This window comes from Falco biarmicus, chromosome 6, assembly GCF_023638135.1.
Source record: "Falco biarmicus isolate bFalBia1 chromosome 6, bFalBia1.pri, whole genome shotgun sequence".
Lineage (NCBI taxonomy): Eukaryota > Metazoa > Chordata > Aves > Falconiformes > Falconidae > Falco > Falco biarmicus.
Genome location: NC_079293.1, coordinates 3,735,230 through 3,807,318, shown reverse-complemented (window position 1 = coordinate 3,807,318; position 72,089 = coordinate 3,735,230). Strand labels below are relative to the sequence as shown.

At 38.6% G+C, this 72,089-nt stretch overlaps 1 pseudogene; it reads right to left on the bottom strand.

Moving 5' to 3' along the window:
- Positions 1 to 43,926: 43,926 nt before the first annotated feature.
- LOC130151373 (uncharacterized) lies at positions 43,927 to 45,946 on the bottom strand (annotated as a pseudogene).
- Positions 45,947 to 72,089: the final 26,143 nt, after the last annotated feature.

The following is a 72,089-nucleotide window of genomic DNA, read 5'->3' as shown; positions in this document are numbered from 1 at the left end:
GATGAATCACTTTTTGAAGACTTATGTAGCTATTTTTCAGCAGAGTACACACTTCACTGTGGAGAATTTTGCAAGTTTACAAAATGAGTCAGTAAAAAAATAGTCTTCAGGAATTATTATACAATTATTTCTAAATCAATACAAGATATATTTTCCCATATTAATTGGCTATTTCCAGCCCAAAAGAATGACTATAATTACTCTGACCAGCAGATGGAGAAACAAAAAAGGAAACCTCAATTTATACATCTTTCCTCCTTCTGAAGAAGCTTGGTTGGCTCAGTTGCTCTGCCTAGATAAATTATTTGAATCATACAAATTCTGTTCTAGCTGAAGCTTACATAAGAAAAAAATACCGTAAGAATAACTTTGTATCTCATAACGCAAGACATGGTGAGATGTCAAGTCTAAGGAAAGGCACTTAGAAAAACAAACTAGCAAGAATTTTCCTTTCCTCCAGGCAACCACTGGAGATTTTTATTAGGCAGAACTTTCTGCCAGCAAGAACATGTGCCAAACAGATGAGTATTACCATAGATCACAAAACCATTATGTGTTTTGCTCTGAAATTGTCACATTTTGGATAACAATAAATAAAGATTTGGTGGAACCTTCTTATCATAATCTTGCCAGCTGCAGTGGCTAGGCTCAATTGCCTCCTTCAAGGGAGGGAGGAACATGGAACCTAGGAAAAGCAAGCAGGGACTCACAGAATCCTTGCAGATCTCCATTATGCACTTATGGGAACACTCCCCTTTCCTCTTGCTAATGACAAAAATGACCCAGGAGTTACTGAACACCGTAAGTATTGTCCTCTCCAAACTAAATAGAGTGGGAACAGTACGGATGCTGGATCTTCAGCACCAACTCATTAGTTCTAGAGATCCACTGAGTTGTGTTGCACTAGTCATTAACGTAGACATTGCTTACTGCTACGTGTGTGTGTATATATATATAGATGTTTCACAGAATCTTCTTCTATCCCTTTGCCTACTGCCAACTTCAATAAAGAGATAAAGTTAAGTGAATAGACTATCATGGGAAGAACTTGGGAACCACTCAACACAATAAAACAAACGAGATTTTTTGCAGTAAAGAGTCTTTAACAGGTCAATTGTTCTACTCTTAAGAGATTCGTAGAAAAGTAGCTTGAAGGCTATCAGTCTTCTACTAAATGAAACCACGAGAGAGAAGACAAGTGGTTATGATTCTTATCCAGTATCAGTTCTTTCACTTCACTGCTAGAAGCAGCTCATTGCACCTCATTAATTGCTGCGCCAATGATGAGGGATAGGCATTAAGAGGAGCTGGACACAACATGCTTTTGGCTGTTGAAGTAGAACAGAAACAATCCAGGACTGGTGAAACCATACAGTGGAAGAAGAGGAAGGGGCCCTTCTGCTGGAGAAGAATGATAAATAATTTCACGAGGTGTATTCACTCATGATCATCACAGAATGGTTTTCTGGTAGAAGATGCAATTTGGACAATACTTGGGTTCTTGAAAGAATTAGGAACTTGGGTGCTTCAACTTGGACTTGAGTTTAAGGGCTAGAAGAAAAGAAAATATCCCTTTGCTATAAGGCATTTTATACAAGACTAAATGTTAGCAAAGGAAGAATAAAATCTAAGGAAGTTTAGATAAGACATATATCAGATTTTCCAAGCAGACAATGGAACTACTGCCAAGAATCCAGCAGGATCCAGATCCAAACTAACTGAACATACACTAAACGTAGCCATGTACCAAACTAAACTTGTATTAAATGTGACCAAAGGTACTGAAGCAAACTTAGGGAATCCTTACTTTTAACCCATAGAAGTTATCATAGCTTCATATAACATGACAAGCAATATATCCAAACAAGCTTATTCTGTAAGGGATGTGTGAATAAGAAATTATTCTATAATTTATTATTCATGAAGAAAAGTAAATTATTCTAATCACATTTTCTGCATTATGAATATTACAAAAAGTGGTGCTGCAGGCAAATGAATGGCCATGGAAAGTGTGATCATTCATTCCAATCTTTTTTTAATAAACTTTATTCAAATTATAGGGGAAAAAAATAATTACAGGGAAGCAAGTGTCTAAAGACTACCTATGTGAAATGGCCATTTACTTTAAAAGGACATCAGAAGCCTCTTCAGAGCAAACCCACATTTCCAGCATTAAATCTTTAGACCATGTCTAAAGACAGTAACACCTGTCTTTAGAAAGTTGATTAAAATGCTTTGAACTCCAGTACCAATTAATGTATACTCTTGAGCTCTCCACTGTGCATAGTCATGGAGATAGCTTTATTTTGAGTAAATGGGTATGCCAGACTCCAGTAAAATACAGTGAATGTGAAAGCTTTATCGTTGTTTAATAATTTGAAAGATAAATCAATCATTTGGCTAAGTGAAGCTTGACCTTCTGGATGCCAACAAACAGTTTTTAATCTGAATTAGTATTTTGGGTATTATATAAAACTGCAATGTATTGAAGAATTTGTGTCTTAGGTAATTTAAAAGCATTCAAAGGTTATTTCATGTATTTGCACTGGAGAGATGTTTTAAAAAACACAGCTTTCATGGAATCTGACAATTGTTATTTTTCTTTTCTTCTAGACTACAGAAAACAGATCCTGTGCTGGATGTCACTGCCTCCAGAGAGGAGAGAGGATCACTAGAAAGCTCCTTGAGGACTTTAATATTGCCATTCTAAAATACTGGTAAGTGCTGAAACTGGAGAAATGGACTAGAAAATCTCTAGATATTTTTTTACCCTATCTTCTATAGCTGTGTGCTCCTGTATTATCATTAGGACTGGCAGTACAAAATATAAGGTATAAATAAGGATCCTTAACAGCTTTCCAAGAAAGGTAGCTTGTCATTTTCATTTTATGAGGTTTAGTGACATCCTGAGCTTATGCATCATTTTACAACTACTTTTCGCTTTACACTTTTAGTTTTTTATCCTTCTTACTATGTCCTTACACTGCTCTGAGTTCCAAATACGATAACATACCTTAAAGGACAGCTTCTAGATGTTATTTTGCTGTGAGAACAACAACAGTATTGTCTGTACAGAGAAAAAATGCTTAGCCTGCACTAAGCTCCATACTGTCTTGATTAAACTGCTACTATACCAGACCAGCTATTTTAACAATAGCTGAGATGTGTAAGTTTGTGATGGAAGTATAGACCCCATCTTTGAGTGGTCAATTAACATGGATTTCATGATAATCCAAATATGCTAAGCCTCAGGAAGAACAAAATACATCGAGACAGCATCTTATAAGTAGTTTTTTCATGAAGGACACAAAAAGGTAAGGAGAATGATTTATGCCAACAACATATATATTTGGTTCTTCAATAAGGTGATTTAGTATATCCTGAAATGAGTGTCCCAATACAGGCAATATGCTATAAGAAGTGTGCCTACATGATTACGTTGAGCTCGAGGGCTATTGTCTGTGGGGCCAAGTTTAAGTGAGATGAATCCCTCTCAATTGTTATTGGAAATGGGAAGGTCAGCAGCCTCTCTTTTTCACTGGGCAAATGAAATGTTTTGGGGAAGCCAGCAGGAAAACACTGTATAAGAATGAAAGGTATAGCTACCATGAGAGATTATTTTATTAAAAGAACCTGGCCCACGTGTTGGTTAAGAATGTAGCCACTGCCTTTGTTACCACTGAGTTTCTTCTGTCATATTTTTCTAAAAGCTATTTCTCTATCACATGCATACAAAGAAAAAAGTAAGACTCAGGGTCAGGCCGTGGCTTATTCAGCCTGAAGGGATATGTGCTGATACCCTTGTGGCGTGGCATGCCGCAACAACCTGTATTTAGCAATGAGGAGGCTCCACAGAGAGTATTTCTTCACTTCGGTGACCAGGAAGTCCAGGAGCGAGACATACCCAAAGTCTTTTTGCACCTTTAGTGTACTTTCTGACAAAATACAGCAGGGGGGAATACAGTGGTTTGGGTGCAGACTGAGGCTTGTTCTCTTCTTTGGAGATGCTGGAAGATGGGGAGTCTGTGACCCACTAAGTCACAGTATTCATCTCAGGTTGATACTGGGGCAACACAACTGCTCCATACACTGGCTAGCTGAAAGCAGCAGTAATGAATGTCCTTTGGTATTGTCTGTCATTTGCCCCGACCCTTCCTTTCTTATTAACGAAGGCGATTCATTTCCCATTTCAGTGAAAGGAAAGACCCCTGCAGACCACATGGAAGCTGGATCATGCTGCAACACAGTTAATGTTACAGGACAGCACAGTGTTACCATCAGAACTAATCCCAGCAGTGGCATAATCAAATCACTCCATTTCCATTTAGCTTTCGTCAGTATCACACACAGGCAGATATGGATTTGGTCCATGGAATGGCATTTGCCTTTGAAGTCCTTTTTCTTTCTTCCCCCCACCCCCCTCCCCATCATGCATTCAGCACTAATAGAAAATTTCTTTTCAGAAATGAATTCCATTCAGTTGCTGAGCATGTATCAGCTACACTGCTGATCAGCAGTGTGATAGGGAAATTTTAGGTTTTCTCCTCTGCATAAACCTCATCTCTTTTTCTCTGCTTTACATGGCTGTTCATTTTTGACATGTAGCAACTAAGTTGCTGCAATTGTTCCAGAGATTGCTTTGATATTTGCTCTTTTGTTGTGTTAATAGAACCACTAGTCTCTCTTACTTTGACCTTGCATTATTTTGTCAGGGCTTTCAAGCTCCACATTCTTCTGTACAGGCAGTCCTAATTTTTGTAAAGCTTTAATTACAGATTAGCCCTTCCTGCAGCACTGAAAATGAACGTGTTTAGGCTGCTTTATGACATTTGTCAGAGAAAAGGCTAAGGGTTTTTTGGGGTTTTTTTGAGTTTTTTTGGGGTTTTTTTTTGGTTTGGTTTGTTTGTTTGTTTGTTTGTTTTTCCTGGTCATGTAATTGGTCATTATTAGATTCAGTTTGCCCTTGTGTTTCAGTCATGCATCTTGGAACAAGGTCGGATATTTATTTTCTTCTTCGTTAGGTCCTGCTACTTTTGTGTTGATTTTGTGGTTAGGCACCACTAGGTGTGGCCCGGTCAGAACTTGTAGCTTTTCTCTTGCTCTCCACAGCACAATAATCTGTCTGGACATATACTTCACTTTTCTTTCATTGAAGTGTTTTCTGCCTGCAAAACAATTTTGGATGCTACTGAATATACTGAATATGCTCTTACCCCTATAGGAAAACTTAAAGCCTGGAATGGAAACATTCAAATGCTACTGTGAGCCTGGAAATGATGTTTCAAAGAAGAACATGGACAGATATGAAAATTTGAAAATTTATGCAATATCATTTTTAGGGCTTCTCTTGCATCAAAGTCACTTTTATCAATAATCACATTACTGCCTAAGTCACCCAGCACCTCTCAGCTCTTATCCACAATCTCCAGCTGAATTTTGTGGTGTGTTTCAGGGACGCTTTATAGCTGAATCTTACATAGGAGGATCTGCTCTCTTCCTTGAATGCTTTCTCTTTAAATGCCTTATTACTTTGGCTATACAATTTGGGATGGAGTGGGGAAGATTCCTTACAGTATAGTGATTTTGTCTCAGTTTAAGATTAAAGATGGGAGACTGATCGAATTCTGCTACTGATACAGGCTTTTCCCTTCTCAACTTTTTGTTAGCATTATTTATTAGGAGCAGATATTCTTACTGTTTGTATAAGTTCATAATTATTTCTGAATTTTACTGATTACTGGTCTTGTAGCAAGTTGTTCCAAAATCTAAATGTGTTATATAAGAAGATAATTCTGTTAATCAGATTTGAATTTCCACTTTATTAATTTAATGTTCCTCTTTAGCTTTCATAGAAAATACCACACCTAGAAGCCTCTGTGAAATAGAATTTTAAGAAAGGAAAATAATGTTTTCATATAATGCAACTATGTACAAATGTACATGTCTCAGCCAGATTTATTTTGTGTCAGGCTTCCTGCATGAACAAATTAGTCTGAAATTTTTGTTTTCTGGGACTGTAAAATCTCCTTCAATCTGGATCATGTAGTCTATTTATAATTTAAAATGTAACTAATTGGTTTTGGTTTTGTTTTGGTTTTTGTTTTTTATCCTAAATAAAACCATTTATTTTGTAAGAGATTAGCAATAAACTACATTTCACCTTCCCTTCACTTTTATTTGTCAGTATTTCTAATCTAAACATTTTTGTCTGCTTTTAAAAAAACAGCAAACAAAAATCATGCTAATAAGGAAATGAATATGTTACCTTGTAAAAAAGAAAGAGAAATGCTACTGCAAAACAGCATTCACTAACATTTATAGAGGTCCTACTCAATATAAGAAAAGTAATTAAGGATTTCTTTTCTTGCCTTCCTTATGACTAAAACAGTATCTTAAGGTAGATGAAATTAAGCTAACAAAGTAAAAGTAAAAATTATCTTTATTAGCAACCAGTAGATCTGATTGATAATAATAAGAGAATCCATATGAATGAAATAGCACAGCCACGTTTCTGTAGATGTGAGTTATCTCTCAAATTACAGCTTCTTTGGATACGTCAAATTACCCTCACTAAAAAAAAAAAAAATAACTTTTATAGCAAGATCTAAAATATAATGTGTCACATTAGGCTTGTTCTATAGCAAAGATTTTACAATATAGGTCACTTTGTATGTTTTTTCCTGCGACCACTTGCTGGTATAGTCACATTGGTAAAAGCACTTGTATAGGTATGGTTGTAATAGCAAAATATTTTTCTGGTGTGTGTGATTTTTTTTGTTCTCCAAGAAATTGATGTTAGCTCAATGCACAAAAGAACTGTTTCCAAGGTGAGCTATGTCTCTAGCATAGTGGTTTGTTACTATAATTCTATTGGCATGACAATAATTACAATTCCTTTTGATTGCACACAGGACCTCAGAAGAAAATAGAGATATGCTGTCTTCCTTTCATGTTCAAAAGTCAAATTTCACAGCTTATATCCATAAATCAGCAGAGTATCTCTCAGCACAGTAATGAACTAGCATTTTGCCTCAATCTGTTCCAAGTCCTACCCTTAATGAACACTTAATGGCTGAAAAGAAAAACAGCAGAAAAGACAAAATATTAGTCCACTATGGGTTAAAATCTTTAGAAGTATTTTCCTTTTTTTTTATTCTGACTGGGTACATTCTTCAATTTCCTTGTTGAACCTTAACAATTTCTTAACCCTGTAAAAGTATCATTTAGGAAAAATAAGATTTTCCATTTATCTACCTCAGCTCTGATCTTTCTGAACGTCCTAGGAAAGTAGGGGTAGTTTTATTTTGTTACCCTTTTGAAGTCACACCAAAGTGTTTTTTTAAAAGCATTTGGTTTTTCTCTGGAACACTGATGAATATCATAAACTCCCATTACACTTTGAGAAATAAATAAGGTTAATAGAAAAAAATAACTGTAAAGATTGTGCATGATTATGATACAGATGAAAAATCTTTCACTAAAACACATGTTTTAATACAGTTTTATGATCCATGTTATCTAGAAAAAATCTGAGAGCTATTAGCATTGCATTAGATATATTCAGATTAGAATGGCTTTTTTGTTGTTTATTCTGTTTTTCTTAAACCTTGGGAGTTAAGCATACATGCAATATTGTATACATGTTCTAGAGGATAGGGTTGTTTTGTTTTGTTCTGTTTTGTTTTGGTTTTCGTTTTTTTTTGCATTTGCACCTCCTGGGAATGAAATGGTGAGTTTGAGCCATGTTAGTGCTAGGCTCTGCAGAAAAATATGTATATTTAAAAGCAGAATTTCTTTATGAATTACACAAGCTATAAATGCTTGAATGCTCTCTAAGGATATATGTATACTATTTGTAAACAATTAGTAGCATATGCAGAAATAATAGTGTCAGGGATAAGACAAGTGCCATTCCTCCATAGATCATTTGGGCCCAATGAAATGAATATTATACATCATGGAATATTTCTATTAAAGAGTTTCAAATGGGTTAGATTTGAACACATTAAGACTGGTTTATCAGATCATTGGGCACTACCAGCAATATGTGTGTGGAGTATACCTTGTTCAAGAATTCTTTATGATTGCAAAGACATGTTTCTTCTTGTTGCTTTTGTCTTTATAGTTATCTATTTCATCAGCATGACATAAAATATAAAACTGCGGGGAATTAAAGGGATAGAAATTAAATGAGGATTCGGATTTTCTCCTAGTTAGTCCTTTAAAAGCAGATGCGATATTTTTCTAGAACAGATGTTTAAGGTGTTTCAGTCATAAAACATTTCAGTCACATTTCCATGACTGAGAATCTGCTTTCCATATGGAATTCATTACATGCTCCTGGGAATTCTACTGTATGAAGTAAAACCTGGACTGTAGCTGAGAAAGTCCAAATGCATTCATAAATTTTTCATCAATTAGTCAAGGATACTGACAAATGTGAGTGAAAAAGACTCTTAAAACCCACCGCAGTACCCATATTGCAAACACAAACAAAAGTTCAGTTTCATTCCATTCCAAAGGCATATTCTATACCTGACCACTTTTCCCACTTGATCTTTTTATTCTATTTCAGTTACACAGAAAGCCATATCTTGAGTTCACCTGTGTCATTTACACATCACCTGTCTTTCAGTTTCCAAACAATTCAACTTAGGAACAAATCAGACTTCTATTGCCATTATGGCTTCGACAAAAGCACAGAAATGGCAAATCCCCAAATCTGAGCTAGCTAATCTGCCTGGCCAGTTCCTTCCCTAGCAGTTAATACAAACTGCAAGACATTTCTCCCAAATCTCTGCTGCTCTCAGCAAGAACATTACCACTTTTAAATTTGCATAGGTACCTTTATCCTTAGTTCAAACAACAGCAGTAATGTTGATGGCGTTCACACCTTTGTCTCTCTTGGGGCATCTACGCTGGGTCTGAAGCACAGTCTGCAGGACTGGCTGGTACAACATGCTAGTGCCCCAAATGGGAGCAGGTTATTGCCATTGCCCACATAGCAGTAGGAGACATTTTTTCTGGCTAAAATAATTCTTTAAAATCACACCAGTACAGGGAAGACATGGATCTTTTTTTTTCGCCTCAGCTTACTGAGCAAATTCTGCTAAGGTGGCACAGCTGAAGCTTGTAGCAGGAAAATATTCAAAACATTTTTCAAGATTTTTTTTTAATGGTTTGTGGAGCTCTCTGGCTCTCCTCTCTGACAGAGGAGAATGTGGAGAAAAAAATGCTCTTCACAGCCTCCTTGATAGGCTGTTGAAACTTTTCAAAGGTAAGAAAAAAATGTTGTGGGAAGGAAAACCCAGAAAAGCTTGGTGAGCTTAGCTGGAGCTTTAAAGAGATTATACCCAAAGTTCACAGGCAGACTTAGAAAAAGTTGAACTTGACTGTTATGTTGAAAAGTGTTCGAAGGCAGGGATCATCAGCACCACCACAGTTCTCATCTCTGGCAAACAATTTCAAGCAGCTTTGGGTATCAGATAGTATAGCCTTGGGACTCAAGAAAGAATTTTCAGGGCTGCTATTTCTTTATAGGTTTCTGATTTGGAAGCAAAGTTTACCATTGCTACATCCAGAGAAAGAAAAAGATAGTAGTTAGATACTGAAGATGTGTCAGATGGCTATTCTCTCAGTATTGTTCTTATTACGTTCAGTGGCAGCAGGAATAAACCTGATAAATTAGATATCTTTTTTTAGTACCAACTAAAACATTAGGTGGTGCCTGTGGTTGGAAACAGCACTATAGGAAACCATCCCTCTGTCAGGCAAGGTACAGTGCTGGCTCAGAAGGCCGGTTTTATTGGCACCTCACAGTGGTGGTTTGGTGACTACATGAAAGAAACCCTTGGGTTCATTTCAGCTTGTTAAAAGGAAAAAAAATCCAGCACCACCACAGAACCTTCGTGAACAGCCTTATTATACATGTCAAGGTCTGACTGAATATGGTACCTGAAGTGATCTCTTAACAATTTTTTCATAGTTGCTTTGTGGGTACAAGTGACTGGACAATGTTCCCTTCCAGGGACTGGCAAACAGAAAGTGTTAATATTACTTGCTACACAAGTTTTTCTTGAAGTCCCTTGTGTTTTGGAAAGTGAGGGATGAAGTTCATGGTCTTGATTAACAGAAAGAATGAATAATGTATTAAATAACTATGCCTGACTACTGCAAAGGTATGTACTGTCACAAGCTGCCAGACCAGCAATGAGGGACACAGCTGTCATTGATGGCAAACCATTATGCAGATCTCTATAAAATTAAATTATTCCAGACTATCAGCCTATTACTAATATTAAATAGATATTTAAAATCAATTCGGCAAGTCAAAGGTCAGCAGCGAAGATCAATTTGATAGTTTTATCTTTTTTTGCCATGCTGCCTTCAGCAAAAAACAGTACTTCAAGTGAGACTTCCCAGCCATGTGAGAGTCAGTTGGAAGCTCATTAGGTTCAGTTTGGTCAGACTTATTTGTAATTTGTAATGTCTGCTTAAGCATCTTGGAGAATAGGAACAAGATAGGAGGGACATGACAGCACTAAGGAACACCTACAGAGAAAGGAAAATGTAGATTTTCTTGTCTTTAGTTTATTCTATTAAACCAAAAGTATTCTGGCTGTAAAATTCAGTAAAATAAAGTCACTATCTAATACATCAATATGGTTTATTTAAGGTATTCCACCCAATAGATAATTTTCATTTTTTTATGTGTGTTCCATTGTGGTGGTCAGAAGTCCCAGTAGCTATGTTGAGAAGTGGGTTCGGTAGCTGCATTCTTCATAGATGTTAAGAAATGGACATGTTCATTTTAGGAAATGGGGAAGGCTGCATAAGCTCTAACAACAAAGATTCAGGCAAATACTTCCTTTGCCTTCTGTTGTGTGATGCTACTCAGGATCTTACCTTCTTCAGTACTCAGAGACATGAGATGTTGCTTCAGCTCTTGTTTTGCATTATTCACATGTCCTAGTCATTAGAATTTCAGCTCCAGCAAGTATGACATGTATACGCAATCCCTTTATAAGGAAGAATGTTGAAACAGTAAGTTTTCCATGCTTAACTTAGCATTTACATAGCTTATTCATCATTAAAATCAATGCAAAATCATAACTAGATATATGAACAACCTGTCAGGCACAGTGACAAATCCAAGAAGGCAAGTAATTTACCTGAGTCTACATTTGGCTAAGGACTAACGGGTTATGGTGATTATCTTTCCAACTGATCATTTTCAGTTCATTTTTCAAGTGCAGATTTAAACAGAGGAAAATATCTTTGTACATCCAGTACAATGACAAAATATAAAAATATATAACTAATCTTATCTCAGAGTGCTCAGAGGTTGATAGATACCTGACAATGTAGCTGCTTGTACCTGTAGTTTTCTTAGCTGTATTAATGTATTTGAATGTCCATACTAACATGGGATTCAGAAGTCTTTTAGCCAGCTGGGAATAAAACAGATGAATCAGTAGTCTGTCCATGGCAATAAGAAGTCTGGGTTGCAGTATGTTAGATTTATAGAACAAACACAGATCCATTTCTTAGTCTTTATCCAAGGTTTGACCTATATCCTACAGAAGTTAATCATGGCCTAATCCTGTTGCTCTCGCAGTCTCTGGTAAACTCTCAAATTCTGACCCTCTAGTGAGATTCTTTTCACAAGGTGAAAGCAAAAAGCTTCCAGGTAAGAACAGAAGCAGGATATGAATGACTGCAGTGCTACAGAAACGAGATTTCGGATGTTTCCCACAGATTTGTATGAGTAAGGCACTTAGCACCTGCTTTGCAGGTTCTTAAAAGAGCAAGTGTCTATAGAAAATTTACTTTGAGGTGAATACTCCCTTGATTTACCTATACATAAATCTCAGACACTGGAGGCCAAGTTTATTTTAGTTCTTGCTGGACATCAGCTTTCAGCTTGGAAGATTTTTGGCACAGCTAGGAAGGCACCGTAATTGGGTCAGATCAAACAGTGGGTGCCTTGCAGACTTTGTGACTTTGGTGTTATGTAATAAGCCACACACAACATGAAACTTTTTGCTTTAGATCATGCAAACCTTATTTAACTAGATCTTTGAACAGCTGTACCATGCTATCTCTGAACGACTTATTGTGGTAGGTTGACACCGGCCACCAGCTAAGCACCCCCACAGCTGCTCACTCACTCCCCCTCCTTTCAGAGGTACGGGGAAGAGAATAGGAAGACTAAAAGCAAGAAGACTCATGGGTAAAGATAAAGACAGTTTAATAAATTAATAAATGAAGGAAAGAAAGAGAAAAAAAACCAACCACAATAAACCACACGATGCAAAGGCAATTACTTGCTACCTCCCACAAGCAGACGCCCATCCATCCAAGGAACTACTACCTTGCAAAAGAACGTCCCACATACATCCCACCTCCTACTCCCATGTCTCATTTCTCATTTTTATCACCAAGTGTGATGTTATTTGGTAGGGAATATTCCCTCGGCTGATTTGTGTCGGGGTCCTAGTAGTGTCCCCTCCCAGCTTCATACCCAACCCTTGCTACTTGCTGGCGCGCAGTGTGGGAGAAAGCCTTGGCTGCTGCGCGAGCACTGTTCTGCCATAACCAAAGCACTGGTGTCTTGTGGACACTGTTCTAGCCACAAATCCAAAGCAACCCCATATAGGCTGCTGTGAAGAAAGTTCAAAACTCCATTTGACCCAGACCCAATACACGTATTTCCTTAGCAGATACGTCACTGACCCTGACAATGGCAAAGATGAACTATTTGAAACAGGATAGCTATGATAACATAGCAACGGGGACTGAGACTGACAAGTAGACATGTGTGCTAAAAACATAGCAACAGAAAGCATTTTGCAAAAATTATGTATCTATGGAAGGACTCTGTCTGCAACCCATTTAATTTGGAGCCTAAAAGCACTTGATAAAAGGAAATAACCCATCTTTCTTAGTAATGTTTGTAAAACCAAGTGGTCAAATGGTAAATATACCTCAAAGTTTCTGCGTTTGATTGGATTTTATTGTAAAATAAGAGTTTAAATGGAGTTTACTAGACACCAAAGTGCTTATTTGAAGCTAGTTTAACCAGTCACAGGAAATGCTGGAGGCAGAGATACTAGGCAGGCCAATTTGTTGCATATTCTTTACTCCTGCCATAAGCTGTGCAATTATTGAAAACAACTATTTAGTGTTCCTACATCAAGTCTAAGCCTTTGAATTCAACCACCATAGAACTATACGTGTATTATAATTATATGTGCATAGTGGGGAAAGAGGGTGAATTACTGTTTCTGAATGATGTTAGGAAATTGATAACTATACTTGATCTGCTGGCTAAGGGGAACATCTGGAAGAGATGGAAACTAATGACATTTATACATAAAGATTACTTAATGAGTCAGTGCTTCAAGGCATGCTATCTCCTCAAGGGTATTGAATGTCCTCTTCTCTAATTTAATGAGGTTTTCAAAAGCATGGTTAAAGCAACGTAGAAGCACTTGCCTCTGTTCCCTAGCAGGAGACGAAGGGTCTCAATGCTTGTGACATCATTAAGAAGATCTTCAGCATGATTATGAAACAAATTGTGCCCAATGGTACATTGAGTGGCAAAAGCCACAGTGATGTGATCCTTCAGAAAGTCACTTTGCAGCCATGTGAATAGTTGAATTTCCTCTCTCCTTCATGTATTGTGGCTCAGGGCAGAAATAGTAAAGAGCTCTCCTTAGATTTCATAAGATTCCTAGATGTCTCTTGGAGTCAGCAGTGAGTGCCTTTATATTATGTAAATAGGTTTATTTTCAACTGGCTTTATTACAAGTCATATTTTATGGTTAATTATGTACATGAACAGCCCAGGAAGCAATTTAAAAATAAAAGTAAAATTTATTTACAAATGCCTGTCCATTAGAAGATCTGTGTGAGCATCACTGGATTCTCACTGAAGAATCTCCACACACTGGAAAATTGCATGTTGGGGTTTGGACAGTATATAAAGATGAACTGATATTATTAGCTGGTATTCTTTTCAGAAGTGGTGCTGAGCTTCATTACGTTCAGAGGAGTGAAGAGACAGTTATGACTTAGCAATCACACTTTTCCCTAGAGATTTTTGTTGCACGCAGAAAATGCACTCTTAGTATAAGATTGTACACATCTCACCAGAACTCAAACATTTCCTACTTAAAGTGTTGGTGAGACACAAGGTGAAACACTCCCTGGAATTGTCTTTATCTCTTGATTATAAGGGGAGCCCAGGTACTGCTTTTGTTTAGATTTCTTTGTTTTTCCAGTTGAATGAAGCTGGGAAAAACAAATCCAATCTCTAGCACCTTCTAGCATAGACTGAATGTGATCTTTCTTACGCTAGCTTTTTGCTTTCCAGGTGGCAGATCCTGTAGGAGGTCATTGTTCTTGAATAAAGGCATACTGAGAGGGCAGAAGTTTCTTATGTGCTCTTATAAAAACACTTACTCTGAATTTGCAAGCTCCGTGCAGTGAAGAGCTACCTGTTTCCCTCCGCCCCCCCCCCCCCCCCCCCCCTTTTCTTCATAAACAACTAAACTGTCTAAATGAGTTTTTTAAAGAAGTCCTAGCAAGATTAGAGAAAGACAAATTCAGATTGTGGCAGAGCCAAAGTAGTACGTAAAGATGTATCATTTGGCAGAGTGAGACATCCTGGGGGCTGAGAACTGGTTAGTGATGTAGATGGTTAAGGTTCTGCTTGATGCTGTGCTGGTCTATAACAATTAAATAAGGGTCTGAAACTGATCCTCTGTTAGCTCAGCCAAGTTTCCCAGCCAGCCAGTTGCGTACAGATACAGACCTGCTTTTCTGCATCTGGAAAGAAAATCATGTCTCAGTCTGAGAACAGATTTGCTGATACATCTATTTTTTTTGCCTCAGAACCCTTAAATGAGTGCATTTCAAAAACAAACGCTGATTCCACAACAGAACAATCATCTTAAGGAGGGTCCTTTAGATAGGTCAGAGCCTGCCTGTGTTTTCACATTACTAAGGAGTATAAGAAGGCAATTTCTCCTCTTTCCTTGAATAACTGGAGATCCTGAGAAAGTTCATAGTTCAATTTCCTCTCCTAAATCAAATAATAATGTTTTTAAATGCTGGGATTTCTTGTGGAACAGCAATTCTGTAGATGAGCAGGCTGCCAGAAATGCTGTGTTAAGAAGATTTTGCAAGACTGGGTGCAGCAATACCCAGCAGCTGCTCCAGTATGTCAGAAGGGAAGGGTGTTCACACTGTACAGATTCTTGGATCTTGCAGTAACTGCAGTAAAAATGACATGTATCAAAAATGTTTCTGAAAGAAGGAAATGGAATATATTGCATTACCCCTTTGGGAAGTAATACGCAGTTTCAGGGTAAAGCTAAGTATCAACTGTTGCACTTGAAAACCACAGTGACAGATTCAAACAAAAATAAAACCTTAAACCTATCACTATAAAGTATAATTTTAGCTATTAAATGAAATATTTTTGCTGTTCATAATTCCTATTTAAAATTTCCTCAGAAAACGGTTTACAAGGATTCAAATGTCTACTAAAATCCACATGTTCTTACTTTTGCAGCACTTGGTGGCTTCTTTGCCCTGCGGACCATATCTCGAGACATTGGCTTTGTTCTCTTTCCTCCTCTATCAAGCCACCTCTTCTCAGCTGTTTAATCCTGGATGAGCACATTTCTTCCGTGCTAGCTTTCTCTTCTGCTTCTCTTTCAGAAACATTTCTGTAGCCAATAGATGCATCATCATTTGGCATATTATGTACCAAAACCATTTTATCTGTGCACTGGGTTGTAAAGTCCTTGATACAGAGGCAAATTTTACTTACATGCAGCTGATGCATACAAAACGCAGCAGGTCTTTAAAAATGACTACTAAATTTTAAGCATTCAAACACACAATAATAGACTTAAGAAACAGAGAATGCTGAGCATCACCATTAAAATGTATTAGTCTCAAAACTACTGGTGCTAAAGTTAATGACAACAATAACTTGCTGAAGTTCTGACCATTGCTGTGCTGATTCTGCACTAAGACAGGAGGTATTTTTGTCATAAGGAAACAAATCTCCAAGGACTTGGGTTTCTGAAGGCTCAGAACCAAATCTCAGATCTCAGCAGAGCCCAGAGCTCAAACAACCTCTTTTATCCCCATTGGTGAGCCAAATATCTTTTCAGTATATTACTAGGTTTACACTTGTCTAAAAATAGGATTGACGCCATGTTCTCAGGCTTCTTACCCGTAGGTGGTTTATCTTACATTGCAGTGGCTTTGCTCTAATCTAAAGCCCAAAAAATTAAAGAGGCAAAAGTGTTCACTTTTTATGCCGGGAGTGGGCTCTGCTAACTTTTGCTTTAAGAGTCTGTGAAGAATAAGCAAAAGCAGAAGAATGTATTTCTGCAGAATGTATCAATCTTCTGGTAGTCTTTGATCTCTTTAAGGGTATTCATGGTCTAAATGACTAACACGCTTTTATAGAAATAACTGAAACCTGGATTTGAAATAATTGACACCAAAGGGAAAACATATTAAATGTAGTAATCTCTATCCACTGCTTATTTTTTTTTTTCCCAATGCCAACATTAAAGGTGAGCTAATCCTTGTGTTGTTGGTTTTTTTCTTGAAAACTAGTGATTTAGCCAAAGTAAAGACATTACATTATGAAAGCAGACAGGTATACACTATTCACAAGGAAGACACCTAACAAAGGTTTAAGAAAAAATATTTTTGTCAATAAACAATGTTGTCTTAAACACTTTTTTTTACCAGTTACTTAGAAAATTTTCCTTCTTAGTTCAAAAGTCATAAGTGAAAATGAAAAAAGAAACCCACAAAACAAAACCCTGTAACACACATTTTGCTCAGTAAGGCTTCAGAAAGTCTACAATTAATATGTATTAACCTCTTACGAATCTACTTTTTGCAAAACTTGCTGAGACTTTGTAATAGCATCATTTTTTCTTTACCGACCTGGGATGAACATTTGATTAACACAGCCAGTAAGGGGAAAAAAAAAATTAAATAAAAGTGCAGAGGACAAGCCTCTACTGGTTTGTGAGAGTAGATTTTGTAACAGAAGAGGGTATGCTGGGATTTATTCTTGCAAGCTCTGCTAGATTTCATGGGCCAGATCACATCCTCCTATTAAAAAAAAAAAAAAAGGAAAAAAAAAAAAAAGCAGTGTGATGGCCAAAGTTAATTAGAATACTATGGCATGCAGTTCTTTGCAAGACATGTAGATACTAAAGGAGGAAGATCTCCATAATTTCCCTGCCTAAGAACAATTTCTCAACAAGCTGGGGACCACAAGGCATTTCAGAGCCCCTGTGGATTAGTGGGACTGACAGAGGCACCCACACTGGGACTGAAGGTTTCCTGGCTGCTCTGTCAACCCTGGTGGTGGAACTTCTCCCTCACAGGCTCATCCTTTTCATAACAAGATCATAAAAACACTGTCTAAAAAGGAATGACACGACAAAGCATTGAGACACATCAATGGTATGTCAGAATTCCTTTCAAAATGAATATTGGTATCATCAGTGTTCATCTCCAAAGAGAATTACTTCATAGGTATGTCAGAGGGCACTGAGGTGCTGGGAAATTTTCAGCTTTTCCCCTTTTTGTGCTCATCCACACTTACTTGAAATCATGATTATTTAGGTGGCAGAGAGCTGCCATGTAAGAACAGAAATTAAAAACCTCTTACCTAAAACTAATGACAGAGAACAGAAAATGGGATAGAATGTAATTAAATCACATCCAATTTAGTAAGTAATGTGCATGCCTTTATTCACAGTCAATGCCTAAATTTCACTCCTCTAAAATAAAAGTAGTAGCCCATAACACAGTAGCTTGTAACTCAGTTGGGATCTTGTTTCCATTTTTATAGGATAGTCTTTATCCTCATTATGCCTTGGCCACTGCAGCCAAGAGCAAGAACAGTCTGTTAAAGATGCCACAAAAGAGGTTGTTGGCTCAGTCTTCTTGGAAAAGTGTTCTGGGTTAAGCCAGGTTCATCTGATCAGCCATTTTACTGGTTTTTTTAATTAATATATGTCTCATTCATTGATTTAAAAATAATAATAATTTCAATAAAAAGGAGTATCAGAGGTAAAAAATGTGTATTTAGGTAACAGTTGTTGGAATGGGGGGCACCAGAAACCATTCGCTTCTGATTTCCATCGCCATATTACAAACCATTTGTTGTTCAGGAACATCCTTAGATTCACACATTGAGATTTTTTTCACTGATGTAAACAATGCTAAATCTCTCTTAGTAGTCAGACGTGGTATTTGGCTTATTGCCACTCCACTGAGAGGCTAACAGCAAAGAAGAAAAAGGAATAAAGTTCAAGTAAGTTTTGAGAGATTTCCAAAGAAAAATGTGATTATAACTTCTCCTTTTTCAAGGGGTCAGTTGTTCATTGAGGCAGTCTCTGAGGGTGACATTACATTATTATACCAATTTGTCACCTAAATTAAAGCCATTTAGCCTGTTATTTAGTGTGCAGCTGTAGAACTGATGTGTTTTATTTTATTTTTAATGTGTTTTTTTTACAGATGGGAAAAAGAAAACTCTATATGGAGGTAAAAATTGCGTCAGAACTCTCTAGACATTGCTTATGATAGAAACTGTCTGTGGCAAGAGGAACAATAATCTGAACAGATCAAAGTACTCTCCTTTGTTATATATATCTTACTTGTTGGTTAAAAACACAGCAGTACAGAGATACATCTTTTTACAGCATCTTATTTTCTTTACCTCTGTTCTGTTTTTCTGATAATATGCTTTCCCTAAAACAGATAGCACTCCGTTTGGACATTCACAGGAGCTAGTTTATCTGTTGTGACCATGGATAGTGTCTTCTTAATTATGAAACAACTTTATTCCAGTTTTTTGTTAATATAAAATACTGGTTTATATGTTCATACATTTTGCTTCTGATGGAGAAAATCTTTGACCTATCTACCAGGAATAAGAAACAATATCAACAAGACAGATCATATGGAAAACAGCCACTGGAGAAAGGCAAGAGTTTTGTAAAATGCTGTAAGATGCAATCTGAACAGCTCTACTTGCCATTTGAACCTAACTAGAAGGTTGTTCAGAATTTCTTGAAATCCTGGTCTGATTCTTATCCCTTTCTTCCTTTATAATACAGAGTGCTTATCACCATACTGTGTTAGCCGGAGGCAGTATTTCTATCAGGATAATAAAATGGTGTTCTAGCTGATAAGCTCTCCAAAACTATAAATAGTTTTTATACATACCATATCATAGAATCATAGAATCATTTAGGTTGGAAAAGATCTCTGAGATCATCAAGTCCAACCATTAACCCAGGACTGCCAAGTCCACCACTAAACCATGTCCCTAAGCCCCACACCTATGCATTTTTTAAACACCTCCAGGGATGGTGATTCCACCACCTCCCTGGGCAGCCTGTTCCAATGCTTCAACACTGTTTTGGTGAAGAATTTTTTCCTAATATCCAATCTAAACCTCCCCTGGTGCAACTTGAGGCCATTTCTTCTTGTCCTGTTGCTTGTTACCTGGGAGAAGAGACCGACCCCCACCTGCCTACAACCCCCTTTCAGGTAGTGGTAGAGAGAAATAAGATCCCCCCCACGAGTGTCCTCTTCTCCAGACAAAACAACCCCAGCTCCCCTCAGCTGGTCCTCATATCCTCATCAGACTTGTGCTCCAGACCCTTCCCCAGCTCCGCTGCCCTGCTCTGGGCACGCTCCAGCACCTCAGCGTCTGTCTGGCAGTGAGGGGCCCAAACCTGAACCCAGGGTTCGAGGGGCGGCCTCACCAGTGCCCAGTACAGGGGGACAGTCACTGCCCTGGTCCTGCTGGCCACACTGTGTCTGACACAAGCCAGGATGCTGTCGGCCCCCTCGGCCACCCGGGCACACTGCTGGCTCATGTTCAGCTGGCCATCAACAGGTGCTCCCAGGACCTTTCCCCCAGGCAGTTCCCAGTCACTCTGCCCCAGGCCAGCAGTGCTGTGTGGGGCTGGTGTGACCCAAGCGCATACAGCTGGCCTTGGCCCATCGATCCAGCCTGCCCAGACCCCCCTGCAGAGCCCTCCTGCCCTCCAGCAGATCAGCACTTTTACTTAACTTGGTGTTCTCTGTAAACTTACTGAGGGTGCACTCAACCCCCTCATTCAGGTCATTGATAAAGACATGAAACAGGACTGCCCCAGTGCTGAGCCCTGGGGAACGCCACTTGTGACCATTTGCTAGCTGGATGTAATTCCATTTATACCACTTCGGCCTTGGCCATCCAGCCAGATTTTTATCCAGCATAAAGTACACACGTCCAAGCCACGAGCAGCCAGTTTCCCCAGGAGAATGCTGTGGGAAACGGTGTCAAAGGCTTTGCTAAGGTCCAGGTAGAGAAAACATCCACAGCCTTTCCCTCATCCATGAAACAGGCCACGTTGTCACAGAAGGAGATAATGTTAGTCAAGCAGGACCTGCCTTTCATAACCCCCTGCTGGCTGGGCCTGATCCCCTGGTTGTCCTGTACACGCTGCATGATGGCACTCAGGGTGACCTGCTCCGTAACATTCCCCAGCACCATAATCAGACTGACAGACCTGTAGTTCCCTGGATCGTCCTTCTGGCTCTTGGAGATGGTTGGCACACTGGCTAACCTCCAGTCTTCTGGGACCTCCCTAGTTAGCCAGGACTGTTGAAAAATTATTGAGAGTGGCTTGGTGAGCTCTCGCGCCAGCTCCCTTAGTACCCTTAGGTGGATCCCCTCCGGCTCCATGGACTTGTGTGTGTCTAAGTGGAACAGCAGGTCACTGACCGTTTCCTCCTGGCTTGTGGGGACTTCATTTTGCTCCTCCTTATCCCTGTCTTCCCTGAGTACGCCAAGGATAACTGGTCTTACTACTACAGACTGAGGCGAAGAAGGAATTAAGTACCTCAGCCTTTCCCATATCCTTTGTAGCAATGTTCCCCGCTGCATCCAATAACGATGCAGATTATCCTTTTGTTGATAATGAATTTATAAAAATATTTTTGTTACCTTTTACAGCAGTGGCCATCCTGAGTTTTAGCTGGGTTTTCACCTCTCTGTGTTCACTCAGCATAACCTTGCAACATCCTTGTAGTCCTCCTGAGTTGCCTGCCCCTTCTTTCAAAGATCAAAAGCTCTCCTTTATTTCCCTAAGCTCCAGCCAAAGCTCTCTGTTCAGCCAGGCTGGTCTTCTCCCCTGTCAGCTCATTTTTTGGTACATGGGGATGGCCTGCTCCTGCACCTTTGAGATTTTCTTCTTGAATAACACCCAGCCTTCCTGGACTCCTTTGTCCTTCAGGGCTGCCTCCCAAGGGGTTCTTGTCAACCAGGCTCCGAAACAGGCCAAAGTCTGCCCTCTGCAAGCCCAAGGCAGCGAGAGGTTCTGCTGACTCCCCTCCTTACTTCTCCAAGTAACAAAAACTCTGTCATTTTGTGTTTGAGATATACTACAACAAATTGACTTGCCTGAAAGGGTATCTGCTCCTGAATTTTCTCCCTATTTCTATATCTAGCTTTTATTTTGAGAGTTGCTGACCTTCTAACAAGCACACTCCTTTCCTAGTTTTTTCTCCCTTTTTAGCTTTGTTTCATACCAAACTATCATTTTTCATTCCTTCTCCTTTATTTTCCTTCAGTGTCTTTGCTTTTGATTGCTTTTCTAAATTGCACTTCACTTCTTGACTGTCTCATTAAAACTATCATATTTTTTTTTTATTTCCAAGAAGCATATTTATATGTCAAAGAATAATAATACTGGCTTTTTCGTACAACAATGTTCATGTCTGCTTTTATTTAACTCAAAGCAATTGCCATGTGGGTATAGCCGTATATCTGAAGGCTCTGAACAAGTCATTTGCTTCCAGTTGGACTCTGCTATCTTATTCCCAGCGTGTCAGCTCCACTTGGCATCTTCAAACCTGCACAAGAGTGAATGCCCACAAATACACAAACAGGCACATGATGGAGTCTTCTCTTCCGTGGGCAGCAGAAGTGGGATTAAATCTCAGGGTGCCAGACTGTAGGGGGCCGTCATAAGCAATAGTGTCAAGCCAAACTTTTAGTGACAGGATCATATGGAGAAAGTTTGTAGCTGGCAGTTGTCGGAGCAAGGTTGGATTAGTTATGAAGGCTCCGTTTGACATGACGGTGGGGAAATCCTGAACTGCTACACTGTGATTATGATTTGCTACACTGTGATCATGACTGAGTGTAATCTCATCTTTCTGCTGCTGAAACTGACACTGAGGAGTATGGGGAGACCTTAGACTGAAATTCAGCTCTAACTGTTCTTTGTTTAGATCTTTTCAAATACTGTTTTGGAGATGTTCTCTGAAACGATTCATGAACAATCAGCATTTCACTGGGGTGTTGTCCCCAGTCTGTTTAAGAAGTCTTTCTAGTACAGAATGATAGGAAGTAATGTAAACTTTAACAGAAGAACTCAGCAGGGAAAATCTTAGCACCCTGTCAAGGCATCTCGGCACCTTTTTATCACAGCACAAAAGGAAAATGCAGCTTTGTAATAACTCACTGATTTTGTGCAGTTCAAGTAAAAAGGGCAGCAAAAACAGTACTCACAGCAACTAGTTTCCCCATAATCCCTTGGAGTTCTTAATCTATACACAGCCTTAATTTCTTTCTTTCTCTCTCTCCCTCTTTCTCTCTTTCTCTCTCTCCCCTCTTTCTTTCTCTCTTTCTTTCTCTCTCTCTCTTTCTTTCTTTCTCTCTCTCTTTCTCTCTTTCTTTCTCTCTTTCTCTCTTTCATTTAATATAAATTTCTATTAACTTCTTAAATGCTTCTTTGACCAGATCTGGAAAGTATTGGTATATTAAAAAGTAGGCACAGAAGTCAAGTCATGCATTGGTCAAAATTAGCTGTTTTACCAAAGCTGAGCTATTTTATGAAGAGATAGCTGGGTACATGGCATTTTCAGGGGAAGGTAAAACCAAGGACAACTAAGGTGCTAGAGATGCAGCTTCAGACCTTTACTGTGCCTTATTTGGAGTATTCTAGGGGAAACGGTTTTATTCTAAATGTGGAATGCCCTCTTACCATTATTTATGTCTGTACCTTAACAAATGGACTAAGAACTCTCAAAGGACACATTTCTTTAAAGTTAAATAAATAAAAAAAGCTTCTATATTTACACAATCAGAAGAACAAAATTTTATAAACTAGATGCTTGTTATAGTAATGAATTATTATTTTCTTTGCAGGTGTCTTCCAAAGGCATCTTTCTATATTCTGTACAAATATAACATTTCATATACAAGCTCCTGCTCACGATTCATTTGCTCACACATCTCCACCTGTGTTATGTCATCTGCATTGCAGCTGCTTCATTTGAAGAGCACAGATGCCCCCTAATTCCTATGCAAAACCTCCAGGTGCACATATGTGTTTTGAACATTGCAGGACCTCAAAGGAGACTTGACACCTGTATTTAAGCATCCCTCAAACAGTTTAATTCTACAGCTGAATACATCTATCACATCCACTTTTAATATTCTACTGGTTTAAAGGGAAATATTCAGGTTAGCTAGTCTTTGTAGATAAAAATAGGGATTAAGGGTGCATTTCTGTGGTGGCTCCCTAGGACTGCTCAGTGTACAAATGGAGAAATCGGGATCCACCTGACCTGGAAAAGCAGATAATTTGTTTTAGTTAAGTTAGCTTAGGTATATACTAACCATGGTATTATCTAGTGAATACACATTTTTAACTAAATAAATAAACACACACTGGTTAGTGAAGAATGATCAAACTTTTGGATGTATAAGGCTGCTCAAGATTGTTCTGTTGAAAAAGTCATTCCCCATTCTTCCCTCAGATACACTACTGAGAAGGAGACCAGAATGAATACCTGCATCCTTTCAAAGAAACATTTGTGTATATTCTGCTCATTCCTCTCCCTCCATCGTCCCCACTTTCTGTGGAGTTGGGATTTAGTTTGAAGACAGGTAACTAGTTTGGGTTGCAAATATATGTAGAGTTTATTTGAATACTGCTGGAGTTGATAAGTCAAGCTTCCAATTAAGGGATGTTCCTTAAACTTGAAGCTTTCTGATTATCATTCATTCCTCTTGTTACTGTCATTAGAAGGTACACAGGGAAGAAAGATGAAAAGCAAGTGGGGACTATATATTATTTCATCCAGAGTCCCTGGAGCACACTGAAGATGGTAGGAAAGACAAATCAAATAACTTGACTGATATTAAGTCAGTAACTTTCTCCATTTTACTCCTCTTCCTTTTCTTCTACTCCCTCAGTTGGGATATGCTGACCTAGTATGCACACGGATAACAGATCTTAAACTCATGGAACATTCAGTTTGATTACACTTTATTATAGAAGTTAGATGAGAACAAAAGATAAGAATGCCAATCAGTGAAATGGAGACTCATTTTAGCTGAGATAACACAAAAAATGTTTATGAACCAACGCTCAGAGAGAAACTTTTTTCCAAATTGCAAATTTTATATGTAAAATATTTGAGGAATAATATACTGTCCTGGAATACATACTGAGAAAAGCTTATGGAGAAAGAGTACTACTAAGTTTGCCAAAGCAAACTCTTCAACATTAAGGAAAGCTGGTTGCCTCTGCAACTTTAAATAAGATCTGTTAATTTCCTGTCACTGTAAGTAAAGTGATCATACGCTACTTTTTTTTATGGGACTCCTTCTTTATCTGATGCTCAGAGTACCCTGCATTAGTCAGTGGCCTTTGCTCAGATTTTATCTGTGGAGAGATGTGGACTTGCTATTAAGTTAATCATCAATATGCTATCTTAGGACTTCCCAGACAGCTGCAAATCCACTTTCATACGTCCTTGCAAGACTGTAGAATAGTATTATGTATGTTTCAAAATAAAAAATAATGCATTCACTGAAAAGTTTTTTTTAAAAAAAATCATTAGTCATGTATGAGATGATGGAGTAAGTGATAGTAGTGATAGGGGGACAGGCCGTCATTCTTTAGTTGCTCACATTTGGTGAAATTTGTCATATGTTGTGAACCAAAGATCTACCATGGCAAATTTCAGCGTAATGGCTTTAATTTTGGCAAAGTTATAAGAAATTGAACCCCAGAGCCTATGTTGGAAAAATACTACCCAGCTATATTTTGTTAACTGTTAATATGCCAAAGAACAACCAAGAATAATAAAGTTTTTTTGTCAGATATTGTACCATGCAAACAAGTCTAATTTTTTGAATTAGGCCTTTGGAATGTATTGTACAAAGTATGCTAATACCTTTTAGATGATAACAGGCTTAGCCAGATGAAATATACATCTAATATTTAAGGAATCTGTTATATATAGTGAGAAAAGTTTTTGAAAGCTCACATAAATGATGTTGTGCTAAAATTAATCAAGGTTTCTTAAGTTGTGTTGAACAGAAATATGGCAAAATGGGGCATAATTAAAATTTACAAATTAAATTATTCTGATTTCCAAGGGTGTAAAAAAGTAACTATGATATTTAATGTAATTTTTCTTCCTTTGCCTCCAGGACTGTTAAAAGAGCAGCAGAAAGTAAAGGCCATGACACTGAATTAGGAGTCTTGAAAATGAGTTTTGTTCGCAGCTCTACAAGTGATCTGCTTTCTGACCTCTTCACTCTTGCTTCTTTTAGAATGTGACAGTTTAGGGATTTTGGTTTTTATTTATTTATTTATTATTTTTTTTTGGGGGGGGGGAAGGATTACACCTTGACAAATCTCTGGTCCATACCTAGGCAAAATAGGAAACTGTACAGAAAACCAGACAACAATAAGAAAATAAAAGGCAGATTTAAACCTCATCTTTTTAATAATCCATGTGACAGGAACAGGAAAGATTTGATTTAATGCATTTTTAATATTCCATTTCTAATTTCTGAAATCTCTAAGTTCTTATTTAAACTATGACTAATAGTGATAGAAACCTGTCTACCGGACTTGCAATCATTAAATGCTAGCCTTAACAAATTAAGATACTTTGGTATAAATTTCCCATGGTATTAAAAATGTGGCAGACTTCATCAAATCACACCCTAGATGGCTTTATACACCATACAGAAATTCCTTCTAGCCTCGGTCCTCAAAGCAGAAGCTGTTGCTATGGGTCATGCTAACCCTGGCTCATCATGTTCTCTCTGACCTAGACTTACAGGTAACTCATTTAGCTCTTCTGGTGTCTGCCCACAGTAGCAAATAAATCTCATCCAAAGCCTCTGAAAAGCCGAGCTCAAAACCTGGACTAGTATCATGCTGAGTGTTGAATTTAACTGAGCAGTGCCAGCAGACCTATCTCATCAGTCTCCACCAGCTAATTTTTATTTTCCTAAACCAGCTGGGGACAAACCAGCATCCTCTTCTAGGCTGAGCCCAAAGCTTAATCACAGATCCAAAATTATAGGAACATAGGACCGAATCTTAGGATCCAAATCCTGATCATAGGACACAAACTTTTTGTGAAGCTTTTTTGTGGTGGCATAGTTTAGTGGTGGACTTGGCAGTGGTATGTTAATGGTTGGTCTTAAAGATCTTTTACAACCTAAATTATTCTACGACAAATTTAAGTTTTAAACTTAGCCTGCAACCCCAGTAGGTCCTCTATGTCTAAATGATATTCCTAGTTACGGTGACATTAAATCTAATTCCTGGATGGGATGTCCTTCCAGGTGCTATCTCTTTTCAATTTTGTTAGCAAGCTCTGAAAATCATGCACCTCAGTACTAGTATTAGTTTAGTGGCTTTTCCTGGCCTGAACTTTAAACTCCAGCTGAACTCTAAACCCTGCCTGAACTCAGCAAGGTTGACTCTGCCAAGCCAAGCCTAGCCTAATGGGATCTAAACCAATAAAAAAAAAACAATAACCAGTTTTCAGTCCTTGCTATATTTAGCCATTGTCCCCAAATCCCTAACTGCTCTACTTTAATCATCTGCTTTGCTCTGTCCTACCCCTAACTCTAGCTCAGACTCTTAGGAGCTTGGAGTTTACCTAGTCTATTGAGCCTTGTTAGCTAATATCCTGACATCACCTTTGAACTCAAGGTTGACCCTTAACATCTCTAGAAGTACTTTTTTCCTTGCAGTCTCCAAAGACCTTTACTATTATAGTAAAAAAGAAAACTGAATAGAATGATTATTTTTTTTCCCCCTGGAATCTGCTGCTTTTACGGAAAGATTTTTAAAATATAGACATCCATATAGATCTTCCACAAGAGAGAGGTGCTGTAAGAGAGCTTATGCGTTACAGTGTTCAGTACTGCAGCATTCAACTTTTAGACATGTATTATTCAATTCAGTTTATTGGGAGGTGAGCTATACTTGTGTGAAGCATGGCTATCAGATGGGGTACCTTAGCCAAATAAATGTTACCTACTCTGTAAATCCTGACAGACTCCAGAATTATTCAGTACATGCAGTACAATGCTAAGTTGGTACTTTAAACCTCTTTCACTGAAGTGAAGGTACCTAAGGTTACACATGCCTAAGGACATGTGTGTTAGGCAGCAACCATTGGTAGTTAAACATTGGTGATAAAGGTGTAGCTGGTTTCTTGTCACCTCTGTGATTCTGGAAAGCACTTTTTAACTGTTACAGAGGTCAAAGACCAAAGTCATGGGCTTATGGATGTCATTCTGAGCTAGGACCTCAGCACAATGCTATGTTTCTAAGCGAAGAACTGTTTTGAGACATTGAAGGACTGCTTAATTGTTTCCTTGTATTATATTTTCAAGCATGGGAGCCATTCAGCCTTAGCTGACTGCTTAAACCGATTGTTCAGACATTTGAGAAGTATGAAACTCCTAGAAATAATTTCTTTGTAATTGAGCTCCAGTCTGCATGGTTTGCCTGCCTTCTTTGTGTGTTTTTCAGTTCAAGGATCTTGTCTTGTCAGTATATATCATAAAAGAGGCTCAGGTAAAAGCCAACAATTCCATGTACGAAAATCTCTGAAACACTTGTTCCCTAACTTACACAGACTGTTTTTCTCTGTTCTCAATGACTGTTGTGCAGCTAATCTCACTCAAATTGAAATGTAACGGTATGTATACATAAAGTATATATGCATACACATTCATGTACATGCATGCGCATACTTAAACACATCTTTGTTTTACACAGCTACCGTGCTCTGACCTGATTAAAACAGTCAGTGTGTGGCAAGCTCTCTCTCAGCTGCTGTAATAAATGGATATTCCTTTTAAGACCTCGAATGACATAGCTTTGTGGCATAAGAGGATTTTTGAGTCTTGTACTGATGTAAAATGTTTTGATGCTATTGATAGGGGTGTGTGTGCATTGAATAGTATTGTCCTGAATAGGGTTAGCTCGTCGAAAATCAAGACACTGTAGTACAAAGCATCAAAGCATCAACTCTTTCTGATTGAGCATGTGGAAATGTACATGTGGATTTGCACCAAATCCGTCTGTGGCTGCATTATTCACAGGACATGATTACTGATGATTGTTCTGATGAAACTTGTCACAGGATTATTTTGAATCATCTGCTTTTATAGCAGCAAAGTTTATAACCCCCATGCAGTGGGAAGACAAATAGAAAGAAATGCTGTAAGGTTGATTTTTGGGGGTTTTATTCGGTAAAGTGTTCTCAGATTTCACTCTGATGTTGCAGTATATGGAATTTAAACAAAAGCTTTCTGAAATACTTTCTGGACATTAGGCCCATTTTATTATTTACATTTAGTTTGTTTTGATGATAAAATTAAAAATATTGCACTGGTTCTTATTTTAGCTTCTACCAGGCTTACCCTATTTAATTACATACATTCACTATTATGCCAGTGGTGGAGGTTCTGTATGTGGAGGTGAAGGTTATCAGAAGTTGTATCTTACTCTCTTTACACTCCCTGAAGTCCCCTGATTTTCTGCATACAGCTTACAGTCGCTGTCTCCTTTTTAGTGTAGTCAGTTAATTATTCGCTTTGTGATGAATGCTGGATGTTAGCTATATCAGGAACCTTTTGTTCAGCTTCAGTAAAAAACTTTTTTTTGTTTTGATTGTGGTATATTTTCCAAGAAATAATATATTGAGTTAACGTGAACAAAGCATACTAGAAAACAAAGGGGGAAAATACATTCTGATATTTTTAATAGTTGCAATGTAAATCATCTCAAGTAGCCTTGTGGGAAAATTCACAACTGTAGAGAGGAATATATATGTAAGTTGTTGCTGAATGAGGGCTTGATATGTTATAAAATATGGTCAGAACTCTATAGGTTAATTCATGTAGGTACAAACCTTGACAAAATAAAATAGCCATTGCTCATATCTCTGATGATGCTCTTAACCATTAAGACCACTGCTGATTCTTAATATTAATCTGATATAATGATTTTTAGTGCTCCCCTTTCAGATACTTAGGGTCACAGGATGTTAGAAGATTCAAAAGGATAGAAAGATGATTCTGTTGCAAGCTGAATTTAGAAAAAAGAAAAAAAAAAGGCTGTTACAGGAATATTTGTGGCCTTGGCAACAATTTGTCTGACCATGCAACATTAAAAATTATTTTTAAACATCTTGGTAGTGCCTTTGCAGACATTTCTGTTTGTTCTGAAATAGCATATGAAGTAGCCTTAACATAGCTTTCACTTTCACTATTAAAATGAACAAAAATCCTAAAATAAGCATCTTATGACACTCTAGGCATGTGTTCTTTGCTGGCATCTTCTCCAGTCAGTTCCATTTATTGTGGAGTGATCTAAGAGTGCATGAACTGGTTTTCTTTCATCTGAAGCTAAACTGGAAGTTGTGATGGAGGTATAGATCAAGTTAATACACTCCAGCCATAAATGGACATTCTCCCCATATGAGAGCTAGTCTGAAGTAATCCCTCTGCCATGGAAGATGTGTGGTATAGATGTCAGGCCTTTCTCAGCAACTCTCTCATTCAGCAGATTAGTACATAATATACTGGGCCATGCTATCTGCTAATGCAGATGCTGCCTAACGTGCAGCGTTTTTGGTCTAAGTGTTCTGAAATGTAATGACACCAGTAACAGTTCTCCTTTCAGGTCAGGCTCGAATACATTTGTAAAACTCCAAACAGGTAAATCAAGTGAAATTAGAAGGTTCCATAGATACATAAGCAACATCAGTGTAACGTGCTTGAGCAATGCAGCATGGGAAAGCATTCATCAGTGATGGACTACATATTTAGAACACAGATTTATTCACAATAGTTGCAGAAAGAACAGAAGAGGAAAGAGCAGCCTTTCTGTGAAAATAACTTTTTGAAGCAGCCTATGTGAATTTTTTGGAAAAATACAGGTGGACTAGGAACTTAAAACTTGACATTAAAAAGGGAGCAAACTGACAACAGAAATTCACTATGCACTGTCTGATCAGAAGGAGCAGCATGACAGGACAATAAAAGAAATCAAAAGGGGAAATTGTCTAACCACAGCTATTTAAAGTGAGTGGTAAACATATACGACTTGGGATGATGGATGATTCTGTTTTCATGTTTCTAATAACACCCTTGAGTGGGCTAATCGTTGCTCTGAGAACATGCCAAATTGCATGTGCTGTCTCATTTTCATGGAAAGGGTATAATGGGCACAAGTTTTTGATGTTGTCACCATTATTATGATGATCAGTGTAACAGCATGACTGTGTGAATCCTGGCAGGAAAGACTCTTTGCAGTGCTTAAGCGCATACACATATATGCACATACATGCACATCCTTGTTCTACTGTACATACAATCTAAAAAGTATGATATTCTTCTGATTTTCTTTATAAGGCCAAGTATTTCCTTGGAGCCTTGATCAAATCTGAAGGTAGTGTAAAATACTGGAATAGAATTCACTGAGATGGTTAATAATCAGCCTGAGTAATGGGCCACAAAAGAAGGGTCTAAATAGTAACTTTCTCAACAAAGGTTTTATGGAACTCTTTAAGTAAATTAGTTTTATTTTTGTGGAACCTGTACACCTAGGTCACTGATCTAACTTCAGTTATCTAACGTTTGGCATCTAGTTTCAGCATACTCATTTTGGCTACTCATCTAAGGCAAATGAAGGAAGAGAGAATGTCACCTCTAGAAACTGATTTATCCTATCACTCTGAACTACTGAGATGTTTAGATGAATCATCTTTGGGAGTCCCTATTCTGAGACTATAAAGTGGCTCAGAATATTCTACATATTTGATAATATTTTGTTTAAAAGGCTGAAGTTATTTGAACTGAAAATCAATAGAAAGAGCCCAGCATCTCCAGAATCAAACCATTTCACCCTCAGACTGACATAAAACAGGTGGATATTGGGTTGAGACACTATTTTAAGCTACACACCTACTTTTAAGAAATTGGTTGTGGAATCCACATGACCTCCTTTAGACAGCAAAGGTTGGCACTCGTTCGTCTCCTTAGACTAACTAATGAAGAGAAGGTGCTTCTGAGGTGCAGTTCATGTCATCCTAAAGGAGTTGTCTAAAATGTTTCAGATATATTATGCCCTAAACCACTTATTTCCCTTTATGAAAGGAGCCCAGGGAGCCCAGGGACAGTACTTCATGTGCAGGGGTCTGTGTTGTGAAAGTTTCAAGTTAAGTGATATAGGTCAGCTTCTGAAAATTCAATCCTTATCACCTAAATACAAACAAAGGACTTAATACAGCGTTACCAAGACTAATAAATATCTGTTCATGCCTTCTTTGTGAACAAAGACTACATGTCTGTAGGCAAATAATTTCAATGGGCCACTTTTATAGTAAGAAGCTATTCACCAGTGATAAGAACAAGATGAATGGGAACAAATTTTACATTGCATTGCAACAGGGTAGTCTTGCAGGGATAAGAAAGAGGAGAAATACCAAAAATGATGGCACTCATGCTGTTATTAATGTTGCTTCACGGCCACTGCACTTTGGACCACATGATAGAAGAACAGCTGAATCACTGTGGTCCTCAGCAATCTAGGCAACAACAAAATCTGGTGCTTTACTGATGCTTACAACATTGTGTAAAACCAAATAATTAAATGCAGTTTGTAGATGGGGAAGCTGTTTCTTTGTCTTGCCTGTCAAGGCTTCTCAGGACTACCATTCTAAGTAGAATACAGGTAGTAGTGGAAGCCTAATTGAAATAATAGCTTTTAATGGATGAATTCTACTGGAATTTGGGAAAACACAATTTGAGAATTTCTTTCAAGGGAAAGAAATATGGCTATAAGCAAGGTAGAAGCAAATAAGTACAAGAAAATAAGGAAATTTTACTTTATTCTTTAGGAGAGTTTGTTGATGATTCTTTGGTCTCTCTGAAAGCTCCTGTTTCTTTGTTTCATTAATCTGCCTGACCATTGCGGTGTTTGCTAGCAGAACATATGGTGACTACCTGACCCTGTATATGCAATCAGGCAGAATACAGGCAGAGAACTAGTCATCACTGCTCACTGAAATGTTTCTGAAAATGGTCATTTGATGTGACCATTTTTCTTCTGGGTCTCTGTTGCTGCTGTCAACAACCAACTCAGCAAAATGACGAAGGGTATATTTCTCTCTGGGGACATATGTCTGCCCTTTCGCTAGATATCTGCTTTACAATATGTTCTAGGGCATGAAAGGGTGTGAAATCTGCCAAGGACTACAATGTGTGCACACACTGTAGAAACACTGCCATTTCCTTAACCTTTCCATGGCCTGCTCAGGCATAGCAAGGACTGAGACTTTGTCCTTAACAGAGATAAAGATGTCATAATAACAAAAAAATAAATAAAAAGTGTGGGAAAGATTTTTATACTCTGAAACCTCAAGTCTTGCTCTACCCAGATCAACAAAGTATGTTCACTGTTGGAGTCTTACTAAGAAAAAAGAAGTTCTGTTGAATATAACATTATATTCACAGAAATGGAATTGAAATGAAAGCAAAGTTCTGAATTTGAAAAGTTCACTGATTTTTCTTTTAAACACTGCTAAAGTATTCCTTCCACCTGTCCTTGTATAATAACACAATTAACATTTATAGCAAAAACCTGACATGGTTCTTAAGGAGACTTATTACAAAGATTAGACACAATAAGATGGTTATTGTTTTCTGCCATTAAAGACCTACTTTAGGTCAGAAAACTTGTTTCATGTTGTTCTTTTTCTGCAGTCCCTTGATGACCGCTGTACCCTGGATTTCAGTGGGGTTTAGCTGCCTAGACTCTTGACCTTAGTCTCTTAACGAAAGGATGTTTTCTAACTGAGAGAAATCATGTTGGCATCTTTACTTTGTCCTCACAGAATGGTCACATTTCCTTTTTCATACCATATTGAAGATGGGAGGAAAAATCTTATACACAGCTGACATAGAAACTACTCTGCATCTTTTATTGTAGTTCTGTTTTGATGAGAAAAGCCTTTTCTTAGGCGTTTGCTCAGAAAGGAAATCCGTGTCTGTGTTCTGGCTCACTGTTCAACTATCTAAAGCCAATCAAATGCCCTGTAGTTTACAAAGGCAGATAAAGGCTTGTGTATCTTGAAGCTGTTCATACCAATTCCTTTGCATCATGTGTTTAATCTAATCTAAGCAGGAGTTCTTTCTTCTCCCTCCAAGAAGTGCTACTGGCCTGTACAGGTGACAGCACAGCAGCGATCTCTGCTGGCATTAACTTTGAGGATTGGAAAGACTTAACTTTGCTGATGAGTAAAGTCAAAGAGAGACCTGGAAGTGGCTTCGAGTTTAGAGGCTTGATCCATTGCCTGCGGACAGCACAGGCAATGGACTGACCCCTACTGATGCCTCTGAGATTTTTTTTTTTTTTTGGTTTATACTATAAATTGCAGGAAGCACTTAAAAGTAAAGGTGATTTTTCTTATTTGTAGCATCAATGATACAGAAAGATATTTCAGCAGTTAGTTTACATCCTCTTCAATAATGTTCCACTAAGCCCATGATCCATTTTTAAGTAGAAATCTTAAAAAGTTATTGACATAAAAGTGGTGTAAAATTATTTGGTTATGAATAATCCTTTGGTATTTAGAACACTTCTTTCCTCCTTCCTTTATTCCTCCCCCATCAAGCCACCACAATGTAATTTTTTAAAATTAGGTCATCTACAGGTCACCTACTTACATGTTGACTGCAGCAATTTTTTATTGTAGATATGCACATGCCTTTGCTCTGCCCAAGCATTCAAGAGCTTCTTTGCTGGTTTTGCTTTTGTGTTTGTTTTGTTGCTGTTGTTTGTTGTCGTTTCTGGTTTTGTTTTTCCTTTGTTTTGCATAGTCTTAATTACATTACTTTTGCTTTATTTTTTAACAAAAGCATGCAAGAAAAATAACATTCTTTTAAAGTAACTTTTCTCAATTAAGTCAAATGTATCAGATAAGACTAGGGAAAATGCTTGCAAAGCACTGGTCAAAGAGAATGAGCCCTTTCCTGTTAAATAAACTTTAAGAAAAACATTCTAAATGATCTAACTTGTATTATTTGTTGAATGCAATCACAGATTATATTTGAACAAGCAAATAACAACAGGATCCAAATTTCCTCCAAAATAAACAGAAAGGGGATATGTTGCATGTCTGTATCTATAAATAATAAATTCTTTAAAGTTTGTAAACAGTAAATAAATCAGTAGTTTAGGACAGAGCTTAGTTCTGCTCTCACATCATTTTTGCTGGTGCAATGACTTCAGTGAAATTTCAGTGGAACTGAGATTCACTGGTTGATGAGAATTAAGCTTCCTGGTCTGATGCAATGAGCCTGAATTACAGACATTTGACCTAGGCAATTTCATTAGTGATTAAAAAGCATACAGAAAGCAGATATATGGGGCATAAGGGACAATAACTGGAAGTTTCAGAATGGATTCAAGGAGGAAAATGCTGTTACTTCACAAATTTTAAAGGCATTTTAGTTCCTTCTCCCCCTTGCTGCCTGTGGCTCCTTACAGGCATTCCCATTTGTGATGGAGGAAATATTTATTACAGTCTTTGGTGGATACATAATGATCAGTTTAAACCATCCCAACTTTAAATGAAAAAGTTCATTTTAACTTGCACCATCCTATTAACCTGGTACCCCATGCACCTACATGAATGCAACATGGCTGAGAAAAGGGGTAGTGGTGCAGGAGCAGAAATGTGAAGAAGTGACGACTACAGGACCAAAACTCTTTGTAAAATTACAGAGCACTTCTGGCTTAATGAGAATGAGCTCTGCTTAGGCACCTTCTGCTGGCAGTAGATAGGGACTCCTCCCCACGCAGAGCTTAATTTTCCCACCCTGAGCTGCCTTCCCCGGGCTTGTACTGAGCAGGAAAAAAACCTGAAAGATTTAGCTTGCCCTCAAAAGAAAATGTATGGCTGTGGTCTGCAGCTGCAAAGGGACATGTGTGGTGATGCATCTCACCTTGTCCGCTGGGACACTCTACGATGTCAGGAATCCTGTTAGGACTTCAGTGTCTGTGTAATGACTTGGGCGGTTAAGCATCCCTTGACCATACCGGCAACTCTTGCACGGCTGAGGTGGAAAACTGCACTAGCTGTACCAGAAACATTCCTTATCAGAAATACAACACCTGACAGCCTTGAAAATCCCTTAACAAGACTGGGAGCACTTTATTATGACTCTGAGTCATAATATCAGTGTCAATGGAATTAAAATAAATAAATACATAAATCCATTAATTAACAATTTAATTGTGGCCAGGACAGAAAATTACTGATGACTAAAGCCGATCACCTCCAAGTCTATAAACAGAGGTCCTAAGTGAGGCCCTTTGAGCATTCCTGGACCGCAGGATGCTGTGAAGAGCATCTCCCTCTGAGCTGGAAGCCTCTTAGAGCTCACAGACTCCCAAGTCTGTGATATTATGGGGACCATCATTGAAAGCTGACAGGGCCTGGACTGATTCCCCTGCTTCCTGAGGCTCAACCCTTCACCCATTAAGAACTGCAAAGGCACTCGATATGAGTATTTCACTGAACTCGAGGGGAACTTTTAACAGCTATATACCTTTGTACATGTCTCTGTACTTCTTTTGTGTCTGTGTACATGTTTGTGTAAACTAATTTAGTAACATCATAATCAGTATAAGTGTTATCATTTTGAATCCATAGTTAAGTGACTTCTATAATTTAAGTAAATCCTATTTGATTTACTTTTATCACTAATGATAAATTAGTTGATGATTAAGTGCTGCTAAAATCCTGTGATCAACCTTAAACTGTGAATATACCTTATATCCTTTAGACATAAACTGTTGACCAAGTCTGAGACTAGGATTGGGTCTAGCTGCACGTAAACTCTAATAAGAGTTTAGAAAGCAAGGGGGTCCACTCTGAACTTTGTCACTTAACCAGAGGGTCTTCCTTACCCTTCTACATTTTTAGTATTTATATAAATCATTCCAGTTAATTTTGATTTAATTCTTCTTTGTGTGATTTGTCTATGCAGCAGATAAATCATAGCCTCTTTTTGCTACTCATACCGACAGTGTTACTATGTCTGTCTGCAGTGTGGGTGTAGCGAAGAGCCAAATGTGCTTTTGCGTTTCATGCTGCTGTGGGACAACGCCTCTGCCCCTGCTGCATCACTCAGCACCAGCTGGCTCTTCTGGGGCGAACCAGGAAGTGGAGAGAGTCAGGAACCCACAGTGTTTTGCCAAATTAGAGAGCACCCCAGGAGGCGAACAGAGAAGGCATAGGTAATAGTGAACAACATATACTTTGCTCATATTCCTGACAACAATAGTTTCAGTTTAATTATTCATATGAATACTTTGCTGGAATACTGCAATTGTAAATGTGCTCTTGCATATTTTATAAAAGTGATGACTTATAGGACTAAAACCCGGAAACGGTATTCAGTCTGACTGGCAGGGCAGCAAGCTGGGCTGCTCTCCAAAAGACAGGGCAGAGAAGAGGAGAACCATCTTCCTTTGTCACCTCAGTGTGGCAGTACCGTGCCTTCCCAGACCCTCCCCAGACCAAGGACTTCAGTGTGTTGTGAAAAAGCATCCACGCTACAAGAAGTGCATACCCATGGACATACTGTCATTGCTTAACCATTCCACATGTCAGAGAAAAATTGTTACATAGAGAGATATTGCCAGCGACCTGCACGGAGTCCATGCAGCTGGTCCTATTTTGTACAGTGGAACTACAATCTGTTTTTTGCTTAACACCATTGTGTTTGGGCAGGCTGTGACCTTAACAAAAGGCACTGTGTTATGATTTGACTTCCCTGCTAAAGATGTGTCTGTGCTATGATATTCCAGACAGATGTTTGTCTAACCTATTCTTAAAGACCTCCAGTAATGGAGAATCAGTGATGTCCCCAGACAATCTATTTCATTGCTTCATTATCATTACTGCTAGAAACTTTCCTAAATTGCATTTTTATCATAATTGCTTGTAGTTGCAAGCAACTGATTTCCAGAATGGCAGATATGTAAATACAAGGGACTGTTCCCTCTAAGTCCTCCATTATCACTTTTTTTGACAAATTTAAATAAAACAGTGTCTATATTTCAGAAAAGGGTCATTTATGAAATGTTTAATTCCTGGCACTAGCCGGGACAAATTATATCACAGTTTCCAGCAATGCAATACCCTATGCCACTGGAATAGTGCAAAAGAGCCAGAAATTGCCTGTGAACATCACAATAGAAATCTTGGAAGGAAATCTTCTAGTGGTAACTATGTGAAAAATCTTTCATATGGGTGTAAGTATTTGCAGACCCTCAGCCTTTCCTCTGTTTTGACATGATGCAGCAGAATTTCACATTGCAATAAACTGAGTGCATTGCTCAGTTTAAAGATGTTACTTTAAGAAAATCAGTCTTCTCACTTTATTCTTTTAACTGTACCAAGAAGAATTTGAATACTTATTACTTTGCATAGACAAAAATGTACCCAAGTCCATCCTGAGTATTGAATGCTATCATTCTGATTTAGTAATGTTTGTGCTTTTCATAAATGTAATTGCCTATAAGAGTAAGTAGGATATGAAGCCCGCTAGAGATCTGTCTTTCTAGACGCAATTTCATTTGATGAAGTCCAACTATGAAATCTTGTGACTTGCCCCAGATCTTGAAAAAAAACCCACATTTGGACGCGTAAGGTCTTTAGATATCCTCTAATTGTAAAAACTAATGGAGTCAGAATTGAACGTGAGTTGGTTAATTAGGTTCATTTTTAATTTACAGGTTATCAAACCAGTGTGAATTGTTTATACACTAGAAAGGCACAGTACAGTACAAAAAGTAAAATAATTTAAACTACAAATGAAGAAAGTTAATGAAAAAGACTATATCCAGACCTCTTATGTCATATCTGCAACAATACTCACATACAAAAGATCATGCGGTGACTACAACCTGTATGTAAAAGCTGACTGTAGGATCAGTGGGGCTGCTGTGGACACTGTGAAGTACAAACAGATTCAGAAGCAAAGGAGTAGACTGTCCCATCCTAGTTTCTGGTCTGTCTAGTTGTTATGAAGCAGAATGTGCTTTGATGTCAAATACAGAATTAAACAGACAATCCGGAGTGGTGAATAAAATCTCAAATGATTGCAGAACTTTTCTCCTAGTAGTAATTTTGAAGAGTAGAACAGTTTAAGGGTCAAGTCATCCAATCAAATGAACTTAATAATATTGCTGTAGGAGTGTAATCTCAAGGAGGGAGATATAATAACTATTGCAACATGCTACTAAGAAAAAAAAGAGTGCATTTGTAGAGATGTATACTGGACAGGATGGCTAAATGGCCTGCCTCAGGGACAGCAGGGGATAGAATCATCACCAATGCAACTGACTTTTTTCTTTTGTGTTTCAAAAGTGTCAGTTTTGCAAAACAATGTAAAAAGAGAATAAAAGAGGCTTGAAAAAGAAAGTCTGAGCAATTGGAAATGAAAATAGAAACATAATGATACCTGAAATATGCTAAATCATACCACAATTCATGTATTACCTTTTCAGCACTACTTCAAATAAAAAAAAAAAATTGTGAAAATGGTGCAAGCCAATAATTAACCTTTCCTGCTTAATGACACAGTAAGTACTGTAGCCACAGCAATGTTAGATGACTATTTTCTGAAACATATTCAAGACTGTTGGACCACATCTTACAATCAAAGCTACAGAATCCACAAAATAAATTGATCAGCATGAAAGGAAAAGTCTGTGTGCAATTCCTATAATTTTTTCTCCCTTGGGAAAGGGAAGAGAAGCTGCAAAGGGAGTTAAAACTTCCTCTCTCTTTTTGGCTGGGAATTTCCCTTCTGCATGAGTCACTGGCTGTGTATGACCACTTCAGCTAGCCCTGTAGTACCCCTGCCTAACCATTCCTGACGCACTTTTGGACAAGCAAAACGCAGTTGCCACTGCCTGCCCTTTCCTATGTGTGTTGATGTTCTGTAGCATGAATATTTGAGGACAAACTTAGCATTTGCTGTTAGTTCACTACTTCTGGTTTAGTAATTGTCCCTTTTATCGTGTATAACCCTGGAAGTCTGATATTATGCTCAGACCTTTCTACTAAGTGTTTTTGAGATATTTAAAAGTGTTATGTCACCTAAGTGTACAAAATCAGGTAGACTTACTGCTTTTATAAAGGTAGTTGAAGAGATGTATACAGAGATTAAGGCTAGGAATATTAAGAGGATTCACTAGTGGTGTTTCAAGCTTGGCACGAAGAAATGCTTGGCTTAAATGGAAACATTGGTGAGTATTTCTGATAACCTTATCTTAGTGACTTCATAAAGGCCAGACAGTGATTTAGCGGGAGATCTCAGAATGGACTTAGGAAACCTGAACCCTCCACTCCGTAGTCTAACCACATGGAAAATAACTATATCACATGGAACAAAGTCATATGCCAAATCAATATGACAGATTTGCAATCATTCAAAGGAACTTTTATATTTGATCTGGAGTTAAGCTTATCTATACATGTGGGGACACAAAGGAGAAGACTGACAAAACTCGGAGTTAGAAGTAATAGCTTCTGATGCTCTTGATCACTTCTGCATCAGAAACTCTTAATAAATGGTTGCACTACTGCAGCATATCGCCAAGGTGACCATCTGTCAGTTAGCTTCCAGGGTATCTAAGGAAATTCTTTTCTAAAGCAAGATTATTATTTTATTTTTAAATTGAGGAAGAGGGCTCTTTATAAACATCTTTAATTTACCTGATGACTTTATGGGCTAAATTGTTAATAGGATAAGAATTCTCAGCAATAAGTAAATAACATCAATTCTCATCAGATACAAAGCTCATGCAGAGATTGAATGATGAGGGTAAAAGCTATCACGGAAACTTGAATCAAATTTATTAGCAGATGTTCAGTCGTGCAGAAGAATTATACATGAATAATAAAGTGCAATGCTAGCTGAGAGCTCTCAATTTCTCGCTTTTCCCAGGAAGTACCTTTTAATGGAGGTCTTCTCCCAGAAGCTTAACATTGTGTGGAATTATAATTAAGCCATATTGAGAAAACATTAAAGTGACAATGATTTACAAATGATCAAATTATTTTGGGGCTTTACTGACTAGAATGATTTCTGTTATGACCACATATCTTTTAAGAAACTTGATTCAAATGTAAAAACTACTATGGGGATTCTTGAGACAATTAAATAAAAAAGAAACTGAAAGTGTTTCCTGCAGTTTCCTCTTCTTGTTTAATTAATTAACCTTTGTGTAATTGTGTTTCAGCCTGTGACAGCCTGAGACGGGGAGATTTGATGTTAGACCTGGAGTGATGAAAACGCAAACAAGGTCAAATGCTGCCAATCAGGAAAGTTTATTGGAATGGAGTGTTGATAAGAAAAGAGTGATAAGAAAAGGAAAGAAAAGAAGGAAATCCAGCAAGCAATTGGGGTAGAGTTGGAAGAGACTGTCACCACCATGGATCCAGTGGCGTCCTGTTGGTCGGTAGTTTCCTTGCTCCTTGGTGGGGGTCTCCAGATGGCACACTCACTGTCCGAGGCACCCTCACTCTTTGATGGCGCAGTCTGCCCATAGGGCATTCAGGGAGCCCATTTCCCTGACACAACAGCACGTGCTGCACATCTGCACATGCTCCCCGTCTTGGCACTCTGGTTCCAAGGGGTGCACACGGTGGCCACGTGGTCCTTTGTCATGGTATCGCGTGTGCCTCAGCAGGTTGAGGTGGTTGGTCGTGTCTGGACATGTCCCCAAAACAATGTGGCCATTTCTTGACCCCGTCTGATGTCTGGGTTTGGGTGGCTTTCCTCCTTGTCTGGTCCACAACTGCTGAGTTCCCATCAGGCAGCTTTGCACCAAGCTCAGCAGGGATGTAAACAAGCTTCAAGACAGTCAGCTCACAATGTGGTCTCCCACACCACCCTCTATCTTAAAGATTGTCTCTTCTTCATCCATGGTGGTGGAAAGGTAGAGAAAAATAGTAAGGTGTGGAAAAGAGAATAGTTTTATATGTTTACAACTGTGGTTTCAGGCTTAGACTGAAATAAGACACAGATATGTCTGACATCAGAAGATGAGGCAGCTACAAATTGCATACTTGAAATAGTATGCTGGATCAACTGTACAAAACATGGAATTAAACATGGGAGGAATAATAACAATGCAACACCACATAACATACAGAAAAGGATGCATTTAACCCATGGGGTACCTGGAAGCCAAGAGAAAGGATCAACTTCCCAACTCTCCCAGGTCTGTACAGGCACATGGGGCAGTTTTCATATTCCTGAAGTAATATGCTTAACAATTTGACCATTATAATCAATTTTTAAACAACAATTAGAATTATTTAGTTTACCACAGACACTCTTTGACTAGCAGGTAATTGAGAACCATTCAGTGCTGGAATATCACTGTTTGCATCTGTGTGGCCTGGTCTGCCAATAGATTAAGGGGGGCTGTCTCATTGGTGATAATTTCTAGGACAACTTGCAACCATATGATGCGATTTAAATTATAGATAGGTTCTGGAGCACCACTAACCAGTTCATTAGGGTTCCTAGTGGCTGGTCCATAATACTCACAGTACATACTTCTCTGCAGTAGTATTACTTCACTAAGTAAAAATAGCCATATTAAACCCTTTATCCTTTGCCACAATACTGATACCTTTGTGATTATTACATGAACATTGTATCCAAGTGCCATTGGATAACTGAACATGGGTCTGATTCCACTTGTGCTTATACCTTGAACAAATATAAAGTTTAGACCATATAGTTATACAATCACAACTGGATGATAACGTCCATTCACAGGTGCTTTCTCCCAACCATACCACTACCAATTCTCCCACTTGAATGCTACTGTCCCCTTCAGTGATTATTTTCCGTTCAGTTTTTATCTTCAAGGCAACAGCTTGATATTTTTCCGTATCTTACCCTCTTGTTTAGCAGAGGCATCTGTAACCCAAACATTCTGTAAGAGTTCTGAAAAGTAAGGGGCAACTTGCACCACAGGGGAAATTGGACCATTTTCAGTTTTCAAGGCAGCTTCTTCCTGCATAGCCAAGGTCTTGGCAGCACCCTCTGAAACCTTGAAAACATTACAGTAATGTTTGATCTGAGCATACCATTTCCGCACCAAGGTTTGTTGTGCCATCCTGTCAAGGGGATGGTGTCCCAGTCAACACAGGTTTTATCACCTTAAAAGGACCTCTGAGCACTATCAGTTATGTATGGTGCATTTGGCCTCTCACAGGGCTAAGCTGACCACAAACAAACCTTTTCCCAAGTGCAGTACCGTTTCTTGGCATTCTTAAAGCTGTCAAGAGTAGAACCCAATAGGTTGAGTGCGTCCTTCTGAAGTAAATGCAAAGCATTCTTGGTCCTCGAGTTGCAAGGGGACCATAAAAAACACATCTTAGACATCGATAGTTGCCATAACGGGATGAGCTTGTTCCTGGATAGATGCTGCAAGCTCAGCAATGTTTGGCACAGCAGCTAACAGGCCTGAGTTAGCATTAAGTCTTTGATAGCCTACAGTTAGTCTTCATTTTCTGTTTGGCTTATGAACAGGCCATACCGGGGACATAAAAGGAGAGTGGGCCAGCAATTCCCTATTCCTTTAACTCCTCCGGTAGGGGGGTTATCTCTTCCTGTGCCCCTAAGGGTAACAGATAGGATTTGACATTGGTCAGTTGTGAGGGAGGGAGCAAAGGCGCAGCAGGTAACAGCCGCATATTTATAGATGAGGTGCCAAATGTCCAGTTCCTCCCCTTGCCATCAATCCACATCTTACCTTTCAGAACATCGACTCCTAAAAGGTTAAGCAGGAACAGCCCCACAACCACCATTACCAGAGTGGCTGTATTCTCCCCAGGTAACTGCAAACCAACAGTAGCCAATGTTTGCGCTTGAACATTACCAAAGGCATCTGCAACAAACATATGCTGCTCAAAATTATGCTGCTTTGTGCCGCATCTTGACTTTTAACAGCTGAAATTTGAGCTCCAGTAATCTACCAGGAACATTATGAGTACCAACTGAGGTTCCACAAAAGAACTTACTAATAGATCACCTCGATCATTTTCAGTGAGCTGTCTAATATGTACCCACCCTTTGCTTCCCCACTCACTACAAGGGGGCGAGGGCATTAGTTTCCCGTTGGCCTAGTGGATGCGGTTGACTTTCGTCAGGGGGCACTAGGAATCGGGCTCTCATTCTTAACCAGTAGACTTTCAGGCCACCCTAACACCAGCTAGTCCAGTTTGCCAGTTGGTAACCTGTTCATAAGATCTTGGGGAATACCCTTCCACCACCCCATGGTCCACAGACCCTTATGTCTGTGTCCTCTCTCTCTCCTGCTCGCTGATGCTACAGGAGACATCCTTTTATTGTTAGTTGGGTGTGGGGACGGTTTCAGTTCTGTGTGCCTTAAATCTTTTGGTGGACGGAGTGGTGATAGGGATGCATTTTCATTCATAATTTATTAAATCTTGAGCAACTTCTCCCTAAGTCCACATTTTCTTTTCCTGGGGTTCCCAATTAGGGGTTACTATCCGTTCTAATGTGACAATAGCTCTTTCACCCTGGGATATCACCTGTATTTTCCCCTGTAATTGAATACCAATCACTTTTAAGGAGTCGGGGAGGCCCCTTATGAGAGGAGTCATTTGTTCCAGGTCAGTCAGTATCATTGTTGGGGATTCCTGTTTAGGTCTAAGCTCATGGTCATACATCATTTGCAGACATGCTGCCTTGTGTACTTTTTCTACTAGTTGGTCGACCGTCCCCATAATAGCAAGGGGATCCCTCCTTCCCAAAGGGTTAAGATCCCAGCCCAACAGGCTGTTCTTTGGGTCAGGGACCAGGGTACACAGTAGTTCCCAGTGGTCAGGAACACTCCTGGCCCCCAGTAGCCCTCAGCTTCCTTTTTGCTCAACAATATTTGATCACAGACAATGACATTCTCCAAACATATTCTGTCTCTGACTCCGAACTTAGGAGTCTGGCCAAACTCTTTTTTCAATTTAGCCAATTCAGTAGCAGAATATGGAACTTCTTTAGTAGTAATTTGAGGAAATTTATTCTCATCATCCTTGTATTTAAACTCAGTCTTGACCAAGGGGTGCAGAGAACTGGTGGGGACATGCAGTTTATACAATTTTCATTTTGCTTCCTCTGATTCATCATTGGGATATTCAATATTTTTTTCAGGCAGTGGAGAACTGTCTTTGCCTGTGAGGAGTTGCTCTTTGAAAGCACCTCGTAAACAATTTGCCTGGGTTCTTTCCTCATTTAGTCGTCCCTTTGAGCTTTCTACTTGTCCTCACAAGGCCTGGACCAGATCTTGTAGAGATTCTATGGTTTGGGATTCTGCTGTGTACTGTCGATCTCTGGCTTCGACAGCAGCAGCCAGGCTGGCACCCCGTCCAGCACGGATGATTGCTTTTCCCTCTCCAGACCGAAAGCCTGCACGCCTTTGTCGAGCACAGGCTCGGTTGGTCACATTGCAAATTACTCCAGATTTTCTGTGCCCAGCCCGCGCGGGGCACGGAGGGGCGAGCCTTGCGTTTCTCCAGGAAGCCGCACAGCACCCCCTGCCCTGGGGGCCGCCGCTCGGTCACTCAGGCCGCCACCCACAGCACCCCCTGCCCTGGGGGCCGCCGCGGTGTCACTCAGACCGCCAGGCGGGGAGGCCGCCTCAGGGGCTCGCTCCTACCCGCCCCGCCCGGCACACGGGAGCCGCAGCGAGGGAAACTGCGCCCCCACTTCGGCCGGGCCGGCCGCCCCGGGGCGCCCGCTGGGCTGTTTCTGCAGCACCCACCCCTGCTCCCCTGAGGGGCGCACACCTACGGCAACACGGGCCGAAGCCCGCTCCCCCGCGGGGCGGCCGCCTCACAGCGCCCACTCGGCTGTCCCGCACTCCCGCCCGCCCGCGCGCGGCGCACACGTGACCCCCGCCGGTGGCGCGCGGCGCTCGCACTTCCGGGTGCCCGGCCCGCGCCGCCGGTTTAACCGTTCCCGCCCGGGACAGCCCGAGCCCGGGGTTCCATGTGACACCCGGAGCGGGGTGAAGATGCAAACGAGGCCAAATGCTGCCAGTCAGGAAAGTTTATCGGAACAGAGCGTCGATAAGAAAAGAGCGATAGGAAAGGGAAGGAAGGACAGAAAAGAAGGAAACCTGGCAAGCAGTCAGGGTAGAGTTGGAAGAGACAGTGGCCACCATGGATCCAGTGGCGTCCCGTCGGTCCGTAGTTTCCTTGCCCCTCAGTGGCACGCTCGGGATGGTGCCTCCACGGTTCCATGGCGCTCCCACCACGGAACACTCGGGGAGCGCGTGTCCCTCACAGCGGTGGCCGTGTGGGCCTGTGTCAGGGCCCGCGCGCCTGAGCGGGCTGGGGCGGTCGGTTGTGCCTGGACATGGCGCCCGGAACGGTGGGGCCGTGCCCTGGCTCCTGCCGGTGTCTGGGTTGGGGCGGCTGCTGGCTCCATGCCGGGCCCACAGCTGCCGAGTGCCCGCCAGGGAGCCGGCACCGAGCTCGGCAGGGTCGTGGGCGAGCCTTGAGGCCGGCGGCTCACGGTGCGGTCTCCCACAAGTTGTCAAATATCAAGAAACAAAGGTCGTAACAAATGTAAATGCATGAACCTGTGTTTTACCTTGCCTGCTCATCACAGACAAGGACAGTTTGTTTTACAACCTACTTAACCAACCCAGCAGTAATAACTACAGGCATGGATTGGAAGAGCCAAAAGCCACTTTCACCTTGCCTAAAGGTATTCCTGTTTTCATGGTCCCTATTTGTGAAATTGAACTGTGGTTTGTTTCTGTCTCGAGACAAACTACCCCTCATCATGATGATCTTGATTTTAAGCAGCAACATGAAACTATACCCCCCTGGTCAGGGAGCTTAATTCATCACCCAGAAAGGGCTCCTAAGAAGTGCTCAGATGAACAGTGACACCCTGAAGGCTAAAAGGCTGAGGATGACCAATGTGAATGAAGAATAATGGGTGGAAATGTAAATATATTGTTTATTTGTGTGAGCTTTTACAGTAGTTACCATAAGTATCTACAGGACAGATCCAAGGTGACTCACATATGAAGTATAGGGAAAGATCTGAAGCTATGGGCAACTATTTCAGTCACCTAACATAGACACACCAAGCTTAAAATGTGAGGTTTTGGCTATTTAAATGCCGCCCCCATCCTGCAAGGCATTGAACTTGATACTTGGCAAAGAGAACATTTTGATAAATCAGAACATGAATTTCTATGCATGGCTGTGCTTCCTGATCCTCCAGCCATGCCCACGCTACTTCCCAGTGTCCTGGTGCAGGTTCACCAGCCATGAAAAACGGGTTTTATTCTTTTTTCCTTTCTAATGCATTGTAGTCATACTTAAGTCTGTTGCTGAGATCCAGCACAGGCTCTGCAGCTGGACTTAATTGGTTGTAAATTCACAAGTATGCTGAACATGCTAACAAAGTGTTTACAAAGTGGATCCTGATACATTTGGGGTCCTGCATTACCTGAGGCCTGTTGATGCTTGACAGAGGGAACATTTCTAAAGCACCTCAACTGGATTCTAAACCAGCCTTATTCCTCTTAAATTTGCTTTATTACTGAAGCATCTCATGGCAAAGTAGTCCACATAATAATCTTTAACATATCACTGATGATCTCTACCATTGCAAGTGAGTACTGGAATATCAGATAAATTATTCAGGCAAACTTATTACCAGAATGTTCATATTCCTTAAATTTGTCATCACAAGCCAAATCGGGGTACGTAATTGCACATTTTGTTAGCTTCCTTCTTATACGCAAAATTCACTATCTATAAGAGGCAATTTAAACTGAAGAAGCTTAGAATAAAAAAAAAAAAAAAAAGCTAAAGAAAACCTTGTCTTTAGTATCTCATTTCTAGCTCATATAAACATGATGAGGATGCCTGAAATGCACACATGACAAGACTGTGACACACTCCTGGCTTCTAGCTTTATATAAGACTGAAGATATCTTTATGTTGCCACAACTCATCATATCTCTTGTACAAACCCACTATCTGTAGGAGAATGAATGTGTGCAGACTCTTGACTCTCCCTTAGAAAAAATTCTGCCTAACAGTAGATTCATATCAGAATATTGGAAATCACTGTATTTCCAGTTAATTGGCAAAAGCTAGTCTTTTTAATATCTGAATTCAGAGAACTGTAGAAAAACAGTTCTGATAAGGCCTCTGAATGCCCACCCTCCTGCCTTATGAAGACCAATTATGTCTATAGGATTTGTCTGTGATAATTCTCAAATATTAGGGCAGTATTGTTTAGTCTTGATAAAGGTGTGCTCCCAACTGGAGTTCGTGAGTCCTTAGATTAGGAAAGACTGAAGGATATGGCTGAGCATTAATCTCAGAAAATATTGACCTTTAAAAATGTGATTTCTATTACTGCAGTCATTTTTGATTTTACTTACTACTAGCTCTTTCTTAGCATCACACTAATATTTCACTATTATTTTTTATAGTTTTTATATGTTTATTACTTTATATTTTTCATTATGCTGCATATCTTTGGCAGGCTGTTTTCCTTCTACATTGCAAGCTTTAGGTATGCTATATACTGCAGTTTTATCCACTGGGCTTTTAAAAGTTACGTGGAATAAATATGCCTTAGTTTAAAAGAATATGTGACACATCTTATTAGTTGACTTTTTAGTGGGTAGGCAATGAAATTTACTGCTCAGAATTGATGGGCAACAAATCCAACAACAGGTGGATGGATTCATCAATTTCCTATTAAAAAAAATCATATGGCTAAAGGTCAGAGTAGTAGCACAGATAAAAGGCTGAGGTGATCACATTGAAGGAAAGCAGTTCCATATTCAGTATCACATTTGAGACTTGTAGAATTATTTCTGACTGGTTTTAGTTATCTCTAAATTGCCAGTTGAGGTTCAGTAGCAGATCTTATGTAGCAGAAGCTTTTCTAGTGCAATAGTTATTCTTAGAAAATAAATTGTTTTTTACTTCAAATAACTAAACAATGTCACCACAGAATGAACACTACTCTTCATATGAAGCATACATCTGGAAATGTTAGAAACACCATTATGTAAGCCAAAACCAGAAAGTCAATTCATCTAACTAACCTGAATTTCTGCACAGCTGTTTGCAGTGCTTGTGGTATTAGATTTGGACAGTGCATACTGCGTGGTAAATTAAGAGTACAGTCCCGCCTGCTTACTCCATGAATGGGATGCATTGAAGAGCAAGTCAGTTTACAGAACCAATGTGGGAGGTTGGAATGGTAAGACATCTTTGAACTTATATCTTTGAAGTAAATTTCATTAAACACTGTTCTTGGAAGTCAACACAGTTTTTGTTGAGACCTGCTGCCTTGCTGATTCTGCTGTAGCCAACTAAAGTTAGCTCATTGTTTGTATAGTCTTGGGAAACTGATTTAGATCTTTAGAGTAGGGTTTGGCTCATCTGTCTTTAGCTGTCTAGAAATTAGAAATGGGTCTAAGTAGCCTGGTTGGGCATCTAGTGTCAGGTGGAGTATCCTGCCTGACCTCCCCCTCTCTGCAATCTCTTTAATACTGTATAAGATGTTTCAGCTATGTGCAAGTTTCTGCAATACTTTAGGAGTCACAAGTGGCACTACAAGCTTTTGTTTAGGTTACTGAATCTCATCCCTGCATGGCCAGCCTATGCAAGGTGTTGAACTATGTAGTCAAAAGGAAGAGACAGGCACCTACAGAATCATTAAGCAGATTAATCATTCTTTGGAAATGCCAGACTCTCTGATTGACTACACAGAGTAGCCAATTTTTAGAAGGCTCAAGTTAAACAAGATGAATGTCTGTCTAGGAGACAAAGGCATTAATGAAGTAACACTTACAAATGGAGATACATGAGAAAGTCTTCGCCCACAAAACATATAGGTTTCTGCATTATCCTTTACATGAAGAGCCATTTTATTCCTTTTTGTAATTTAAGATTCTGTATGATGAAACTTGAGTATTTCATACTAAACTAAAATAGAAATTTCCAGGTCAGTCTCTGTGAAGTGCATTTCAGTTTTTCATGAGAAAGAGCTGTGCATCTGAACTTCTGAAGCTGGGGAAAGAATGTGATCCATGCCTTCAGCTCCCTGGACAAATGTGTTAAGTATTAAATATTATATAGTACTTAATATTGCTTTAAATTTAGTTACTGGCAGCTCAGTTTCTGTCTGATTTTTTTTTATTAAAAAAAGCTACTCCTGCATTTGTGAGAGGCCCAATGTGTGACTAAGACATATCAGTATCCCAGTGGGTGGGACTAAGCTTGACCCTTATACCTGGCCTTATCGCTCCAGTAGCAACCTGGGGACCTCTCTGTGAATTGCATGGAGGTTGGATGACAGTGTCTTTATTTTCTAGGATTACTTGTTCTCAGACAATTTTCTTGAGAGGGCATCAGGGTCCAGTTCCCTTCTCCAGACTGAGAACAGTAGGTTTAACTCTGATTTTCCTCCTTCCCTCTGTGTACAACAGTGTAGCAGAGGAAGAGAGAAAAGCAGCCAATCTTGTGAAAATTAAATCAGTAGTTAGCTAACACCTGTTTCCAGTGACAGTATCTGATTATTTCTCTGAGAAAGCAGGAAAATGAAAATCAGGGCAACACAACAAATTGTTATCTGGAGAGAACAAGGAGAACCTGGGAGCCTGGCTGATCCCTGGAAGGATCTTTAATGTAGGTTTTACCAGACTGACAGAAATGTTTTCTCCTCCATTTTAATTCTGGAGAAAGCATCAAAGGGAAGGCATTGTGGGTGGTGGTGCCACAGAGCAGCTCCTAGGGACCTAGAGTCTAGCCTTGGGGGCAGCAGGGCAGAGCAGCATGAGCCCTGTGTGACCCTCAGCCATGGCAGCACATCTTTCAGGGAGACAATAATCTCCACATGTATTTGCCCATAAGACCTTCTTATCATGTGTTGGTTGGAGGCAAACACAGACATCTTCTTCACTGAAACAGTGGTCAAGTATTGGAACAGGCTGCCCAGGGAGGTGGTGGAATCTCCATCCCTGGAAGTGCTTAAAGAATGCATAGGTGTGGTGCTTAGGGACATGGTTTAGTGGTGGACTTGGAAGTCCTGGACTAACAGTTGAACTTGATCTTAAAGGTCTTTTCCAATCTAAATGATTCTATGATTCTATCACAAAACATAACACCTATCTTTCCCCCTCTTCACAGTGTCCCCTCTCCAACTGCTGTTTATAAGGAAAAAAAAAGAGTTAAAAAAAAAAAAAAAAGAAAAAAAAAAGAATGGGAGTCGATTGTCTTTGGGGTATTTCCCAAGAGCTACATGGGATGTTTGTCCCTTAGATGTATTTCACAAACCTTCCTTTGCTTCTTGTCTGAGAAGCAGCCTTTTTGAGAGACCCTTGGATTACTTTCTCTGCTGTAATTTGACTAGTTTTATGAAATATCCCTTCAAATCACCTACTAATGAAATAATAGATTTCATTCAGTTTGCAAATACATGCATTATATGTCCTAATTTATTTTTCCCCCACACACATGTCAAAAAAGTTCAGTGAAGTCAAGTCTGACTTCTGTACTGGCATGATACCCCAGTTTGTGGGTTTTTAGTACTTCAGAAACTTCTCTCACTTGGCTGGAACATCAGATTTAAATTGTCACCTCAAATATTGTACATTTTAAACTTTTGAAACTATAAGTACAGAAAGCACCCTCTCTTTAGGTATGTAGCAACACAAATATAATTTGCAGTTTGAACTCCGGACGGTGCATTTCCTCCTTCCTATCATAAGCTCTAAACAAAAAGAAAGAAAATTACAGAAAAAATACAATTTAACAGGTTTCAATTTCTTAAGTAAGTTGATCACCTCACAATGTTATTTAGGTAAGACTTGTCTAGTAAGCCTGTGAAAGAGGTGACATTTTCAGGAAGATAAAAAATCAACAGCTGTTCATGAGGACAGTAAAGCCTCCACTTGACTGAAGATTACACGGTGATCTCACAGTAGGGCAGCAAAGGAAACGAACTGAGCACTACTCTGTAGTGAGGCAGGAAGCACACAATCAGGAGTGCCTCCTTTCTGGGACCTCTCCAAAGGAACTGATTTTGTCTAATAGGAATGAATAGTAATGAAATCAGATCAACAGAATTTCTTTGTAGTGGAGAGACATTTGTTATAAATGGGAAAATGCTACTTAAACTCATGCAGACTTTAGGTTGTGACATAGGGTATGGACTAAACTTTGAAGGTTAGATAATGTGATCTTCAGTTTAAAAGTTTTTTCCAGTAAAGCCAGCCACTGGACTGCACCCAGAGCATCTGAGCTGAGGAGTCAGTGTGGAGGTGTGTACATGTGAGTGAGAGCTTGATTTGGTTGTCTGCATGTAGGCATCTACTGCCCATTTACACATTTGAGACTTTCTACCTGGCCTGAAAAGAGCATATCTTCCACAGGTCTTTGTCACATCTCCAGACTTTTACGTGTGTTTTAGATGCTCTAGGACTTCCCAAATTATACTGAATACCGTCATGATATTCAGCTAAAATAAGATCATGGCTCTAAAATTCCCATTATAACCTACAAAGATTTAATACGTACTATATATGAAATTTAAGGAGTGATTCAGATGACCAGACTTGAACCGTCTAAACACAAATGTCTAGTAGCATTTCAGATGTGCAGTTTTACGCAGTATGTCTGCACAGGCTGGTGGATGTTATCCAAGGACCAATGAATGTCCATTGTAACACAAGGGCTCACACTCAAAAAGCAGCACTTGGAAGCTGGGAGCTCAAAGCATCTAAAATGACACTAGAAACTTACGGTTAGGCAGCTAAGCCCCATCATAAAAGAGGTATTTAATTTCACTTCAGGGTGAGTTGAATTGCTCTCTCATCTTTGTTTTCTGCACTGACTTTATCTCCACTGCTTATGTTGTGAGCTAAGATACTTTGTACTATGGTTGGCAGTTGTCTTAATCTGTAGGCAGATTAAGTCAGAAGTCAGGTTCTAACTCTGACTTCTAGACTTGGCTTAAACCTGGAGAAGTGAAAAAATTAATACCAGCCCAAGTAAAGTTCACCACTATCTGATTGTGGTCTCCATTAAAATAGTCAAATGTGAGTCATACTCATAACCATCCAAAAGATAACATGAATGTATTGGTAGATTAGCTCATCTCTCTTCAACTAAGTGGAGTATGCTTCTCTCCTCAGCAGTGTGGCAGATGCAAAGATAAAAGATGGATCTGTTATTATTACCCTTCTTCCAGCCAGCCTCTTCTTAGGCGTCTCGCACACTCAAGAAGTCTCGGAGACAGAAGGAATTGGTGACAGCTCAGAACAGTGCTGAGGTCTGCATAAGGGAGCTATTCACATCCCTGTGCACCTGCAAACAAGCCTAGGCGTTGGCAGAAATCTATTTCATAATGTTTCCTTTCTCAGATAACCTTTGATAATCATCCTCCCAATTGCTTTTTCAAAATTAAATGCTGTAATTCCCTACTTGGCTTGAACACCCAAGCTGTACAGTCATCTAGACAAGGGAAGTGAGAAAGTGCTGGGTTTAGTGGAAAGAGGAGAGAATGTTACAGAGGAAATAAAAAGGACTTGTTGTGACGAAGCTTAGCACCTGCACTTACAATGATGTAGTACTGTGAGTTCAGCAGCTAGCGGATGTCTGCAAGATCCCACTAACACTTATTTTTACACCCTAGCCTCTTGCTGGACTTGACCGTTCTCCTAAAGTTAGGCAATACTGGGAAATTCAGGGGTTTGGAAGGGGACTTATTTTTTGTTTATTTTAATATTTCCATGTGTATGTTCCTATTACTGTGGAAGTATAATATATTGAAATACTATTTCATGTTACAGTTATTTTCATTTCCCACTCTTTCATTCTTTTCGCTAAAAGACTGCACGTGTATTTATCTACATTCGCTGAGTTTAAAACAACATATCCATCAAGTATGGATATGCTTTTAGTGTTCTGATTCTGATATTTTACCCATTACAATTCCTTTAATTTGAGCTGCACGTTCTGTTCTCTCAGTTCTACAGGGACTTGCTTGTAACACACAATATACAACTCCCACATGGAGGAAAGAAAAGGAGTCTGAATCTACTTACATTCCTGAGTAAACTACTGAGATCAAGCTATGCAAGATGAGATGCCCGAATACTTCCATAACATTCTTTCTCTGACATCTTAGACTCCGGAGCAGGAGATGTTCCCAAGGGAGGGCAGGGATTGAAAGGAGTCAGAGTCCTAGGGTGGTCTTACCTCTAAGCAAAACTGACATGATATAACAGAACATCAAATTGTGTAGTGTTTGAAAGCAAAGTGTTGCTGTGGCACAATGCAAATGGCATTTATGGGCTACTGTTGTATCCTATGGCTCTTCCTAGCATTTGGACCTGTTCTAATTCTCAAATCTGAAGAATATGTCAAAACACTGCTGCTCCTACACAGTGTTTAATTTTAAGACCTGTTTAAAAAGGCAAGTGTGAAGCTCTTTGAACACCTGCAAGTTACATGCCCTTTCTCAGCTTGTACTCTTCAAGTATTATTATTTTGGGGTTTTTTATTATGTGAAATGGAGGCACTCACACCATACAGAAACTGTTCAAAATCTCACTAAACTGTGACTTGGGTGAACAAGTCATTTATTTATATTGTCGGTGTGCAAAAGTATGATAAAAAAAGTGAGCCATTCCAAAAATATGGTGGAGTTTCTCGTCATGTTGCATCACTAATGAAATATACAGAGAAAGGTGGTTTGTTTTCAAAATCCAAACTGAAAAATATCAGTACAGGCATTACTGTACTGTAACTATTTACGAAAGAGTAATGATGAAGGTTGTCTCTTCCTCCTGGTTTGCACAGCTTAGGAGGAGAGAGAGATGAAGATGCACTGAGGGTAGCAGACCACTGAATTCTGCTGATTTGGTTTCACTTATGGACTTCAGATATTAAATGCAAATATTTGCTGAAGCCTGCAGATGTGTGCTTCTGATACATTACATTCAGAAAACAAAGAAGCTGAAAAAAGTCATATTACATACTTTCTAAAAAGTTGCTGTGCACAGTTACTTTTTTGCTTGCCAGAGTATGCTGTTTTATCCCCTGACCCCTCTTCCATTCACTAAATATCCCTTAGAGGGAGTTGGTAGTGAGCTGCTCACACCATTTTTCTTTCGATGGACTGAGTTGAAGGGCCCCATATCATCCCCGTGTGCAGCTGAGACACATGTAAGGCATGCACCGAGAAAAAGGAAGCATTTCCTCATTTCTTAGTTTGAGTTAAATTTCTTAATTTAAGAAACTTATAATCTGTCTAATGAAACAAAAATGATCAGAGGGTACAAGAAAGACTAGTATAAAAGTTTTTACATTATTTTAAACTTAAATTAATAATTGAAACTGTTCTTATTTCTGGATTATTTTTTTTTTCAGGATATAGACTCCCAATGAATAATTTTTTCTTTTAGCATTCCAAAAATGTAACCATACTGAAGGCATGAGGGAATGTCACAGTTGCCAAATTGCCGATTTTCTCACTACAAAGTTAGACCAAACAGCTTTAGGTGACATTACCACACATTTTAAGGAAATATGGTCAATTGTTAGGCTACAGATCTTCTCTCAAGCACTTTGATTTTCTTGCTGTAGAAAATCTGCAAAATGTCAGCTTCAGGAAATATGGTACACAGAACTTCATTCTGTTCTGTCCTATTTGCTCCAAAAGTATGATACCATTGTTATTTTTTTTTTATGTTCCTGTTGCTCAGCTAGTTCAATTTTAGCTCAATTTTATCCATCGTTCTTCCCTGTGATGCTGTTTATTCCTTATTGTTTTTATGTAGGATATATTTAGTTAAAGTAAGGTATTTTACAAGGCTGTTTAAATGATAACTTATAACAAGCCAGTTTGTCTATGTATTTCAAAGGCCAAGTACCGGTGATCCGGATCAAGCTTGCGTGGCTGTCCACCTCTGATTTTGACTGATCCTGTATATCTGTGAACTGAGTGAGACTATTAGATTTTTATACTTGTCATACGCAGATAATTGTCACTGCAGGTAAATAATAAAAGGTCAATACCTTGCTGAACTACAATTTGAAATGGCTAGAAAGAAGTATTTCATAAAGCAGACGGAGAGCTAGCTTTATATGAAAGTAGTGTCATACACCAAACTACTAGGCTTTTGGGTCCTCAGTTCAAATAAATACTTTTTCTGGGTTTAGCTGAGATAGCCTATAACACATCACAGGTTATGAGTCCATTTTTGCTGAACAATGGTCAGGTACACCTAGACTCTTAGTATCTGTAAAAGCAAATATGCAAGATTTTCTCTGCTGCCTTTAACCAAATCCAAAGAAATAATAGGTTAATATCATCAATAATGTTTTGGTTTATTAAAATGGTTCATAGCTCAGGATGGAAATAAGAAAGGGAAGAGGGGCTTCAAAAAAGGACACAAACAAGTGTCCTTTGTTACTAAATTAAGTTTAGATAATTCATGATTAGGTTTCTAAAACCCAAGTGTATACACTATATTTTCTTTTTACTGCCTCTTTTGCCTGTAGTGGCCTATATAGCAGCAGACATTTTTCTAGTTTAAGAAGAACATCAGAAGAAAGAAGTGTGTGTCTGTTCATATTCACATGCACACACCTCTTAATTTTTGAGTTTAGAAGAAATAGTTCTAGCACCAGATAAATATGGTTACTTTTAACCCGTTGAATATTTATTCCTCTGTTATTCAAGTATGGCATAAATTGAAGTTATGTGTTAAATTGATCCACAAAGTAATTTAGTTTAATTATTAAATTTGATTCAATATTTAATTTGGTTTAATAAAAGTGGGCTTCCATAAATGTATGCATTTAACTGATATATATTGGGACTGTATAATTTTGAATAGATTAAATATTTAATAGAGAACACTTCCTTGAATTATTCAGTATGCAGACTAGATAACTGATCTACTCTTTCAAAATAGTAGAAATACAAATGACACATTATAATAATAACATATTTGCAACCAAGAGCATGTATAAAACACATTGAACCCATTGTTGGTTCATTTCCAGTCAAGCAAACCAATCTTTGCTTAATGGAACTGACTACTGAGAATTCATCAAGAAAGCTCCCAGAGCTGTTGTAACTCTAATAAAGCTCACAAAACCCAGACTATTAGAATATGCAGAATACTGTGATAACAAAATGGTTTTTAAAAGGACTGTAACAATATAATTTTCCTCTGTCTTTTGTGAACAGCTAAATGTTAAAAAGATTTGTAGCTAATGGGGATTTAGTATTCTGGATCGGATTCAGAGTGGAATACTCAGAGTCACAGTTAAATTCTCTAATCAAAATATATATTTCATGTTGATGCTGCATCATGAGGAAACTTCAGAAAATGAGACATAATTTAAGTGAACTTTGACGTTCCTCTAATTTCAGGTGCATTTGTCATGTCAACTGAAATAAATGGGACAATACTTGGCCAATGCTTACATTTTTTTACTAAGAATGTGAACGTTTATAAGCATATGACTCTGCTGAAGGATTTTGTTGAATCAATGAATGTGTTCAAAAATCATATATCGTATAAGAATCCCTCTCCTTACGTGTCAGCAGGAAAGATCGGCATTTCTGTCAGAAAATATCTTATTTGACTGCCAATGAAGTCTTCCGTTGGGATCTTCACATTGCGATCACTGCACATGTGATCTTGTTTACAGTATGGCTGTACAAATGCTTGTGCCAGCAAAACTGATGGAGCAGCAGGGTGATACCCTGAAAAGAAGAAGGAGTTGGTAGCATTGTCAGATGTGGAGCCAATCTCTTTGACAATGAAACGGTGTCTTAATAAGGGGAGAGACAAGTTTTTAATCTGAATAAAAGAGAAGTAGGTAGATACTAAAGCTGGTACAGGATATTCTTATTGCTAAATACAAACTTAGGAATGCATTTCGTTATCTACTGTAAATTGGCTTCCTCTTTGAAATCTATGCTTTCAGGTAAACACTCTTTTATTCATTTTCAGTGGTGAAAACAATGCATTCCCTATCTGCAGTGAAGGAAGCTTTTGCAAGTGAGGTAAGAGGTACCAGGTTCTCAGCACTCCGCCGTGCAAAGCCCCGGGGGTGGTGAGGTCTGCCTCCTTATCCGCCGTATGCTCTCCTCTCTCTGGGCATCGTGGGGCTCAGGAAAGGAGGGTGTGCTGAAGGGACACTGGGAAAAGTGTGGCATTGAGTCAGCTAGCAGGGACCAAGCCTGAAAACCTTTGATTCTCAGGGAGGTGTTTCAGTTGTAAAAAGAAAAGGAGTATGAACATGACCAGATTAATCCTCTATTGGTTAAAAGTTACGGAAACAGAGTACGTGTTCTTTTTGTCTATAAAAGGGTACTTTCTAAAGCACAGTTGGTCTATTTCTACTATCAATAAAAATAGTAATAACAGTTTTCCAGCATACACAAAACCAATTAAAGCTGTGGAATTTCCCATGAAGAACAGGTGGCCACTGTGAATATCTTTGTAGGGATGTAACCTTGGTAACCAAATCAAAATAATAACTATAATATATATAAATAAAAAACATCTATTGATAAATCAATGTTCATTTTATATTACTGTTATTGAAACATATTTTTCCATACATTTTTGTAATAACAAAATAAGTTTAGGTAAAAAAATTGATGCTCTTAAGAGATTATTCTTGGTTTTAAAGTATTTGAGTTTGTAAATAGTCTGATAGAAAGTTATAAATGGAATAGTGGAAAAAGGAGATACTTTACTGCTACTGTTTAATAGCAACAACTTTTGCTACAAAAAAAAAAGCTAAGAAACTTTTTCAGGTTAAAAAAATATTTTACAAATGCATTGCTAAAGGGATGTGAAAAATTTGGTTTGTTCCTCTTATTTTTTTTACTGTGCAATCGGGAAAGAAATGTTACCCCTGTCCTACCCCAAATTTTCAAATGCTTCTCAAGAACCCTAAAGGAAAAGAAATGGATGTGAGAGAAAGGGGAAGAAAGCACAGTACACTGGATGATATGCAGGCTATGTTAATTTCATTTTGCGAGTCATTTGCAATTTCATGCTTTCACTGAATTTTAAATTGCATAAAATCACAAACTGCAGCTAAGACCAGCAGTTATGGGTTTCAGTTGGGATAATCTAAAACAGCTGAAAAATGATATTGACTAAGATAGTCTGTACAAAAGTTCCTCAAAAGTCAGATCTCTACACTTGCATTGACTCGAAGCTTCAGCCAGAGCCCCTTAGCGTGCACTATCCATTGAGGGTTAGTCATCAAGCGCAGAGTGCATGTCGTATGAAGATTGAGAGGGAGTTAGCATTTCTTATCTGCTAACATGACCTTTTCTATCTCAGCCACCACTAGGAAAAAATAAGGAAAATGAAGGGGGGACAGGGGGGAATAAAAAATAATGACAAAAAAAACCCACAAGAAAACCTTGAAAACCGATAAAACTGATCTACCTTTTTAACACAACTCTTCTGTTGAAGTTTTTTTAAGCCTCTATGCCAGATTTCATAGGATCCAAACTCCTGAGTGTTGCATGCATGCACACATGGATGGACACACACAAATTAAAACCATAAAGTATAAAGAAAGAGGAAGAATTCCATGGAGAAAAATATATCCATAATTTTGGATGAACCTCATGTCAGTGCATGAGAGTGTGCCAGCAGCATGCTGAAACTGTCATTAATGAAAAGATTATTTAGCTTTTGTATTAATTTCACAAACCTTCTTTACACAAAGTCTGAAAAGGCCAGTGTATCAGGAATGTGTAATGTTCCATTAGTTTAATTCTTTGCTAATGGATTAATTCCATTTATGACAAAAGAAGCACTTAACTGTCCAGTTTTGTTTGCCTTAAATCTATATAAACTTGAAATACAGTCTCCTTGACAAATGAGGTTACTAGAAACTAAATGGAAAATCTTATTTGCCACCACAGTGGTGACATGAAGAATTGCAGCCTTTAGCTCAGGGCTACTAAGCTCTTAATAATGAGAGAAAGGTACTCCATCTTCACCTATAGCCACAATTACAATGAACAAAAATAGCTGCCAAGGCTTCTAAAAAAATATTCATGACAGTGTGAGAAATATTGATTTTAAAAGCCAAGAAATGAAATATCTTCTAAAGTTCTCCATTCATTCTAGTTATTATTTTGCAAGAGAAACTGAGGAGACCAGAAAGCATTTTGCAGAGATCCTACATTAAAAATAAGTACTCCCAGAAACACCATAAACAAGCAATCCCAAATTCTCCATAAATTAATGCAACTTGAGTGATCAGGTCACATACAAAATGTGCACCCTGACCTGGAATTATGTTTGAACATTGAACCCTGTTCCATTCCTCTTTTGTCCTCACCTCTTTTTTTTTTTTTTTTTTTTTTTTTTTTCCCTACTGTAAATAAAAATTGAGAGAAACATCTATATATAATGTGTGAACCCCTGGAATGCGATGGCACAGCCTATTGCTCTGAGCTGCTTGATGTGTCATGCAGTGGCACTGCACGCTGATTCTGAGCCATTATAGTCATTGCATGTTGAATTTGCAATGTCCTGAGCCATCATACATGTCAGCTGAGATGGCAAAGCCTGCTACTCTGAGTCTCCATGCGTTTCTCCTGATTAGAACATTTCTTTCTGTCCTTCCTACCTTAGTGCAGTATGTCTGTTTGATAAACAAACACAGGAAAGAAAGAACAGCTTAATTTTGAATGGAATACTGCTTTTATTGCAAACCGGGAAAAATAATGGTTAGGGAAGCATGCTATATATATATAGTGTGTGTGTGTATATATATATATATATATATATATATACACACACACACATTTTTATATATATATATATATATATGTATATATACTATATATAGTCGCAGATGTTACAAATCCTTTTTGTTACCTAACCACACTTTTCAAGTTTAACTTTGATAGGAGTTAGAATTTTGAAAGGCGTCTAGGAACCTTATTTCCACTGGAAGATCTTTAACAAACTAAGTCTATGTAGTTTCAGAGCCTAAGCCTTCATTTTGAAAAGGGACTTAGCAGCCAAATGTTAAAAGCATTTAAGTTGGGAGTGTAAAGATGTAGACAGGTACCCTAATGAGATTTTCAAAGTGACTAACTCCCACTGAAATCAATCTAGTCTAAGTCCTTTTGGCTTTCAGTAGGATTAATGATCCTCTGTAAGTAAAGTTCTTTTGGAAATGTGACTTCTATAGTTTTAAAAATCTTAACTAGTGCTCCCTAAACTACAGTGCTATTCTTTTAGTGTACAGTTTTAAGCTTGTTTGATTTAGCTTGCTTTTAGCTTGTTCTTATCCATGTTAGCCGGATACAGTTTCAATAATCTCCAAATTGTTAATCTCTTTGAACCAAATTAACTCAGGGCTCAGTTCTCAAGAAACCAATAGTTCTGTGTGTACCTTAGCTCATAGCTCACAGGTTAGAAAAATGATCAGTCATGTTCACATCCTTCCCCTACTGAGAGCATATGAATACACGGGCCCCAATTTCATAACATGTCCTAGCAAACTAGAGGATCACTAACATGCTGTTTTGTTACCAGGTACTTGTACATGGCAGAACAAGAGGAACTGACAGAATAAATGTGTTGGAAGTCATTATACTGTGGCAATTAAAATTAGCTGTTATGATGGACAGATTCCAGTTGAAGTCCACACCATTTTCTTTATTCTTCCAGACCGGAGTAGATTTACCAGGAAGTATATAAACTGGCGCTGTCTAAGTGATATCTCTTAAATATACTGATGACTGTCCCGTTAATCTTCCTGAATGGCACCTTCATCTCACACATTCCAAACCTTGCCAGTGGCTGCCTTGAGGGCATGAGGGCATGATTCATCCCACATGACCTGAGTTTCATCCCACCTGACTTGATGATGTTTGTATTTACATACATACACATGTGCATACATATATATGTATACATACACATGTCCAGAACAGCTGAAATAAATCATGGTTTAATTACTTCTTCATTGTGCACTAGCTAGGTAATGGAAGCTAAATCTCAAAGCTAGTGTCCCCCTGTGTCTCTTCATATTGTAACCTCCTAGGATCTGAAAAACAGTGTTTCCATGCAGGGAAATGCAGGTCCATGCCAGATGTGCCTCTCTGGATATGCTGAAACAGGGTCCTCCCCAAACCATCTTTAGTGTGGCAACTACTTAACGCTAAATATTTAAATAGCCATCAAAGGACAGACAGACAGTGACTGGTTAATAAATTTAATTCAGAAATGGACTTCTTGGTTCCCATGGCAGTTTAATTGTTTATACAAAATGATACAACTTCATCAGAGGTGATTGTGAAAAGCTATGCCACAGTACTTAAGAAGTCAGATGCTCCCTCTTGATTATTTTTTTTTTTTAAATGGAAGCCCAAGTTAAGTTTTATTGTGTTAATTGAGAGGGATGTGGGGGTTTGATCCTTCTAAGTGAAGAAAGAAAAGTGAGGAACAGATTGATATAGATCTGTTTTCACCTTTTGTTTGCCACACTTCAATACCTCAATGTCTGTCTGGTAGTGAGGGGCCCAAACCTGAACCCAGGGTTCGAGGGGCGGCCTCACCAGTGCCCAGTACAGGGGGACAGTCACTGCCCTGGTCCCGCTGGCCACACTGTGTCTGACACAAGCCAGGATGCTGTCGGCCCCCTCGGCCACCTGGGCACACTGCTGGCTCATGTTCAGCCGGCTGTCGACCAGCACCCCCAGGTCCTTTCCCCCAGGCAGTTCCCAGCCACCCTTCCCCAGGCCTGTGGCGCTGTGCGGGGCTGGTGTGACCCAAGGGCAGCACCTGGCGCTGAGCCCTGTTGGACCTCATACAGCTGGCTTTGGCCCATCGGTCCAGCCTGTCCAGTCCCCCCCCCCCCGTCCCCCCCCCCCCCCAACTTGTTGCCATCTGCAAATTCATGCAAATAGAACCAGGCACATATTTTTTTTTTGTCCAATATTAGATTATTGTATCTGAATAAAAAACTGTTGAGTGATGAAGAATTACATTAAGCACACTGTTATTAAAGCAGTGCTTTTTGTTGCATTCATTCCAGGTAACATTAGGAAAATGCTTTAGGCCTGGGGTTTTTTTTTGGCTGCTTGATTGTTTGTTTTTCTTCTCAGACAAATATTCCATACAAGTTCAGTTCTGTCCCAAAGAAGTCTTACACAAAGCTGGTACAGAAGAAATATCTAAGACATGAATGACATGTAGGCTGTGCACAGCACTTCTGCCACAGAGTGAATTTTATTCTTGTTTAATATTGCTAGACAACTTTTCAAATATTTCTATTGCAGTCTAATGGCTTTTGTATGAAGTCCATTACCATATGAATATGTATCAGGGGAAAGCTATGGGCAGATGCTTTCTGACAATAGGAAGAGACAATAGGAAGTTAAAGGACTGTATCTTTAGTTGATGTCAGATACCTTAGCTCCACCAAAACCAATAGTTATACTGCCAGCTGTGGGTCTGGTGCAAGGACTCAGCCTTGAGGAACGTCATGTGTGATGCAGTGTCACAAAATGCACTGCTGGAAGCAATAAGCCTCACCCTGCATTTTTTTATTCGGGATGCAAGATACAGTTTTCACTCTGTGTCATCTTTTGAACTCAGCAGGCTATATGACATGAAATTAGTAAGGGTTACAGAACTAGCTTTTAAGATAATATGCCTTTCTTTGTGGTGGACCCAAATCCTGTTCCTGCTGAAGCCAATGAACATTTATAGCAAAGCAGTTTCACCATTTTAGCTTCAGTTTTACAAGTCTTGGTGTTTTAGCAGCTTTTTTTTTGAAGCTCCAGATCCTCTGATTACTTGTCAGTCTCAACATCTTTTTAAAACCAGCATGTTTTAATTTGTCACTTAGTCCCTAAAGACTTGAGTCTATAAAAGCAAGTATAAATAATTCCTTTAAAAAAAAAAAAAAAATATATATAAAAATCATGATTTTAAACTGAGCTCAGGAGCCAGGAAGCTTGAATTGTGATTTTCTAATTATCTGGGATGGCCATTTCCTTTCAGACTGATCCACTGATATGACAAACAGCACATTGAATACAGCTGCATTAGGAGGACCCAGAAGGTATTGCCTTTCAACTGCACAGGCATAATTCACCAGGCTTCCTGATGAGCCCGAGAGTGTGTGTGGGTTTTGTTTTTTGGTTTTTTTTACTTTTAGAGAGAATTGGAGGGTTTATTCACACCTCTCACCTAGCTGTTGTGTGCTGTCCCAGTGATGTGGAGGAAAATAAGAATATCACTCTGATGAATATTCATGCCTGATGAATAGTTTTAACATTTCCACAGCTGGACTCTGGCTGAGCAATCACAGCAGCAGTCAGAAAGTAATATATGTGAAATGAAGCTATTTTCAGGCTATATTTTCTAAATCAAATTGCCAGCTGAATGCTGATAGCTATGGATCAAATACTGTAGTCTGCAATAAGTAGGCTTATACTGCATGAGCAAGCACATGTAGATATGAGACTATTTTGCACAGAGTGATTCTGCTTATATAAATAACACTATTCTTGTCGATAACATTATGCAACGCCTGTAAACAATGTCTTCAGACTGTTGTAAACAAGAGTTTCCATGTCAATGCAACATCAGTGTCTACAAGCAGGAAAATGGATATGTTTTATGTTGGTACATTTGATTTTTTAACAGATCAATTTTATTAACTGCTCAAATGTTTTCCAGTTGGTACGTTGAATTAGGCAGACAAAGCTGATTTTCTCCCCCTCTGTTTTTGTTAGAAAGGAACAGCTACCCTTTTTAGATCTACAATCATGTTAGAAATGAATATAGTAACTAGTAAACAGAAAAGGGCTTGTCTGAAATTACTCATATTGATAGCAAAGTTTATGAGCAATAATGAGAAATAAAAATTTAAAAATAAAAAGGGAGAAGAGAGATGGACAAGAATACAGGAAAGATTTACTTGACATAATCTAATAGAGTGTTCATTCATAATTAAGACAGAGTCTCTTTCATACTCTGTACTTCCTCGTCTACTTCTTCAGATGAGAAAGGCCATGCTACCATAAACACAAGGACAGAGTTTGTCACAAGGAGTTGGTGTCATGAGGTCATTAATTAAAGATCAAGTCTTAAGCACATTAAATTGATTGAAATCAACTTTCAGACATGTAGTAAAAAGCTTTTTGTTGGTACCAATCTTTGTTTTCTTAATGAAGAATACCCTTCTCATACTTTCCAAGAGATTTAAATACAGATGATATTCTATTGTTAATGACGTGTTGCTCTCCTCATCGTGGGATTTGTGCTTCTCTAGACTATTCTGTTTTCAATAACCTATTATTTCAATGAACTCTAAGAGCTGGAGTAATAGCTTTCCCGGTGAGCTGTACTTGTGGGTCAGCATTCTTCAAAACATTTTAACAAAAAATTTGGACCAGATGTTTCCTGGGACATAAGAGAGGAAGGGAAAAAAGTTTGACATGAAAAAATCTGGAGACTTTTATTGACAGTCCAGAGCAGGGATTTGGAACTAGGCATGGGTATGGTCTCCATGAAAATCAGCCTGTGTTTTTTCACTAGGTAAACCTTTGAGGAACACCATTTCCCATGTACACAGGATAGCTTTGGCAGAACTTCATTTCCTCATTCTTATTTTATATTGTGTGAGCACCTGTCAGTGCTGAAAAAGTAGGGGTGCAGACATATATAGGAAATGGCATACAGATGATGACTAGGCAGAAGTTCCATTTAAAATGGAGGTCACGAAGGTACAGTCCTTTCAGTGGCAGAGAAACAAAATCCTTAGTTAGCACTTTAAAATCAAAACTTATTATTACTAGAATAAATGAATAAGTAGATGATGACCATGTTAGGTGGGGACAGACAGTTCTTTTGAAAAAAGGAGTGATTTGAGGACGAGCAAGGAAACTCCCCCTGCGCCTCCCCCCCCCCCCCCCCCCCGATTTAAATGCAGTCACAATTAGCTCTTTTACTAATCTGAATAAATAATTAGATTTTTTCATCCTTAGCAATCTTGACCATTTTAACTAGATGAAAATTAACATATTTTAATTTATTTACATTTCAGTTTAGAAATTCTAACTTCAGAAAGGAAACACAGGTTTATTTTTCACACTGAAAAAAAGAAAAAACAAAACAGAACAAAGATGATTATATCCAGCAGTTGCATGAAGAAAGAAAAGCTCTTGCTCCTGACTTAAGCAAAAAACAAAACCAAAATCAAACCAAACCAAACAAAATAAAATAAAATAAAGCAATAAAAGCAGTAAAAAGCTATTATTCAATTTCAAGCCATTACTGCTTTCATATATAAAGCCAAAATTGCACAAGTGAAAAACAGTGGGCAGAGATGTAGAACAATGATACAGGTTTGAATGATGCTCAGATATCCCAATAGCCTTACCTAATTTACTCAAATGATGAACAGTTTTAAGCTTTTAGAGTAAAACGGTAAAAGAGATTTTTTTATTATTATTTTTTGTCCATGCCTGTTAGAAGATGTTCTACTCTAAGGCAGGCTTGCAGCTTGTCTTGGCTGTGTACATTGTTCAGGATGCAAGTATTCACATGAAGTCCCTCCTGTGTAATTTTCATATTGAGTTTTGCTTTAGAAGGAAATAATAATAATAGTAATCATCATCATCATCATCATCATCATCATCATGACAATAAAATACCCCAACTTCAGAATGTTACTGAGAGAAATTAGACACAATGAAATCTATATTATCTGAAACAGAGGCACAGTCCTATATTGTTTTCTATGCAGATTCCCATGTTTCCTCTTTGTTCTTGTTTTTCTCCTAATGAAACATTTAATTCAGTTTAAGCACTCAACTATTCATTTCTGAATCTGCATTTGATGTCTGTTACAAAACACAGGACAGGAGCAAGCTATGGATTGGGATAGCCAATAGATACAGGTTATATCTCCTTGTGGTCCTATTTAGGTCACATTGTTTCTAATATGCTTTTAACTACTTAATGAACTGGTTTCATGAGCTGGTACATGCTGAAAGCTTTTGAAAATAAATCAAACAAACCACATTTTCCTTTTGAAAAAAATGCTGTTATCCTAAATTTAACTCTGAGACCTGTTCTATAGGTTGCCTTAAAAATAATCTCTTTCAGTTTTCTTTTTGTTGTTGATATTGTTACCTTTTAAGCCAGAAGGATTTAATTGTAGAATAAGCTATATAGTTGTAAGGAGGTGAAGAATGAAGGTCACAGCCTTTCTATTTTACCTCTATATTAACTGTAAGCCTCAAACTAGCTCCTGGGATAATGCCTGTTTCTGCAAAAACATCTTTCCACTGATCTTTTGTTTGCTGCCCTTATAATGAGAAGTGTTCAAGAGCATGGGAGCATCTCATGCACAGAAACTACATCATGTGAGAAGAAGACAGCTTACTGTCGTCTTTGGTCTTGCTGCAGACACAAGAAGCCTTGGAGTACAGATATTCAAATAAATAATTTGCTACATTTTTTTGACTGAAGTCCTAAGAGATTATTAAATGTTTACTGTATATCTTGGTTAATTATAAAAGTGACCAGCTTATGGCAGTTGCTTGGGCTCTCAATCTCTGTCATTTTAATGAAAAAAAAAAAAAAAAAAATTACTATCACAGTTATCCCGTGGTGGCTGGGCTCCATGCTGGTCCAGAACTCTGAAGTTTAGCATATTGCCTCATGCAGGCTTGCTGAAAGTTCTTGTTGCACTACATTTCCTTAATGTGAAAAGCATCTATGACAGTCTGAAACTGGTAGATTTTACAGATTCTGTGGAATTCATTTCCATGCTAGTACTACATAAACCCATTACAACTGTCATTCCTGTACTAAGACTTCAATCCTTTATTTGCTAGGGATAGCCAAGCAGTGTAGCACTTTCAGGCTTTCTACCACAATTTCTCTGCCTCTGCAGTTCTTGGGTTTCCACTTTCAGCTTTAATTCTTGCCAGCATAGGAATCTCCTCCCCATTTTCTTCCTAGGGTAAGACTACCAGAAAATTCCATTAAAAGTATATGGTCTTACAGCTTTTCTCCAATGTTCTCGTCTAGTTTTATTTGATTATTTCTACCTATAATCAGTGGATTCTTCATGGAATCGGTTCAGAATAATAGCAGATTCAGAAAATCCTAATTCCTGAATTAAAACCCCAAGACATTCCAACGTACAATTGCATTGCCAAAGCTTATTAAATTACTCCCCAGATGCAGGTGGATTCATAGCAGCATTTAGACTCTTGAAAGCGTTGAGGGTTTTTTGGTATTGCTGTTCTTTAAACCCTACAGTATATTTCACAAGTCGAACATATAAAATATCCTTTTTTTCCTCACAGAAATAAAGATCGAAATTGTTAGTGGGTTAGTAAATTCAGTTTCCTGAAAAAGACTCAAAGCAGCACTTACAAGTATTTCATCAAGTTCAGGTTCCTATTAGCTACAATTTCTGAACCTTTCTAACAAGCAGTTTCTGGTTTCTACTATAAACTGTTATGAAAATTTGCAACTAAATTAATGGAACATTGTAAAACTAGATACTATCTGTAAGACATTTTTGAAGTTTGAACAGCCTCAGGACATTTTTTTTAAATCAAGCCTGACTGTAAAGATATCTAAATTTTGTACAAACAGCCACCTAGTGCCTGACGAAGGTTCTTGGGCTTTGAAAAGGGGGAAAAAACCCAACCCAACCCAGATTTTGCATGTCTACATTTTTGTGTGAATCCTTCTGTTGATGACTTGAGAGTCTGACCTGTTTGGAAGTATTGATCATATACGTCTTAATTAGCAGGATTAAAAGCTGCAAAAGGTGAGTGGCCTTATTCATACTTTGATAGCATTTCAGGCCACAAAAGACCATTTAGTCTGATTTCCTGAAGATCCCAGGTCATATTTTTTTTCTCAGAATATTCCTACAAAAACCCTAAAGATATTACTTTGACTGGAATGCGTCACTCCCCAAATAGACAACAGATGAGAAAGAAGTTCTGTAATTAAACAGTACTTCTAGTACAAACAGATTTGGGCAAGTAGGAAATACCTAAGTGACTCCACCCACCCAACCATCGGTGATTTTTCACAAAATTTGATAGAGTTTTTCAGTAGTCACATTAAATAGTCCAGTTTCCTTGCCCAAGTGGGGCTTTTTCTTTAACTGATTGCAATCTTGTTTGTATATTGAGTATGTGTTGTAGAAACAATTCATCCTATTCTTGAATGAGATTATGCAGATGGTAAAAGGTGCCAGCTAATATCCAGTCCTTAAATTTACTCCCTTAGAAGTCCTAGGTCCAGTGGCATTGATTCATATTTACATTACAATTTATATTAGTGATAAAGAGTGTGGAAAAATATTTGGCAACCACAAGTTGAAAGCTCAGTCCTACTCATTTCTGAGAAAGCTTGTACTGAACAGTAAGTTAAGTGTTTAGAAAAATGTTCCCATAATGAGTTAAGAGTGTGGCAGCAGAATTTGAGCCTAACACTTCAGGTAAAAGATTAACATACTACACAGGATTGATTTAATTAAGGAAAAGGATGGCTGCTGAAGTCTGTCATGTTCTTTCCCCACCAAATCAAACTTACATATGCTAAACATGCATACATGCTTTTCTCGTAACACTGGTGTAATTATTAATTGTATTATAGTCGTGCCCAGAAGCCTCAACAAAATCAAAGTTTCCTCATCTTACTTGCTGCACAAAACTGCTGGAGAGTCTCTGGCCTGCAAGCCTCTGATGTAAATAGACAAGGCAAAAGAGAAACAACATGATTTGCACAATTTCGGAAGGGCTGAATGGGCAGTGGACAAGAGCCTTCAGCAAGACATCCACACCTAGTCTTGGGAAAATTGCTGTCCTGGGCCTTCATGATGGCTATATATCACGTCTTGTACTTGGGTCAGGCTTTTCAAGCAGCCGTAATGTGTATTCACACACCAGCCAATTTTACATATAGTAGGAAAAAAAAAAAAAAAAAAAAAGGTGCAAAATAAATACAGGAGCATACCATTTGTCATGCTTTGTTTTCCAGTGTCACGCTAGCAAATGTGCTGTATCCATTAACCTTTCTGCAAAGAGCAGAAGGTAAGCTAGTTAACATTTGACAGGTTTACAGAGTCTATTGACTTCTAATGAAAAATTCACCACTACAAGATATTTTCTTTATATCTACTTCATACAGTTTGTCTTTGAGACAGCCCTTAAAATCCTCATGCTTCACTCTCCCAGCTTCCCATATTCCTTTAGTAAACACAAGAAGATGTTATTGTGATGATTTATTTAGTACATGAGCTTTAATTTGTTCTCTCTAAGTTCACTACATGCGGAAGATGACTTTCAAGTTGTTAACTGATAGCTTATGCTGTACAAAACACATGCATTTGGTTGCTTGGTCCTATCCAGTAGCTGACTGGGCCTCTGTCAGACTGCTGGATGCAATGAACACGCTTTGTGCGGAAAGGTTAATGGGTACAACATGTCCTTCTTGCACCTTGGAGAGCACACAGCACGTTCCCAAAATTACAGAAGATTAAAAACAGTGATGGTATCATTGAATGCCTGTGTGAGGGTGCAGGTGCTCTAATGATAAGTTTGTGGCAGAATCTCAAAGGGGAGAGGGTTAAGAGCAATTCCCACTCCACAGGATAATCAATCATTGGACTGGCATATAATTAATACACCAGGTATATCACATAGCAATTTCCCTTTTCAGAAAGCTTGAAGTATTTTCAAAGTAGTTCAGCAATCCTAGTGCCTATCTGATATATCTGTGATAAAGTAAGAAAGAAAAATATTAAGTGCCCCCTAAGAATAAAAGAATGTAAAATTTAGGGTAACAGTAACTTCATTTTGCTCTTAATTTCAGGCATATATGCGGATCTACTTGTCCTGTACTGCATTCTTAATTATTATAGGTCCAAAAGATAAAAGTGTTGAGAAGTAGATAAATTTTACTCTATGACAGGATAAATTTTACTCTACTCTGGCTCTGCAGAGCAAAACCTAACAGGCTCAAAAGTATCCAAGATGAGCACAAAAGTTGTGTATATGCAGAAGACAATGTGAAAGACGGGGAAAGAGTGGATTCTGCACATTCTACGAAGTTGTTTCTAAAGCTCCCTAAAAAAATTTGATTATGACTAATCTGCTTGGAAACACATATCTAGAGTCTTTTTAACACTGATCTAGTCGCAGTATGCAAAAAAGCAAAAGGTTGTAAATGCACATATTAAGACAGGCTTCATGATATCTTTGATTGCAGGTCAGAGGCAGGTGATGTATTACGTACCGTGACCATTTGATTAAGGGTACAAAAATCCTCTGTGAATGAGATTTGAAAAGAGTGTATACCTATATAGCTTCAGGAAAAAAGTTCTGAAAAACCTCACCTCTTTTTTTTTTCTTTTTTTTCTTTTTTTTTTTTTTTTTGGTGGGGGGGTTGTGGGGGGGTAGGAAGTTTGCTTTCTCACATCCGTCAGTCTTTTTCACAGACATAAAACGTCAGAGTCAAAAAATAAAAGTTGACAGTCAGTAGTGCTATTGCTTTCCACCTGTTACTCCACACTGATTATGTTGTTCATCATGTATGATCAATTACATGAATTGTAATTGATGCATTCAATCTCTGTTTTACTGTACTTTGAAACCTGCTAATCTATATGTGAAAAGCTAAAATGCTTTTCTGGATATTGAGGTTTTTTTCCCAGTCATTAAAAAAAAAGTGTAGGAAGATATTTGATGCTCAGATAAATCGAGAAATAACAAGTTTTTTGCTTAAGTACAAAAAGTACGAAGTGTAACTAGACCACGTACATGAAGGGAGCAAGGATTTCTTCAGCTCTTCTGCTCTTCTGCAGTTTTCAGAACTGGTAACAGCTTACGTAGCAGTATTATGCCCTCTGTCCTGTGCTGCTAATAGTGGTATGACTCACTGAGAGTGGGATCTGTATGTTGATGCATTCAATGAACTGTAGATTCTTACTCTGAGTGTCAGTAGGCCTTCTACTAATGTCAAACGTAATACCAAGACAGGCTCTCGAGATTATTTGCCTTGTTGGAAGTAGTCAGATGTTGAGTATGTTTAACATAGACTGCTGGAGAGCTAAACATTTGCTGTGGCTTGCATTTGCATGCAGCTTGAAAATGGCACATAACCCAGCTGCAGTTCATACAACTGCACATATACCAGGATGACAGTCCCAAGCGTGGTAAGATCACACCATGAAGGACACTGTGGAGTGTCATTAGACATTGAAAGGCTTGTTTGCAATTAATATGGATTTCTAATATCTTACTTGTGGCAAACCTGCCTTCTTTCTGTTTTCTGAACCTTCTTACCTGGTCTATCTTCCTACCTTTCTGCATGTGGTTACAATAACATATACTTTCTGTTACTCATATATACTAAATTGCCTATTATTCTATGTCTAATGTTTATTCACATGCTATTTTCTGTATTATCTTATACCAGACTTTAAGTTTAGATCTCCTTAAATGAGTTAAGTCCAAACAC